The sequence below is a fragment of the Neopelma chrysocephalum genome, unplaced genomic scaffold (assembly GCF_003984885.1).
Source record: "Neopelma chrysocephalum unplaced genomic scaffold, ASM398488v2 Primary Assembly neopelma1_100, whole genome shotgun sequence".
NCBI lineage: Eukaryota > Metazoa > Chordata > Aves > Passeriformes > Pipridae > Neopelma > Neopelma chrysocephalum.
This window is the reverse complement of record NW_020897763.1, coordinates 1,787,753-1,857,632: the sequence shown is the minus strand read 5'-3', so window position 1 is coordinate 1,857,632 and position 69,880 is coordinate 1,787,753. Positions and strand designations below refer to the sequence as shown.

General features: G+C 47.9%; 2 protein-coding genes and 2 long non-coding RNA genes across 7 annotated transcripts in view; 2 read left to right on the top strand and 2 right to left on the bottom strand.

The window, feature by feature from the left end:
- Window positions 1-7,207, top strand: part of CR1 (complement C3b/C4b receptor 1 (Knops blood group)) — a 78,796-nt gene extending 71,589 nt beyond the window's left edge. The window contains exons 59-64 of the mRNA XM_027695033.1: window positions 311-490; window positions 585-848; window positions 1,179-1,205; window positions 1,861-1,927; window positions 3,448-3,553; window positions 5,383-7,207. Of these exons, the coding sequence (XP_027550834.1) occupies window positions 311-490; window positions 585-848; window positions 1,179-1,205; window positions 1,861-1,927; window positions 3,448-3,538 (629 nt within the window). The 3' untranslated portion in view covers window positions 3,539-3,553; window positions 5,383-7,207. The remainder of the gene's footprint in view (window positions 1-310; window positions 491-584; window positions 849-1,178; window positions 1,206-1,860; window positions 1,928-3,447; window positions 3,554-5,382) is intronic.
- An 8,708-nt stretch (window positions 7,208-15,915) lies between these two features.
- Window positions 15,916-20,502, bottom strand: LOC113973338. 2 transcript variants are annotated; one of them, XR_003536192.1, is made up of 3 exons: window positions 20,388-20,502; window positions 17,677-18,575; window positions 15,916-16,882 (listed from the first exon to the last, which is right to left on the bottom strand). It is a non-coding gene; the product is annotated as an uncharacterized LOC113973338 (long non-coding RNA). The 2 variants fall into 2 exon arrangements; XR_003536193.1 differs by having other exon boundaries at window positions 15,916-17,963; window positions 18,470-18,575.
- LOC113973339 lies at window positions 18,245-25,448 on the top strand. Its single transcript, XR_003536194.1, has 3 exons — window positions 18,245-18,356; window positions 18,902-19,166; window positions 22,058-25,448. It is a non-coding gene; the product is annotated as an uncharacterized LOC113973339 (long non-coding RNA).
- Window positions 25,449-43,518: 18,070 nt separating this feature from the next.
- Window positions 43,519-57,819, bottom strand: CD34 (CD34 molecule). Of its 3 annotated transcripts, XM_027695030.1 has the most exons (9): window positions 57,438-57,488; window positions 56,947-57,003; window positions 51,479-51,631; window positions 50,249-50,532; window positions 50,067-50,156; window positions 47,600-47,747; window positions 47,206-47,246; window positions 46,165-46,329; window positions 43,519-44,543 (listed from the first exon to the last, which is right to left on the bottom strand). In XM_027695030.1, exons 3-9 carry the CDS (start codon window positions 51,579-51,581, stop codon window positions 44,352-44,354), a joined length of 1,023 nt encoding a protein of 340 aa, XP_027550831.1. In that variant the 5' UTR covers window positions 51,582-51,631; window positions 56,947-57,003; window positions 57,438-57,488; the 3' UTR covers window positions 43,519-44,351. The 3 variants fall into 3 exon arrangements, with proteins under 3 accessions (XP_027550831.1, XP_027550830.1, XP_027550832.1); XM_027695029.1 differs by lacking the exon at window positions 56,947-57,003 and having other exon boundaries at window positions 57,438-57,818; XM_027695031.1 differs by lacking the exons at window positions 43,519-44,543; window positions 56,947-57,003 and adding an exon at window positions 45,749-45,830 and having other exon boundaries at window positions 57,438-57,819.
- Window positions 57,820-69,880: the final 12,061 nt, after the last annotated feature.

Below are 69,880 nucleotides of genomic sequence, written 5' to 3'. Positions count from 1 at the left end.
TGAATGAGTCTGATAAGGCACCTGGAAATGATTCTAGAGCTTACAAAAATAATCAACCAATATGGATTTCAGAGCTACCACATCATAAGATTGTATTACCTTAATGAATACCTACAGTGATGTTTCTTTAAGTCTTTTAAAGGAAATATTTATACTTAAAATTGCAGTCAAGTTAAACTCCTCAGATATGCTGAGCTGTTTTTCTCACGCAAAGGCAAGGTGTATTTGTGGAGTGAGTTAATGGGTTATGAAATATTTCAAGGTTATTATCACTAAAATTGTTTTTAAATTCATGTATTAATTCCTGCAGATGTATGTGAAGCTCCAAAGGTCACAAATGGAGCCGTGGTTCCACTGAAATCTGTCTATAATGAAGGAGAGTCTGTTCAGATAAAGTGCAATGCTCGCTGCTCTTTTCCTGATGGCAGTAAAGAGGTGACAGTGACTTGTCAGGGACAGAAGACATGGAGTTATTTTCCAAAGTGTACATGTGAGTAAAACTCATACTTGGTAAAATCAGTGACAAGTTTTAAATATCCGCTGCAGTTACGGCTTTTCTTTTTTTTTCCCTGTTTTCTTTCCAGGTGGGCCTGAAAGTCCTGGTTCCACTCCAGGAACAAGTCCTGGTTCCTCTCCAGGCATAAGTCCTGGTTCTATTCCAGGCATAAGTTCTGGTTCCACTCCAGTCATAAATTTTGGTAGAGTAGTTGCGGGACAAAAGCCTTCCTATGTTGTGGGGGATTGTATTACGATTGAATGCTACGCAGGGTACACGTTACATGGTGAAGCTGAAATTCGGTATATGGGAGGAAACCAGTGGTCTCCTAAAGTGCCAACCTGCCAGCTGAGTAAGTATGAACTGTAAGGACTTCCACTAGAATGAAAACACCTGTGAGAGAAGCTTTGCTGCTTGAGAATGTCCTTTTATATTCGGGAGAAATGATTGAACGCGACCTCCTTCTTTATTTTGGCATGAAAAAAATAGAGCTTGCTAAAATCAATTACAAACATAAATATTTTAAGTTAAGTAGATGTTGTGATGTAAACTGGCCTGCTTCAAAGATTGTGTTGACAGCATGCTTGATCTGCTTGGAGTAGCTTTGCGAATGTTTTTATAATAATGTTTGAATAAGAAGCACACGTGTTCCTCTTGTGATACTGATTCCCTCTGTTTTTAGGTGGATATGTCATAGCCTGCATCTGTGGTAAGTATTTTCTGAAACCTGAACGAGACACAATGTTGATTGTATTTTTTTTTATGTGGAAATTTTATTTTTGATCCCAGTCACTGCAGTAGAATGATTTTGGAGTTTTGGTTGAGGCTGCATAATTCAAGAAAAGATTGCTTAGCAATTATAGTTTAATTTAGTGTAAATGTGTATTTTTTCATGTTTGTGAGGTCAGATTTACTTGATCACTTTGATAAACTTCAAAGCTTATATTTACTGGAAGTGTTGAGTAAATTACTCTGCCAGTGAACAAAAGTGTTTAGTCCATCTTCTGTCATTGAGTTTGTTACCCAGTTTTGTATAAACTTGTAAAAAGTTGTGTTAGGGGGTTGTCATCATTCCTGCTTTGTCTTTCTTGTTTTAATGTTACTGAACTGGTGGGGTTTTACCATCTTGGTGGTCATTGTTCTTGAGCTGAATTAAGAGTCTTGAGTAAAGCATCAAATACTTCATTTAATAAATAAGTTGGGTTGTGGATTTATTTGAGGGGGTAGGGGTGCTGTAGACCTATGGATGAAAACAATGCTATTTCTGCAAAACTTTTTGATGCTTTTGTTGTGAGCTAGAGATGATCTTTATCACCCTAAAGCTTTTTTTTAATTATTATTATTTTTTTTAATTCTTCCTGAAGTGCTTGTGGTGATTGTGGTGCTCCTGGCAGCCTTCTGGGCCTATAAGAAATTCTTTTCACAGAATGGGTGAGTAAGCTTCCTTTTTTATTACTGTTATTATTGCAAATTTCCAGATGACTGAGCAAAAGCTGTGCTGACATGTGTGAGTTTCTTGAGCTTTATCTGCCCTTTCTTGTTCAAATGCCTGATTTGTGTGTGAGCTTCTCACAGCAGCTGATGGAAGCTAAAGCCTAACAATATATTTGACTTTGTTTTTGTATCTGTTGTTCAGCTAAGCTGCTAATTAACACTTGCACTGATTTCAGGGATGGAAAAACCTTGTTCTTAAGTTTGTGTTTTGCATATTTACACTTGCCAAGGGAAGTACTTTTGTTATCTGCTAAAAACATGTCAAGTTTACCTTTTAAAACCAGGGCTAGTATTGGTTGTGTGGGCTTGTGCTACTGGAAGGTTTTCAGGTTTTTTTTTCTCCTGCAGCAGCAGTGTTGGTGTCCCTGTGTTAAAGACTTGCAAAATGAACTGTAAATAGTAGATTCATACATAAGTAAGTGTTCTTCTGTTTTTAATGAGACATAAGGGGTGTTTTGAACTTTTATCTTCAAAACAGCTGGGGTTTATGTGTGCTTTTTCATGGAGGGGTGGCAGGAGATTTAAATGCCTCTTTGTGCATTACTTCTTGCTGTAATGCCTGATTTTTGTCTTCTTGAAAGAAGCCTCTGTTGGAGAAATAGTTTGTAACATGCAAAACACTGAAAATTCAGAGCAAGTTAGGTGGTTCACATGGATTATTAGGATAAGCATCTCATAAAAACTGAGTAATCTTTTAACAAAATCTCTTGGAATTTATCTGGAGCACATGAAGACAAGACAGGGATGCTTTAAATAAAGTAAACCAGAGGAAATATTCCTGTGGTTCATATTTGTAGTGAAGTACACACAGAGTACGTGGGAGAACCCTGAGGGCAGTTTATGTGCAGTGAGGTTTTAGCCTCAGTACCTCCTACATGGGCAGCACAGGATCATTCCAGGGGCCAGGGTGACAGAGTGCCCGTGTGCTGCTGAGGAATTTAAGGCTTTTGAGCCATTCCTTCTCATCCATGACTTGGATATCCTGCAGTCTGGGCCAAAGAAGAGTCCGTGGGAGCTCAGAGCATCAGGGCAGCACTGTCTGTGTTCATCCGTGGAGAGACTTCTCAGGGTGTAGAAAGCAGGAGGGACCTAAAGCAACGTCATAAAAAATTAAAGAATGTTATGTTTCTGAATATTTTGCAGCGATTTTAAAGCCTTATTGTGCTTAGTGCTTTCCTTTATCCTTCTCTCTGTGAACATCTGACTGTTAAACCTCTTCCTTGGCTGGAAACCCTGATCTAATCTCCTTTTATTAAGGCCTCTGTCTCCCTATTTAGTTTTCCGAGTTCCTGACGTAGCTGAGCCTTTGTGAACTGTTGTGCTTCCACCCCCTTCTTGCTGCTTTGTGGTCTTCAAATGGCAGCAAATCTTTCCTTGCCCTCTCTCATATGTGTTTAATCTGCCAGTTTTATGGGATATTCAGTTAGAATTGAAATTTTTCCCCTTCTGCTGTTCAGCTCGTACACAACTGATGAGAGTTGCAAGGAAACATGTGTTCTAAAATCTAAGGCCCCAGCTGAGATGGAAGACACTGAATACATGAATTAATTTAATCTTTAAAAGGTATACACTTTCCACTTCATTTGGACTTTTGCAGTGAAGCTTAATTATCTTTTTATTGGGGTTTACTTGGAATTTGAGAAGTGTGGAATCTGTGAACCTTGGCTTCCTATAGGAAAGAATATCATAACCTTTCATTCATTTTGGGAGAATAGGGTATAATATATAAAGAATTATCATTCAGTAGTGTAAACAATAGCTTCCAGTGATTGAATATCACATTTCTTAGTGTTGAGTTGTCTTTGAAGAATGAGTAACACATTACATACTTTGTAGAATGTTTGCACCCATTTCAATAATGTGAAGTGGATTCCAGTGCTGTTACTTTTCTTAGCTGATAGTATAATTCCCTATGATTAAAAAACAGTGGAAGCTGGAAGCCACCTTTTGGACACTAAAATTCTAAAGGTATTTAAAATTTGCCTCCCTTCAGAGCAAACCAGATCCCATGTCTCTCAGAATTATTGATTCACCTGGAATTCCTCTTTCTTAGAAGTAAAGTGTAAATAAATGAAGGTTCTAACACGATCTTCTTTTTAAACCTTCTTACAAAAAGGTGATTTCTTTCTCAGAGTTCTGTAGCCCTAAAAAGGATCAAAATATAGTTGCTTATTTGCAACTAATTTCTTCTGTTTTGTAAATTAATGCTTAGTCCAGTAGTGAGTGATGATAGTTGGGATTGCACTTGGGTGGGATCAAATGCACTCTTTCAAAATCTGGACTCTTCAAACCTTGTTCCAACAGAACAGATTTAAGACAGAACAGCTTAGTTTGACTAATATTTCTCAATATTTTGTCATTACAACTTAAGAGAGTTTGCACTACAAATACTTTTTTAAACCATTATCTTCTTTTGTGTCCCTTTTCTCCATTGCACAAGTTCTTAGAAGGTGATGGGTGCTTATGTCTCTTACTCAAACTTAATGCCAAGGTCTGTTTTTTACTGACTTGTAAAGAGCAAGTTATTTTTCAGTATTTTTGATAAGTTTTGAGATGGCATATATAAAGATTAGGCTTGGAGTTTCTCCCAAAATAATGTATGGATTAAAGAATATAATATTTACCTCTGAAGAAAGATGTTTCTAATTAAGATAGGATTAGTTTTCTCAGTTAGTTGGGCTTATTTTTGGAGAGGATAAAAAGGAATCAAGAGATAGAGTTTTTCATTCCAATCTTATCTCTACATGTAATAATGATAAGAGAAATGACTGATCTGGTATGTGAAAACACTGTTAATCCTGAGTTTTTCTTATGTAGAACTCCTTAGAGACTTGGAATAGTAGTACAGAGGTTTGGTGTGGGGTGGTTTTTCTTTGGTAAAGCAAAACAAGAGTTATTCAAGATCTTGAAACATATATAAGAATGTTATTTTCAATTGTAATTCTTGTATGTTTAAGTATTATAAATTTGCTGTTGGTAGACTGCAAAATCAAAATTCTCACGAACTAATAGTTTCTGCTTAGAAAATATGTACTAAATAACAAACTGAATTGAAAATTAATGACAAGGGGTCTCCAGATCAGTGAGGAATCCTCTGACTGTTCTGTTGTTAGTTTTTGATAATACTCAGGCATGGTCTGTTCATCACTTGAAATGATCTGTTTGGATCAAACGCTTTTCTACTCCTTGGGTCGTTCTTAACACTTTAGCAGAGAATGAAGCAAAAATCTCCTCGGTCCAGCAGCTGCTTAGTAAGGAGAGGACAAATAATGACTTAGTTTCGTGACTTTACCTGTTGATTTAATGACAAAACTAAGGATGTGCTTTCAGTATAAAATGTAAAACCTATTTAAATGTAAAATCTCTGATTTGACTTGTTTTTTTGTTTGTAGGAAACGCGACAGCACTCCATGTACTACCGAATATAAGATGTGTAAAGCATGAATGACCTTTTTGGGGGAGGTGGGAGGGGATTTGCAGTGGAATATCCCTGCCAGAAATGGAGAACAATTGCACTTGCATTGAGTAGACGAGTATCTTGTGCTGTGTCTTGTCCTGCCCGGTTAAATGTAGGAGGAGATGATAAATGGGGTAAAAAGTGTGTCTGCAGTTGTATAGACAGATATCTGTTTTTCCTCATGGCCTGCTGTCTTTCCTCATGGCTGTAGCATCCAAGAGTGTCTGTCTGCAGGAGTCAGTGCTACCTCTTTGCTTACAGAAGACTGTCCAGTATTCTCTGTTCTTTTATGGTTCTGCTCACCAAAACTATGTCCTCCTCCTCCTTTTTCTGTGGCTGAGGCAATATAAATGTTGTCCCTTGTATTGTTATTGTTATTATTATTATTATTTTCCATGAGAGATTGGTGTCATTGAAGGCTGTGTCTTTTTGAAGCTATCACAGGTCAGATCTCATATGCTCTACCTCTTTGTTTGCCAGAGTTGATTTCTGTGTATCTAACTAATTAAAGCGTGCCTTTAAATCAGAGTTTTATAGCTTTTCCTTTGCTTTTAAGAAGGAAAAAAGCCATATATATTTCTGACTCTTTGATATATTCCTGCAAAGGCCACAGTGGATTTATTATAGCAGAAAACTGGAGGTTTCTGTAGCAAAGACATTCCCTGCCTTTGAATTTGTTGGCCTGTTCTAGAAGTTACCTAATTAAAGGTACTGGTGAGAAATCAGTGGTACCATGTCCTGTCGTGAGCATGGTGTAAGTCCCTTAGTGGGCTCAATTTTTATTGAGCCTTGATGTCAGTTCTGGAGATACTTTGCTACTTTTCAGGATAGAAAGGGTGCTGTGTGGATCCACCTTCCTTGCTTTTTTTCCTTGAAATCATATCTTCCACATTTCAAATCTCTGTATACAGACAATGATGTTAATCAAGCTCTCTAATGATGGATTTATCATCATATACCTGTTCAGAAACAAAAACCTTTCCCTGTCAGACTCACTTTTCATGTTAAAGCAAAACCAAAGCAGTTTAGTGCTGGGAGTGCAGGACTGGATGTGCTGGCAGTGCTGGTAGATGAGGTCTCTCTTTAGCTCCTTAACACAATGTTTTAGTCCAGACTGTGACTCCAGGAGTTGGCAAACACTCCAGTGTTTGCCATGAGACTCATTGCTACTTCTAATTCCTTATCAAAACCAAAAGCCTAATTAGGAACAGGTTTTAGCTTCATGAATCTCACTGTCAACCTACAGGCAGCTTCTAAGAACCAATTCTCCCAGAAAAAAACCAAATTGCCTCACTTCACATGCCTGGGGCAGCATTGAAACTGTTCTGGCTTGTCTGTGGTGGCTTGGCACTGCTCCACTGTCATCAACTGATTGTTGGAGCAACACAGAACTGTTTGGGGCTTTATAGGGCTTTTTGGGACAATCCCAGCGGTTGCATTGTTAGAGCTCATAATAGTCTGTGGTTTTTACAAAGGGGTTTTGGCTCCACAGGATGACTTGCTGTTCACGGCCTGGTTGACATCTTAGTTTGAGAATTGTTTGTAAACACTGGATTGTGTGACTGGGGGGTTGAGTGTGGGGGTCACAAGCTCAGCTTGCTTCGTGTGGCATCTGCAATGTGCTAAAAACACCCTGAAATGCACTTAAAGCTGGGCTGGAATCACTGTAAAAATTAGCCTTATTTTGACACTTCTTTCCAGATGTAAAGACTTAGTAATGCCTTGTAATATTGCAAATAAAAATGTTTAATTGTTTAGCAGTAAGTGTTTGTCTTTCATTCATCATGTGCTGAGCAGCTCTTTTCCTGTTATTATTAAGATGATTTTTCCTGTAACAAACTCTATTAGATGGGAACTGTTGAGATTGAAATTTACAGTTTGTGCACAGAATTACTCAATGGTAGTGTAGAGAATGTGATTTAATTTGCTGAGCAGCCTTTTGGTATTTTCTTTTAGAATTGCAGAGAATTCCCCAGAACCTCCCAAACTTTACTGTGTTCACTCCTGAAAAAGTTGGTAAAAGCTTGATGGAGAAGAGGCAGATTATCCTGTGGTGGTTCTGATGGAACACTTGAGTCAGGAGCAAAGCCCAGTGAGTGTTTTGGCACTTTTGTCCAGTGTGTGACAGATGCAATCCTTAGGGAATATAGATTAGGTGGTTTTAAGTGACATTTTAAGTAGAATGTGATTATTAATTGCATGAGTTTCACACTTAAAATGTACTTAATTTTCTTGGCAAAGCAATGTGTGGAGTCAGCTGCATTACAGAATGAAGCCTTTCAGGGGGTGAAATAGAAAAAAACCCTAATATGCCCTATTTTTTTTGCAATTTTTGGTTGTGATACTCAAAATGAGTTGATGTGGACTGCAAATGATGCCAGACTACAGAACTTTACATTATGAATTTTTGGGATTTCAGTGAGCATTGGTTGGATAAGCAGCTGCTTGGCAAGTTTTCCAGTGGAAGGTGTCCCTGCCCATGGCAGGGGGTGGAATGAGATGAGCTTTAAGGCCCTTCAAACCTAAATCATTCTGTGATCCTATGAGTTTGACTTTAACACTACAAATTATTTTGCCCTAATTGTCATGAATTCTGCACTGTTTTTCCTAAAACTCAGTCCCACATGAATTATTTCATTTTTGACTCTGGAGTTGATAATCAGAGTCATGAACATGTGAACTCTGTGCCAAGGGAAGAGGCTGCATGGAATAAAAATGTGGTGTTGCCATCTACTGGTAACACAGTGGGAGTCACAAAACAGGTACAGGGTTACCTGGTTTAGTGTTAAATCATGTGAAGTGTCAGTGCTTGGTGGCTTAAAATCAGTGTAAATTAAACCCTGCCCATGGCAGGAGGTTGGAAAAAGGTGATTTTTAAGGTCCCTTCCAAGTCAAACCATTTTATGAATCTAAATACTCACTTCTCAGGGCGGTGAAAATGCAGCTGGGGACTGAAATGAAGAGACTTGCAGCACTTGGATATTGTCCAGCAGGGAAACAGGTGATCTGTCTACCTCAGACAGAGCCCAGTAACATAAAGCACACAATTTTATTTCAGAGGAAAAAAAAAAATCTGCGTAAAGAACAGGTTAAGGCAAACAAATCTCACGTGGAATAGAAGTGGTCGGAAGGTTGGGTGGCTGTGCTGTCACACCTGGGCCCTGGCTTGCTGGAGGTGGAGAAGCTTAGTTACATGTTTGAAGAGATGCTTTGCTCTCTCTGGAAGCATCCCTCCTGACTTGAACGGGGTGCTGAGTGTCCTCCTGTCGTGCAGGATGCTCGGCCTGTGGGTGTCACTTCAGAGAACAGCAAATCTCACACGTGTTTGTGAGGCCAGGTCGGGCTTTGGATGGTGTTTATTTATGGCTCGGGGGGTGGGGGAATGAAGTTTTCCATTAGTGTTGCTTTTCCCCCTACATCATAACCGATTTCAAATGGTGCTAGACAAAAACTGAGACTCTGAACACCAAGAGAAATCGGTCAGCCTGTGTAAGAGACGTTTTCCTGGCTCAGAGAAGGATCCTCTTGTAGATGGCAGCTATGGATTCTTTACAGATGACTATTCAGAGCTCTGATCAAAGGCTTCATCCGCACAGCGATTGTCTTTTCTGGGTGTAATGACATGTTGGACAACAGGGAGGTCAAGCAAAGATAGTTCAGCTTTGTTCTGGTGGTTGGGATGAAGGGGTGGAGAAGTGAAACATCACTAGAAGTTACCAGCAACGTATTTAAAAATAATTCTGGCAGAAGGAGTGGGTTCTGTGTGTGACATCACCAGGATGCCCATGGCAGGGGTTGGAACAAGGTGATCTTTAAGGTCCCTTCCAACCCAAACCAGTCTGTGATTCTGTGGTCGCTGAAGGCACTTTTGTGTTTATATTATTGAGGGGAATTTCTGTGTGTGCAGAGCAAGTCTCTGGGAGCTGTGGAATGAGAATTCTATGGAGGTAGAGTCCCCAAGCACAGAGTGGAAATGCATTTGCTCTAAGGTAGTGAATTAAATGTTATTGCTGGAGATTGTATAATAAATGTACTCTGCCTGTTGAGATGCAAGAAGTACCACGTTGGTTTTCATGCAATTTCCAGATCACTCTACTCTGGACAACTTGAACTCATATCCATTGTTTATTAAGTAGAAGTACATTAGAAGGAGGCTGTTCTGTTGTGGCCCTGGCTTGGGAGGGTGTACAGGGGTTGTAGAAGTGTCCAGAAATCAGATGATGTTACAGAGTGGATGGCTGGCAAAAAAATAACCTTTAGAGAGAGGGCTGGTTTAAGGAGCAGAGGCTGTTGGTGAAGTGAGCAGCTGCTTGATCTCTTCCCACGCTGTAATTCTTGCTCCTAGAACACTGATTTCAAATGGTGCTAGATACAAAGTGGGAAAATCTAAGCCACCATGTGAAACCAGCTTCCAGAGGAAGACACATCTTGTGCATGGCTGCAGGCTGAGGGAGAAAATCCTTCATCTCCACCGTACCTAGAGAAAAATTCATTTATTTAATTTGATTAGACAGCAAGATGGTTAACTTAGGGTTAATTTCTTTATGGACACACATTTATTTGGTATCTTGTGAATGGCTGAGGCTGGTGTAGGAGAAGTTAAAGGTGATGAAGAAACCCCCCAGCCTGGCAAGTGACTGATGTTTCCTTTCCTAGCCAGGTGGGATGCAGTGAAATTCTTACCAGCGATAGTAATACAGGTTTCATTTCTTTGTAGTGATGGGGTGTGTGGGGGAAGTTTGTGTTGTACAGAAACACTTTTTCCATGCCATTGCAGATGAAACCAGGCTATAAACCTCATTCTGTCCACTTTCTATCACTTACTGATCTTGTTATCATCAGAGAGGACAAGGGCACATCAGATGCTTTTTGTGACAAGGAAAGGAAATGGGACTGTCCTGGTGGAACTTCCTCTGTCAGCTGTCTCATGTGGCCTGTGAATTCTTTAAATAAGCAAGAGCTTGGCAGATTTTTGTGAGACAACTTTTAAATTCTGCGGGGACAGTGAAAATAAATGGGATTGGAACTGCTTTGAGTGTGGGTCAGAACAAAAAAGGAGCGTTCATAAATCTGACTGTAAATGGTTCAGTGAAAGTTGTTGAGGAAGGAGGAGAGTCTGCAAATGAGTGGCTGATGGTTCCTGGAGCTGGAATAGGTCTGAGGAGTGGTGTCCATGTCTCAGGGCAGAGGGAATAGATGGAGGGTGCTGAAGCCTGTGAACCACACACGTGCATTATTCAGGAGCTGCCAAACCCCAGCCACCACGTGTGACCTGTGCTGGTGCAGAAGCTGATGGAAAATGGAATCAAGCATGGCAGAACTGGAGTTGGGTCTTTCACTCATGGATACCCTAGGCTTTTGGCAACACCTTGGATTAATTTTATAACCACATCCAAAAAAATCTGCTCCAGTGCCTCCATCCTAATGCACACTCACAGGCAGCAGAGGAAAGGCTCAGAGAAAGGAGATGTCCTTCCAAGAAAGAGGGGTGGAGGAAGGGGAAAGAGCTGTACTAGATTACTGTGTCTGGATATTTGCTGTAGTTTCTAAATCCATTATCTGGGGCAGCAGGGTGAAAGACAAGTGGAAAGCAGGTTCCCTCCCCAGTGTCTGTCGTGCTGGCACAGTTATTTGTGAGGCACCCTCTATTATCAGGTGAGATTTACTCCTGAAAAGCTGGACCAAGAGTTGCTGCTGCTGAAAGGTTGCAGCACAGATCACAGAATCACTGCAGCAGCTTTGAGAAACGGGTTCAAAGTGAGGTTGGCTTTGGTTTTCATCCTGTCTCAGTAGTAAGCATTAAAAAGAAATCTTTACCAGGGTTTTCAAAAATAGTTGGAGGAAATGTCACTTAATTCTGTGCTGCTGGAAACAGGAGCTTCTGTCAAAGTATGAGACTTACAGGGACTGAACACCTATGCCCACCTTCCCCTCTCCAAAGGAGACTAACCTTTCCAGAAATACCATGCAGCAGTTGAAGACCAATAGCTCATTTATTATTTACAGTTTTGATAAAACCAGGTTTCAGTTCAGCATAATTAAGATGCTGCTGGCCTTCCTCCAGGCTACCTGAAGTTTCTCCTGTTGCCTTAACGAGCTCCCCAGAAGGTGTCAGCCCATTTTGCCAAGGTGCAGGTACACATTTTGGAAAGGATACATCTGTGTATGTTCTCCTTCCAAAGCTAACAGCATGTTTGGGCAGGCAGCAGGCAGAGAGGAGGAGAAAAAGAGCAGTTTGGGATGCTGTGATACACAGCACCTGACTGGGAATATGTGCATGTGCAGGGAAATGGAATCACAGGATGCTTTGGCTGGAAGGGACTTTAAAGCTCATCTCGTCCCACCCCCTGCCATGGGCAGGGACACCTTCCACTAGCCCAGGTGGCTCCAAGCCCTGTCCAACCTGGCCTTGGACACTTCCAGGGCTGGGGCAGCCACAGCTTCTCTGGGCAACCTGTGCCAGGGCCTCATCACCCTCACAGAGAAGAAAATAAACCAGGACTTGTCTCAGACATTTGCTGGGTGTGTTGTACATATGGACACACGTGTGGAGACAAGCCAATACTGTCAGTTGACTTTGTCAAAGTGGTCTGGAGTTTTCAATAAATAATAGTAGGGAAAGTACAATACTATGATTCTGGGTTTTCCCTCCTTTTCGGATGTTTTGGTAGCAGAGCTGTTCTTTCAGAGAAACATTTCAAAGCTTTTCATGGATTTCACACTGTTTTACACATCTATAGGACACAAAGGCAGAAAGGGAATCCCTGCCTTCCCCGTGAAAGGGAACTTCTTTTCTAGCCTAAGACCTTTAGTCTGCAGGAACAGGGCAAGCCTGGATGTCACTGACTTCATTTTTCACAACCTACACCTTTTAGATAAAGGCATTTGTGGGGCTTTTACAGTGAGCAAAACCAATGTCTGCATGACCCTGTGTGCACCATAGATTTTTTCCTCCCTTTTTCAAATCACGGGGTGAAACTTGTGGTTCATCAGACTCTGGTCTCCCCTGGAGAGAAATATTCCTGTTTCACATGGAGAAAGTCTGAGCTTGATGCATCATCCTCCCAGTGAAGGAATGAGTCAGCCCAAGGCCAGGTGCAGGACAGAGGGGTGTGACAGTACAAGTGGTGACCTGTAAGGGGAATTGAAATGAGTGAACTTCTAAGGTTTCAAAAAAGCTTCCTGAGCCCGGGGGAGCGTGTAACTGCATCTGTTTGTTGTGCAGGTCTGGTACTGTGTTGCTGCTGCGTGGGTCAGGTATGGACAGATGTGCCTTAACTTGCAGTCTGAGCCAGGCCTAAGTGTGTAACTCCCTGTGGGTCCCCAGCACTGAGCTGGGCTGAGGAAGGGCAGTGATGCTGGTGACTAGAAATGGCTCTGGAGATGCTGCTGCTGTTATGGGCAACAAAAACATGTACTTTTCTCGTGAGTTTAAAGCATAATGGAGATTGTTTTTCCTTGATTAGGACCACGATAAAAGCTCTGCATTACAGTCATGAGTTGAACATAGCCTATTCCTTCAGTCCTACTGTTGCAGCCTTACAACTGTAGTATAAATAGATTTAAAAGACAGACACTTTGGGTCTGCAGCCCACCCCAAAACCCCAAGGCAGGCTGAACACTGGACTGGGACATGCTGAGGGTAAAAGCCTGTGGAGCCTTGTGTCCCGTTTAACTCTGAGCAATGGGACAGTCGGGCCTGCTTGGTGTTTGAGTCACTAATTTCAATTCCTATTGAGGGGAATCTGTCAGAGCACTCACCAGCATTTGTCTGTGCTGAACTGTCAGAAAGCTGCCCACCCTCCTGATCTGTCTTTTTAAAACGGTTCATGGGTTTGGGGTGAGGATTTTTCTTTGCTTGTTGGCTTTTCCAGATAATTTCGGGCAGGTCAGGTGGTGGGGAGTGTCTGTGATGGCTGAAATTTGGCTTGGGATGAGGTCTGAGAGGTGCATCTTAGCGCTGAAGGGGCTTAACCTCTTCTTAACCCCTGGTGTGGGGTTAACTCCTGCTGCTCTGACTGAGGTGATAGAGCTCATTCCCAGCAGGGGTTTGGTGCCAACCAAGATTTTCCAATGCTGAGCAACGTCTGGCAGTTGGCACTGACAGACAGGAATTGGGGGGTTGGATGCAACAAACCTCATTTTGAGGGTGAGATAATTGAACTCAGGCACTCTGGGTGATGTGATGGACCACACCAGCCTTCATTTTATGGTTCTGCCCTGCTGATCCTCACTTTCTGTGGTGCTTGGGTCTAAAAAGGAGGCTAAAAACAGTGCAAGAGACCTTCAATTTTTAGATTACAGATCTTTTGGAGAAAGTTGGAGATGGCTTATAGCAGAGCAATATCACTAAAATAATGAGGATTTATTCACAAGACCTGTTGTGTTTTTAAATCCCAGACTTTTGGTTCAGACTCTTAGCTATACGTAATATTTATTTGCTATTGCTTCTCCCAAAGCTGCTCTGAACTGGAGGGAACAATTTTATCATGGTGATCATTCTGGGTGTGCTTAGATATTAGTGCTACAGTTCCTAATCTTGTGATTCCCCTCTGCTCATCTGAAATGGCTTTGACTTGTCTGGAGTCATAGTTTTGCTCCACCTTTCCTAGGGAAACCCCCAGCCTGTTTGGAGGGCACAGGAACTGCTGAACCTCTGGATCCTGGGTAGGATTTCAGATTTCACAAGGAACAACGAGGTAAAACCGGGCAAACTCACACAGGGCGAGAAAAGCATTGCCCTTACATGGCTGAGGTCAGGGAAGAGCAGCAGGAAAGTACAGCCATGAAAACTCATCAAATTTAGCCCTACACAGCTTGACTGAGCAGCACATTGCAAAACTAACTACACTCAAAGAAATGATCCTCCTAAGGAGCTGAAACCAGAAAAGCCATTTTCTATTCCGAACTTCTGTACCTAAGCATCACCTTAGAATATAAAGTATTGATTGCAGGGCTTGAGAGCAGTCACAGGGAGATGATTGCTGTGATTTGTATAGTCAGTTCAGGAACATGGTGTTCCCCCAAGGCCACCATTCCAGCTCCTTTAGGTAATGTCAAGGGAAGTCATATTTTTCTTTTGTGTCGTTTAAGAGACAGAAGAATGTCCTGTGCCCAGTGAGGAGCATAAGGAAACAAATACTGCCAGATGTTCACTGAAGTATAACCTGCCTTTAAACCAGATATTTGAAAACAAGCCTTTAGTTTAGCACTGTTTGCAGCAGAAGGACCTGGCAAAACATCCAGAGAAAAGCATTGACCAAACCCCTGACTGACTCCCCCGAGCTGCTGGTTTGTACCTGTTCCCAGGATTTCCAGCACTCTTATCACTGAAATTTCACTGTATGTTTGAGAATATTTAAGAAACATTTGAGCTCTACAGCCAAATCCAAACCCTGTGGCTGCTGCTGGACTTCTGTGCACCACCGTGAGTGTTTGTGTGGGGAGCTGAAGAGATGTGCTCAACTCAGAAATAGCTCTATTCCTTGGAAAGCTGGAGGGCTGAATCACACTGTGTTGGCTCAGTTTTTAGCAGACAAGCCATCACATATGCCTCCCTGTAGGCACAGAGTCGTCACTGGCATCAGGATTAGCAGCCAGGTTTTTACCTTTGGAAACCAGGGAATAATGATGCAGAAGGCTAAGGGTGATTATAAGGAGGTTGCCCAGGGCTGGGGGCTTGGAGAGGTGGCTTGGCAACACTGGGAGCAGGAAGGGTCTGCTCATGTCCCTGCTTGGCCTGCTCTGCTCCCTCTGTTCAAAAGGAGCCAGCTAATGTGCCCCCAAATTGAACTTTGGGGACTAAATAAGTTATTTTGCTCAGAGGCATTAACCACTCCACTGCTGCCTGTGAAGCTGAGACAAGTAGAGCCAGCCCTAAGCATATCCACGGCTGATGTTGTCCTGAGTCCACTGAAAATACGAGTGACAAACAGTGGAGAAATAGGAACACTGGAGAAAAATGTGGAAACCTGGGAGGGGACAAGACAGCTCCTGAGCTAAGGCACCTGAACCTGAAAGCACCAGAGAGACACCACTGGCTTGGCAGACACTGGGGAACTTAGAGAGCCTGCAGAGTCCACCTGCTAACGAGCACAGAAATGCAAATATACACAGACGCTTTTTTTCTTTTTTTTCTGGAACAGAGTGTATCTCCTTAAACACACGCCACTGCTGATTCCCAGCAGTCCAGAGGAAGTCTTGGGGGAAAAGGGGATGAGGGAACTAGTGCAAAGTTTTTGAAGTTTTGGAGGAAAAGCGGATGAGGAAACTAATGCAAAGTTTTTGCAGTTAGCACAAGAAGCAAATTACAGATATGGATTTTAAAATGCTTCAGAGACACGGGATTTTTTGGAGCTACAGTTTTGGACTCAGTAGTCCACTACTGCAGTAATGCTAATTATCAAGCCTCCCCTTCCAGTTCAGGATTCAAGCACTGCCACAGATGCAAGAAAAGTGGATTGGGAGTTCCTGAACTAACTGGTTGCTGACCATGAGTCAGGGGAATGACCTTGCAGCAGGCAGCTCGCCGTGCCGCTCTCGGAGCCGTGCCAGTATAAACGGCGTTGGCATCTCTGAGTGCTGGTGGAACCATTTTGTGAGATTGAGATTCCAACTTGGCCTTTTCTGCTGCTGCCTTTGCACTGAAACGTTTGGGTGGGTGAGAACGGGCCAGAGTGGTCCCTTCTCATTTTGTGACGAGGGCATCTTCCCAACCTGGGCTTGGGACTGTCTGTATCTATATGCAGATATATAGAGGATATGGACAACTATCTCTTGCCTACGTACTTGTCCATTAACATCAGCATTACAGATATTTACCAAATTAAATCTTACCCTTCCCCCCCAGCCACACCCATATTAAACTGTAAGAAAACACCGTGATTAAGTTTTAAAAAACATACACGGCACCGCTGAATTTTCTGGATGTGATTTGTAAGAGGAGCGAGGGTAGAATACTTGGCATTTGGTCATTTTAATTAATCTTCCCAAATAAGAATAACATTTGCTTGTAGACTTTAAGCTTCTCACAGCATCAGGAAAGCTCCTGACACTGAGCCCAACACTGTATTTGTATAACATGGAAATGAACAGCAGCAGCAGCAGCAGAGCTGCAGGCTCCGAGTCTACTCTGCGAGCAGCAAAATGGCCAGGGGTGCTGTTGTGTTCATCCGAATTCCTTCGCCATTTGGGGCTGTGAAATAGGTGCATCCAATACCCCTGACCCTTCAGGTATGGTTTGAACCTGTACCAGCAATACTAAATTAATGTTTCTAACCATATTCAAGCTTGTGCCCTCATCAGCCCGACTCCCTAAAGCACAGGCAGGAACCAACAGCAAAATTCGTCTGCGTCACAGATGTAACATGACCATCGGCAAAACAAGTGCAGGGGGGAGATCGTGGCTGTCTCGTCACTCACAGAGCCTTCCTCCACTAGCAAAGAATAGGATGGTGATGCTTTTAAGTTTATATCGTGAGCATTTGCAATCCTGAACTTCCTCGCCCGAATTTTGCGGCCCTTGGAAGGGTCAGAACGCCCAAGAAAATCGCGTGTGTTTTGTCAGCGAGGGCCGGCGCGTTAACGAACTGCGTCAGTGCTGCACCAGGGCCGAGACACGGAGCAAACCCCACTGCCCAGAGCAAGGAAACCCAGACTCGGAAAAATGAATCAGCTCACACAATGGCACACGCACAAGTGTCAGGGGGAGGAAGGAATCACAGCTTTCCCAAGTCCTTTTGAGTCAACATGCAGAAAATGATTATGGAACAGTTAAGCCACGTACAGCTTGCAGTGACAGTGCCACCCCTGTGCACACAATCACTGCTGTCCTACAGAAATATGCCATGTCCCCTTCTTAGCCTTGTTTCTTGCCAGTCCCACAGATTTACCTGCTGACAGTAACCTCAATTCCTGAGTAATGAGATTTACAGCTGAAGTTTAACATTGAAATAACTCCTCGTTTATCTGTGTCTCCTTACCCTCCCTGTGTTCAATCTCAGTTAAACTAACTGTGGCAAAAAGATGGTGGCAAAGGGAATTAAATCAGATACATCCCTGCACTGAACACTGAACCAGCTGCCAGTGGCACCTCCTTTAAAACACTGAGAAATGTCATGAAGCAGCACTAGCTTTACAAATTACGGGGTCCTCCACCCCACAACTGTGACAGGAAAACCACAAAGAGTCGTCCATGCAGCCAACACTCAGGAAAAGAGACTCAACCCACCCGTCTTCCACGCAACCGAGCAATCATGGCTTAGTCCAGCTCCTGGCTGTACAGAATTCCCTCCACGGCTGCCTCGGACTGTTCCTGTGTGTATGTGTATTTATGCCTGTCTGTCTCGCTGCAGGGACCACCGTCGTCGCTGCTATTCCTGTTGTTCCCCTGCTCTGCGGATCTGGCGCTGCAGGAGGCAAGGATGCTCCAAGGGAGCCAGCTACAGCCAGCGAAGGCTCAGTGAGTCAGGAGGGGTTGTGACGACTGCAGCAAGAGTCTGAAATTCCCTATGGAATCTGGCAGAAGAGGAGGGGAAGGAAGAAAGGTGGAGATGGGAAAGAGGGGAAGAAAAGTGGGGAGTGGCACGTACTGCCTGTTCTGTTCTTCCCTCCCCGTCCCTACCGCTGCAGTGGCGTTGGAAATGGCGTCCTCCCCTCCGCGGAACTGCGCAAATGGACAGAGCCGGCGAGAAAACCGCAGCGCCTGCGGCCTGTGCCACCAAACCCCCAAAACTCGGTCGGGGCGGGGGTATGGTGCAAGTAGAGCCCTTCTCTCTTTCCCTCAGAGCACCGTGCAGGGGACAGACTACAGCTGAAGTGATGGAGACGACGGACGCGCTGTGTCTGAGCCGGTTCCGAGCCCAGCGGTTGTTGCTAAACAACCAGCCCTGACGCTTGAGATGTCAACGAGTGAGTAATATAGATTAAACGCTTATGCTATCACATCCTTAAACTTGTTTAAGCCTCGGGATGATGAAAAGCTATGGAATAATGTTCCCTGCCATATGAGAAAGCAAAGTTACCACTCCACTGCATAATCGGGAGACTTCCTCGGCCAGAAGGACCAAGCTCAAGGCTGGTTGTGTCCTCAGCACTTCCAGGCAGAGCTGCCATCTTCATTGCTGGTCGCTTTAAGAAGAGAGGTGAAAAAATAGTGTTGTAAATGGTTAAGAGAGAAAAATGTTCTCCCCTTCATTTCCTCGTCCTCTCTCTGGAGCTGCTCTCTGCCCTCAGTCTCCCGTTCATCCTTACCCAGTTCTTCCCAGTTCTTCGGTCCTTGATTTCTAACGCTGTCATTTCCTTTGCAAACCTTTACAGACCCATCACTGAGGGCAGTCCTCGGCTCTCCCTGATGTTACCGAGCCTGTGGCAAACTCACCCTTGTGCAAACGAAAGCCGAGTTTGGGCAAGAGTCGTTTTCACTTCTTTAACTGTTCCCACGACATAATTTCCAGGTGCAATTCCTGCCCCAAGCCATTACAGTCCTGCTAACACTCAACCACCGTATAAGGGAGAAGAAGGCAAGGAGAAAAGCCCTGGAGCCCAGCGCTTTCCCCTCCGCCGTGGGTTGCAGCTCTGACACGTCATCGTCGCGACCGGACGGCGGAACGACACCTCAGGGAGCACCCCTGGATGTGAGGGCTGGCACCCACCACCCCGAGGAGTTACCGGCTCCTGTCTGCCCGTGCCCGAGGGACACCTGGAATCCCGGGATATGAGGTGGGCAGGGAGCGGGCAGTGAACAGCGGGCAGGGAGTGGTGGGCAGGGAGAAGGGAGTGAGCGGCAGGCAGGGAGCAGGTAGGGAGCAGAGAGCAGGCAGTGGTGGGCAGTGGGGAGGGAGTACGTAGTGGGCAGAGAGCAGCAGGCAGGAAGCAGGCAACGGTGGGCAGAGGGCAGCGAGTAGGGGGTAAGCAGGGAGCAGCAGGCAGGGAGCAGGCAGTGGTGAGCAGGGAGCAGGCAGAGTGGACAGCGAGCAGGGAACGGGCAGTGGGCAGGGAGCAGGCAGGGAGCAGGCAGAGTGGGCAGTGGTGGGCAGGGAGCAGGCAGAGTGGGCAGCGGGCAGGGGACAGGCAGTGGGCAGGGAGCAGGCAGGGCACGGGCAGCTGCCGGTACTTTGAAGCAAGTGAAATCAACGTCGGGGTTTGACACCCAGCCCTCGGCCAATCCGGGAGGGCTTTTCACCTGCCATCACCTCCTCCGCCAATGGCGCGGCGGCTCCAGGCCCAGAGCCCTCCCCGGCCAATGGGGAGCCGGCTCCGGCACTTAGTTAATGATGCAGCAGTACAGGGAAGACTATCACATGTGAGCTGGCCGCCTGCCAGCATGGAGACACCGAGAGAGCAAGGTAAACAACTTTCCAACGCCAAAATGATGACATTTAATCCCTAAATGCTCGCTTCCCGTCTCGACTCATCTTTAACCCCTTTCAGCTGGTGTGGAAGCGTCTGGAAGGCACCGTCTACCTGTCCCCCCAGTGCTTTTAAAAACTGGACGACATGCCCTGCAATGATCACTGCGTCACCGTTTGCCACTTTCCGAACTACGCAGTGACAAACCTCCGAGCTCGGAATCGCAGGGCGCCTGTTAACCCCTCCACCAAACCCTCGCCAGCATGCCAGCCCTCAGGGAGACGGGGGAGAATAAAAAGCCCAAACAAACCAGGCAAACAGCAGTCTTTGCAAAGTTGTCATCTCTCCCCCACGACTACTACCCTCCTCTGCAGTACAGCAATGCCGGCAGGAGTGACATTAGTGCAACCTGTGCCATCGTTCCATTGAGAAAACAGCTCTGACGCAGAACAGAGCAACCATACCCAGCCAAAATAATAACACAGGCACTTCGGGACCCGAACTTAGGGACGCCGGGGGAGAGGGACGCCCTGCAAACAAATAAAATCCGTGGCTGCAGCTCCAGCCCCATCCTGATCAGAGGGTACGTACGTGAGAGAGGCGAACCGGACCGAAGAGCTGTGCCCGTGCACCATCTGCGCAGTCCTCAGCCCTCCGCTCGCTGTGGAGCGCCGCAGAATAGAAGGTTCCAGAAATTTCCTTTCCGTTAACCCTTTCGGTGTCTGCCCACTCTCCCTCCCCGCGGGATTAAGCGCGCCAGGTCTCCAGCATCGTCAATGGGCGAAGCCTCCTACGCCAACCGAGCCCGAGTACGATGTCTGAATGGCAGTGGATGGTGGCAGGAGCCCAGCCCGAGGTGTTGGTGATACTTCTCTTTCTGGAGCCCTCTCTGCCTCTCTTGCTGCCTCTCTCCCCTCTTGCTGCAGCAGGGCTGTTGCTGGTAGACCTATCGACGGAGCTTGCTCTCTCACTCTCTCGCTGAGCTCTGTGACGCAGCTCTAAATTCTCCAGCCTGCTCCCTGTGTTATAAGAGCGGAACTGCAGCTTTCCAGGGAGCCCGTGCCAGCGGTGCCAGGGCCAGGCAGACCGGAGGGAGCGTCGCTCCTGGACTCTGCACCTTTTTTTGGCAATTATTCTGTTGCTCACCTCTGTTTCTGTGCTGCCTCCACGGCTCTCAGCCTCGCATCTCCTTCTCTGCTTCTGAGTCATACTTACCAGGTTAACTCTTTTAGGATTGGTAGTCAGCAATACAAATCTCGAGCGAGAGCAGCTGAAACCACAGCCAACTTTGTGGTGGTTTCTGCTTTAAAAAACCAAAGCAAATCTTCTTGGCTCTAAAAAACAAAAACACACACACACACACGCACGCACACACACGTTCCAGTAGAGAGTTAGTGCTTTTTGATTAACTGTTTCGGTGACAGGAACCATTACTTGACTTCCTAAAATAAAATATTTTAGGCCTACGTCCTGCAAATCCTCAGCAGGCAGATACCCCAAAGCACAAGGCAGCTTAAAAGGAGCTGCTGCTGTGAGTAAACACAGGTCTTCTGGGCAGGAGGCTACTGCTGGCTCCACAAGACCCTGCTCTGCTGGCCACAAGACATTGATCTGAATGTGGTTCAGCTGCTGGGCAGATGCGTGGTGTGAGATAAGGTACTGAAAGTGCCATAGCGCTATAGGATCTTCTTAATCTGAGCGGTATTAATAAGTGTTATCACACACACAGATTCAAAACGCTCAGCGTAGGCAGGGGAACTAATAACTGCGTTCCTGGAGTCACCAGAATCCAATAATCCCCGACAAAGACAGTCCACAGGCAGCTCTGTATTTCAGCACAGCAGGCGTCACCAGGCAAGAAACATCTTGCAGCTGAGCACTCTCTCCTTGCCTCTGCCCCCCAAATCCCTCACATTAACTCCGGTGCCTCCGGTCGGGCTCAGCACCAGGCAGGGGGGGCAGAGCTCTCCCGGTTTGTAGCCTCAGAACTGGAAAAGTGTGGAGGAGGATCCATGGTAGGTGCAGCTCCTGGGAATCAAAGGAGCTAATGGAGAGGCAGCACCGTGTGAGGGAGTTCATGTGTCGGGCTGTGTACACAAAAGAGCCAGGCAGCGAGTCCATTGGAAAACACAGAATCCAGGGAGAGATCCCTGCTCCACACCTACATCTGCCATTTTAATTCCGGCTTCAGAGCCGGCTGCGAGCGTTGGGTTTTTCACTACAACCAAAGCTGAAATAACCACTATTTTTTCCCTTCGCAGCGTCTGAAGAGCCTGAGCTATTTTGGGATTTGTCTGTACTACACTGAAAATGACACCTGTTACGCACAGACACAAATGAGAAGAATTACAAGCTCCTGGTTTCTCAGATATGATTCTGCAGAAAATGGAACGGGATCCTGCGAGCCAGGGACCTGGGAGAGCAGCACAGGCTCCGCTGTGGGGTGAAGGGGATGACCCTGGTGAACCGAACAGCCAGACACCAGTACAAAAAATATAAAAAGTCTGTTGGAGCTGATGCAAGGGGAAATCAAGCCTCCATGTGACCAGAAGAAGTAGTGCATGATCAACTAAATGCCACAATACATGGTTTCTTATGCAATCAAGCCCATGGGAGTTCAAGCCTTGCACATACACTTTGTGGCCAAAGCTGCGAGGATTAACTCCTTCGGTTAACGACGGCGAGAGCACCCGGCTCCTGAAATGAGTCATCCTCGCTGAAGTAGGCCAGTGTTTGCTGCCATGGGAAGCTGCCTGTGCTGGTTTCAGTTACCCCTGAGTTATCTCAGAAGCTCCAACGTGCAGGGTCAGGGCGGATTTTCCACATTCCCCGTTTTCCTCTCTGCTTTGCACCGCTCCAGCTCTGCAGGCAGACAGGGACCACCTCGCTGGACCCCCGAGCCCCACGGAGCTCTGAATGAGCAAGATAAAGCACTTGGAGCCTCAGGAATGGGACAGTTGACTGGTGCTTTTAGCTCACAGCAGTTTTGTCAGTCGTGTGGTATATTTAAGAAGGTAAAATGAAGCTTTGGTTTATTTCAAATTCTCTCTTTTTGGTTGCTTTCAGGGGAAGGGTGGCATGCGTGTTATGGTTTGCTTTCATTTAAAAATCACCAACCCTGGAATGTTTCTACCTTTGCCTGACTGTTAAGTACTTTCTGGTGGCACTCAGGCTCCCAAGAAGACTCAAAGCCACACTGCCCCGTGCACAACTAAATGTGTAACTAAGAAGAGTTGGCACAATGGAAAACTTCAGCACTTGGAACTGAGTAATGAGGCCCAAAAAAATTAAAGTCATGTTCTGACACTGTTGGTGAGAATTTGGCATTTTCTGTAAAGAAATGGGGGCCATGATTCCATAGTAGAAATTTAGTCTGCTTTTCTGAGTGGAGCCCATGTACATATTTTATACTGGTTTTGGGGTTCTTTTTGCCTCCCCCTTTTTTTTTTCCCTCCAAAGTCTAAAAGCAGGAAACAGAGCTTTGGTTTTGTAAGAACTGCCTATGAGGGTACAAAGTCCTGGGCTAGAAAGCAAACTTGGTAAATGGGAATATTCCACAGCCATGGTTGGAAGCAGAGGAGATCAGTATCTCCATGTGAATGGCAGTGTAAGAATCCATTCCAAAACGAGGGCTCACAGCTGATCACAGCTGGGCCATGGGTTAAAAAAATTAAAAACTTTTTATAGTGTAGACACTGGAACAAGATTTCACAACTTATAAGTGGAGCAGTTCAGGCTGGATGTTGGGGTGGGGAGATCTTATCTTGAGGAGAGTGGGAAGGATGGAACCTCCCAGACATCAAAAATCTGCTGTCATTGACAGTTTTCCTCAGCACCACGAAAGGATCAGGGAGCAATTCCTCAGTGAGCACAGGAAATGTGGGCTTGCACTGCCTCTGGGCCAAACTGTACCTAAAGGTTCACCCTCAGTTCTCCGGCGTGTCCCGTGCGATTCTCCGCCGTCACGCTGCAATGACCTTAATAGCAATAACATATGGAGGCTGACATTCCAGACATCTCCCCCTCGTGCACATCACTGCTGCTCTTGTGGGTGATAAAATAACCTCAGCCATCCACTGAGGAAGGCCCTTGGTCTTTTTTAACGATGAAGGAAACCCTCATGGTCCTGCCCGCACTTCCAGCTTCCTGCTGGCGAAGCCTTGGCTCGGCTTTCGGTTTAAATGCCATCGGCCACACCTTCCTCCACTGCAGGAAACACATTGTTAAAATCAGGGCATGTTCCTGTTTAACTAAAAGGCTGAGATAAATAATCCAAAGGCCCCGATTATGCCAAACAAATTCCTGCCCGAGACGTAGCAAGTCCGGGCAGCTGTAAATCTGTAACCCCCCGACCTCGGCATCCACGGAAGGGATGTCTTGGCACATCCCGGGGGGAGTGGCTGGGGATAAAGGGAAGGAGCAAAGAATCGGGCAAAGGTGGGCAGGGGAATGGAAAAGTTCCTTCCCTTTACCAACCCCGAGTCCTAAAAGTTGCTTTAAAATGCAAAGTAGTCCGTTTCTCAAGTGTTGATGTGGGGGAGCTCTTTTTCAAGACCTTTGATTTGTCAGCCTTACAAACAACTCACCACCTCAGTGAAACGACCACCGTTTCCAACAAAAATCTTTCTCGGCACAGAATTCCCAGCCAGCTCCATTCAGGGAATACCATCAGAAACAGGAACATGTAGCCCAGCTGCCAGGACTGTTTCCCCTAAACCTCACCAATTGGAGGGTGGTTAATTTTTAAATTTTTCTTTTGACTGTTGTCATAAAAAATCATCCTTTAAAAAAACCCTTAACTCTTTACTGTAGCAAAACAATTGTCTGCATTGACCTCGAATAAAGGAATTTTAGTTGTTGCTTAGGGAAACTGGCAAGTTTTTCATGTTTTCTCATTAAAATTAATGAAATTTTGCATATGGGAAAGCTGAGTAAAATAAAGGTTAAATAATTTGACCCACGTTGTATGTGGAATCAGGGTCAAAGCTGATAGGGAGGTTTAGGCGTTCCTTGCTCCCAGATTTTATTCAAGTTGTGCCTCTTAATTATAGTCCTTATTGTCCAGAAGGCCCTGAGTCAATTAGTGAGACATAACCATCATGTGAGACAGAAGCTGCTGGAACAGCCTGGCTTTGGGAGGAGATGGATAAGGAATTATTTCGAGGAGACACTTTCTTTCAGTTTTCAAAGCAAAGCAGAAATAAAACTTTGAAGCCTTCCTTCAGTTTTCACGTGTGCATAGAGAACAACAGACAATTCATGGTCTTTTAGTACCACCCTGACAGCCACTGGGACGTGCAGATTTTCAGGAAACTGGAGACTCAGAATTCCAAAATAGGAATATTTGCTAACACAGCAACCAGAGTCCATGAAGGGATATTTTACAGTGTTTTTCCCCACTGTGATTACAGGAGAAAAGTTACAGAGTCACAACAAACATTTAGTTTTTTTCCAAAAGGTTTATTGTTTTCCAGACAAATTCAATTAGTGAATTCCAGAAGTGTGGCCAGTGAGTCCTTTCTCTGCCAGCCCAGTGCATACACATAAAATCACTGAATCCCAGAATGGTTTGAGGTGGAAGGGACCTTAAAGATCATCTCATTCCACCCCCTGCCATGGGCAGGGACACCTTCCACTAGCCCAGGTTGCTCCAAGCCCCGTCCAACCCGGCCTTGGACACTCCCAGGGATGGGGCAGCCACAGCTTCTCTGGGCAACCTGTTCCGCTTGGAACACGCTGTTGCTCTCAGTGAGGTCCCAACCAGCAGGAGGAAGAGCTGCAGGCAGATAAATAGCAATAAACCCCTTCTCAAACAGTTTTAAAGCTGATTCTGTGCATCTGCTTGGGTGTGCACGGCTGACATGGCACAGGGAGCGGGGTGGGGGGTTCAGAGTCCTGTCTGGGAGGTGGTTCAAGGGAATTGGATGGAACAGCTGGTGCTGAGATCAAAAGCCTGCGAAGCCAGAGGTGTGGGTTTGTTTCCCAAGAGCTGTCGTGGATGTGTTGGCATTGGGGAGTCATATTTGCATAAAGCGTTTTCATTCTCACTGCAAAGCCAGCCCACGCAATAAAGCAGGCTCTGAAATGGGAGCCTGCAGGTGAAAACCTGGCCCTCCCTTTGAAAACCTGGAATCCTGGAATTTACCCTGTGAAGTCTAAGAAACTTCCAGCTGGAAAAGCCGGGATCCTAATCAAAGAGATGGCACTACATTAACACAGGAGCTTGCTTCAAAGCAGAGCTGTGTCGGAGCCAGGTTCAACTTATTTGGGATCTTCAGCCCGCTGCTCTGCTCTGGTCGCTGTCTTCAGCATTCCTGGTTGGAACAGGAACGCTTCCCGGACCCCCGGACGCTCTTCCCGGCGCTGGGAGAGGCCCCGGGAGCAGCTCAGGCTCCCCCGAGCCGCAGGTTTTACTCAGTTCCAAACCTAAGGAGCCAAGAGCGCTGAGACAAAAGGAATTATTTCAGCTATTAGCTGCTAAGAATAGAGCCGGCGGGGGTGCTGAGGTGCCTGACAGCGCAGCCGGAGGAGCAGGGATTGCAGTGGGAGCACGGAAATAGCCCTTCTCCACGCTCAGCACTCCGGAGCTTCATGAGTCACTCGAACGCCCGGGCGGGGGGACAGGTGGGGTGCGGAGGAACCAACACCCTGCCCGTGTCTGGAGCAGGACGTGCCCCCGGGCTGTGGTTTTGGGGGGAAGCTCTTTTTCCCTAAGGGGAGCATCTTCCCAACCCTCAGGCCACGGAGCACCCATGGGAGAGCACGGCTGGTGCCAGGAAAACTCCCACCACTGCCCTGTTCTCTTCTTCAAGGTCCCACTCCCCTTCCCGGGGGACCCCAGGGCCACTCCTGCCACTCTCGCACGGGGCAGGAATATTTGCAAAAGCCAAACATTCCCGGGGGGGGCGGCGGGGCCGGAGGAGTCTATTGATGTCGATCCAACTGTGTTCCAGGGTGTTTCCCTAAGTGCTAATCGTGAAGTTCCCTTCGCAAATACATCGTAAAAGGTTAAAAGACCCGCGCAGCAGATATTTAAATGCGGGGTCAGTGACTGAGGAGGTGCTCAGAGATGTCTTTAACATCTTGTCCTGATGCCATTTAGCACAAATCCTATTGGTATCACTGTATTTTTATCCAATATAGCTTGGAAGAGGCAATTTTCCTTCTGTGCTGTTTGTGCAGCCCAGGGTACAACACATTCCTGATCTATGACGAGGTTTCCAAACTCCATAGTAAAATGAATAATAATGATAGTAAACGTTGTATAACTTTTTTTTTTTTTAATACAGCAATCTTTGTATTACTTCAGTGCTGGATTTTCCAGTTATTACACGTGGGCAAAAAAAGGACTTTTTTTTAAACCACCGTACCCACACAAAGCAAAACAGGAAAAAAAACCCCAAATCTAAGGATTAAAAGAAAATTTTTGTGTCAGTCCTGGGTGCCACTGCAGAAAAGAGTCGAGCTGGACAGAATTAAACATCTCAGCTGGAGCGTGGACAGGGCAGCAGACAGCCTGCTAAAAATAGATTAATCCTAATTACGGCCACACTTCTGCTTTTTCCAGGTTTCCCGTTTCACGTGGGGGGCACGGGTGGCTGTGAATGGAGAGGGGGGATCGGTGCCCACTGTGGCAGCGGCGGGGTCGGGGGGCACACGCTGCCCGTTATTGCATAACCCGGGAACACGGAGTCCTGGGAGGGAGCGACGGGAATGACGGCAGTGCCCCGGCCCTCGGCTCCAGCTGATCAGCACAGGCTTAACTCAGCGCCCGGCCTGCAAATCTGCTCCCCCCCAGTTAACTAAACCTCTGGAAAACTGGGTTTTCGGGTGCCGTGTGCTTTGCTGTTTTAGAGTTTTAAACCTCGCCACCCTCCTGGCTCCCTGAGCCGCCGGGGAGCGTGTCCCGTGCCAGGGCTGCTGGCGTGGTTAAACCCCCCGGAGCGGGGCTGTGCCATAAATCCCTGCTGCTTTTATTTCCTCCTGGACAACATTCCCACTCGCTGCTCCTCGCAGGCAGAGTTGCAAAATGTTTAGTATGAAATAAACACGTTTAAGCCTCTGTTTTGCAAACCCCGGCGGTTTATTTCTCCCATAGAGTCCACGAAACTACGGCAAACAACTATTTTCCCACCCTAAAGGAAGTATGTTAATTACCAATTTAAATATTTAGCCAGAAAATGTATCGCTTCAGCTATAACAACTTAGTTTTGTTTAATCAGAAGCCAGGAGTGAATGCTATGGGTTTTCTTTTCGTTCCTGTGGCAGGAACCAAACACTCCTTCCATATCTTGGGTTTACCTGAGGAACAACTCCCTCAAGCGCAGGGGGAGAAGCATGAATTTCATTTGAAGTGTCCAACTGAGCCTGTTGGGATGTTTTATTTAAAGATAAAAATCCTGATGAATGACAGGACACAGCCATGACAGAGGCAGGATCTCTTTGGCGACAGTGTCGTCCCCAGGGCTGGCACCTGTCAGGTTGCTCTGAGTGGGGATGAGGCTTTGGATGTGCTGGGGGCAACAGTATTTTTGCTTGCAGCTCATCAGAAAGAATTTTAATTTACATTTTTAAGGTTTGTTTGCCTTTACGCTGAAACACGGATCCAGGATTTGGCTTTTTTATTTTTGATTAAATGAGAAAGAGGCACTGCAGAGCTGTTGGTACCTGTGGGCTGCCGGGCGCTCACCTGAGCTGACAGAAGTCCACCTGCACATCCCTGTTTGATCTCTCCAGAACACAGTCCCACAAAGCCATTCCCCTGTATCCCAGCTGATGCTGTAGCATAGGCTGTCCCACAGTCCTGGCTGTCACTCCTGCTGTCACCTCCCAGCTCCCTGGAGTGCCACCCTGGGTACACGAAAACCTCCCTTATAAAAATTTCACCAACCTCAATGTAACAAAGCAATATTTTCCAACTGGGAAATGAATAAACAGGGTAAAAAAATTTGTTTAGACATTCCTAAGCAGCTTGTTTAGAGCACTGCTGTGCCCTGTCCAAGGCCATCCCTCCTCCTGTGCCCACTCTTGTACCTACATGAGGTGATGCCGCATGTGTGTGCAGAGCCTTGGACCCGACTTGGAAACCCTGCGGATACAAGGGCACATCCCACAGAATGTGTGTGTCTGCCAGCCCCTGCCTGGAGTGAGCGCTTTTATAAGCACAGCAGAGATTGGGAAATGTGCTGTGATTCATCTGAATCCCTGCAGTCCCCACTCCCACCCCAGCTCAGCACCCACGAGCGCCCGGGAGCTGCCAGACGCAGCACCACGCCTGCCTCCGGCTCCTCACCCGGCACCCGCTGCCAAAGGAACGCCCAGAACTCTTTCAAGCTCCATGCCACAAATTATTTGTTCTTATCTGGAGGAGAAAAAAAAAAAAGAAAAAAAGAAAAAAAAAATTCCTGAAGTGCTTTTTATTACCGAAAATTATCATATTGGGGATTATCATATTCATCAGCTGGGCTGAATCCGCCGGCGCTGACCGGGGCGTTTTGCTGTTCCTGCTGGGATTGGTGCTGGCAGCTCTGGCTGAGGTTTCTCTCTCTCTCCCTCTTGTCTCAGCCTGGAAACTGGGATTGTAAATTATTTTGGCCGGGGATAAACTGGCCTAAATAATTTGCTTGTACAGCGCTGAGCCACAGTGGCCTCTGGGTCTCAGCTGAGCCTTCTAGAGCCTTCTAAAAATAAGTAATTCTAAGCTGTTATCTTTTAAAAATACTTGTAAAAAAAAAGGGAGCAGGAAGAGGATCCTTTCCCAGCTGTTTTGTCCTCAAACTGCCAAGATTTATTATTTTTAAACCGTATTTTCTTGATCAATTCTCCCCGTAGCTTTTCGTAAAACAAGGGTCCACAAATTTAAAAATTGGGACATAGCAATAATCATTTGAAAATCACAGGTAAGTTCTAAGATCCAAGCTACCAGTAACAAAATAAAAATTAATCTCAAAACAATGTTTTTATGCACGAGTTGATTACTCTTCCCAGCCCGGAATTATTTTGCAAACAAATCTCAATTAGAGAGTGAACTTTTCTATTTTTTTTCCAAAGAAAAAATAGATATGTCATTTTTCAAGATATTTTGGATTTTTTCTTACTTGGCCAATTCTCATTAGTCACATTAGTCCCACTGTAGACATTTTTTCCCTTTTCAGAATGGGAGACCTTTGTTTTGAGTGATTCCTTTGTATAATTGGTAAAGTAGAAAACAAAACATTAAACATTACAAAACAAAACAGATGAAAATACTTTCAGCTTTGCTCATGTTCCTGCCAACTATTTTCCTCTTAAAAAAACCCCCCACATAAACCAGCTCCTTCTCAGCCTGTTTTACTCCTTTAAAGGGGAAAGGAGACCTGAGGATTCACGTTCATCCTGTGGGAAGGACAAACAGGATCCCTAAGGAATGGCAAGGACTGGGTTTAAGCCTCTAAGCCAGACTCTGTTATTATTCCTCCCCCCAAAAAAACCAAGAAAATAAAAATATATTATCACAGAATGGTTTTGGCTGGAAAGAACCTTAAAGTTGATTTCATTCCACTCCCCTGCCATGGGCAGGGACACCTTCCACTGGCCCAGGTTACTCCAAGCCCCATCCAACCTGGCCTTGGACACTTCCAGGGATGGGGGTATATTGTGATTAAGGAAAAGAATATTACAATATCACATGCTGTGATGTAGGTACAGACTTTTCAGACTGCTTTAAATATCTGTTTTGCACAGCACACCAAAGCTCATCCACGTTATTAAGAGATTAATAGTGAGAACACAATTTATTTGTGGCTGCCCTGGACTCCAGGCTCTGCTCTGTAGATCCATTCCCACGCTGTCACACTTCATTCCTGAGGGCTGGGCCATCAGCATGTGGGGTGCAATACTTCCAAGAGGGATCATTCCAGCAGGCCCTGTGTCTCCTGTTCATGGAATCTGTGTGGTGTGTCTCTCTGGGAGCCAGGAACAGCATCACTGGCTGGTCCATCAGAGCCTGTGCTGGTGCCCTCTGCTCCTCTGCCTCCAAGATGGAACAACAGTCTCCAGGTGAAGTGCTTCCCCGACTGAGAATTCCTCTTAAATATTCAGAGTGTGAAAGCTCAGGAAAATCAGAGCTTACATGAGGTGCTAAAACTTGGGGTGCACCAGAAGAGAGAACAGATCCCAAGGCTGGGACGGGCTCCTTCTACCCACAGGAGGCTGCTCTACCCCAACCTCATGCCATCCCTGAGGCTGCTGCACACAGTAACTGCTGTTTGGGAAGTTTTGGGAAGTTTTACCTGGCTGGGTGGGGACTCAGGGGTTTCTGAGGGGTGCCACCCCAGCTCACAGTGCCTCAGGTGTGCCAGGATGACACGGGATGTCGTGCTTCGTGCGCCGCTGGCCCGAGTTAACCCACAGCCCTATTTTCCACCTGTAACCATGGCAACCTGACTTATCTCGCAGAGGTGCCTGTCACCCTGTGGTAGTAACACCCTGCTCCTCACAGTCCCACCACTGGGATTATCCATGTGCACATCCCGACATGTGAGGTGGTGGCTGCAGCATTCCCGTTTCCAGCGCGACTGTGGGAGAGGCCGAGTGGGAGGTGAGGAGGAGGCAGAGGAAGAGCAGGAATGCTGGAGCAGTCCAGGGCTCCCAGCAGCACAGTCAGCTCCTTGGCAACGGGAGGATGGAGTGCCAGGGTGGATGGACACAGCAGCAGCTCCAGGGGAGAGGAGCATCACCGGGAACGTGGCTTGTCTGATTTTGTGGAAAGAGCAGGTCTGTGGGATGTTTGGCTTCCAAAGAGGTACATCTATGGCAGGGTAAAAGGTCCAAGAGATTCATTAGAATTCCGGAGTCTGTGAAAGGGGAAATGTGCAGGTAAGTGCCTTCTGGCCTTTAGGGTACCCTATTTCACCCACTGATAGGGTGAGGAGAGGGGCTCAAGGGGAATTCAGGGAAGCTGATGGGATATGAGAGGTGAAAATAGGGCCATCAGATGTGCACATCAGTGAGTCAGGAATGACTGAGACCTACATCCCAGGCTTCCCTCTGACACATGCTCTTTCATCAGGGCTACCCTCTGGGAGCTCTGGCCTCCCAGGGCTTTGCTTCCCAGCCTTTCTTGTTAGAATTCCCTTGGTGACGTGTAGCAGGTGATTTCTGTGAGGTTGTTCTGGAGACCTGCAGCTCCTTTGCTGGAGATGGATCATTCCTTCACCTCTCTGCTGCAGCTGAAGGGTGTGTGAGGCCACTGCAGGAGGGAGCACTGGGTTCTGCACAGCCTTGATGCCAAACCCACCACCCACAGGGATGAAACCTGGGTTACCTAAAGCCATTCCTGCCTTGGAAAGGTGAAGTTAAAATGAAGTTGTCCAAAATGAGCTGCCTTAGGATGACCATTCACCAAACTTTGAGTGCAGGTGAAAACTGAAATGCTGGTGCCTAAATGTGCCTAAAGACACAGGCCAGGATATTGGGAGTTTCTGGAAAATGGAGTAGTAGTGAGCTGGTAACATTTGGAGATGATACAAAAATCACTGAGGCAAAACAGTGAGGAGTCAAGGAAGGATCTCATGGTGTGCGGTGGCTGGGGAAAAAATTATCTGATTAAATTCAGTATTCAAAATGATAGGTTAAAGAAAAAAAAACCAACCAACCCAAACCACAAACCCTGAGTGAACACAGGGAGTGATGGACACGGTGTAACTCAGCAGTGCATGGAGAGCTGGCTGCAGGATGTGGGAAGGGCTGCAGCTTCCTGGGTGCTCCTCCCTGGGTGCTCCCTATGGGTGAAAGGCAGGCTCCTGGCACGATGGATTTGTGCAGTCCCAGCACAGGGCAGGGCTAATTCTTATATTTGCATCATTCCTTTGGGGTGACAAACTGTGCTGAGCAGGCAGCGTGACGGCCCCACGGTCACAGGGAGCTGGGAACCTGTGGGAGGCCAGGTAAACACAGCACAGAGGAGTTCACACCGTGCCCAAACACAGTCCCTGCTCATGTCACAGCCCAGCATAGCCAGTGCTCAGAACTGCACCATTAAAATGTATTTAAAGGGTGCCAAGTCTGCATTATTCCCTCTCCCAGTGGTTTATGGAAATGGCCACCTGGCTGGGAATGCTGTGGGAGGGCCACAGCCCTGGGCACCCAGGTGAGAAAGTATTAGGACCATAAAGGAAATGCTGCATCATAGTTTAAAGGCAAGTGTTTCTTTCCCAGAACACTAATGTCGTTCCTACAGCACAAAGAACAAAAGCTTCCTTCTTTAAATCCCTGGAAGTGTTCAAGGCCAGGTTGGATGGGGCCCTGAGCAACCTGATCACGTGGAAGGTGCCCCTGCCCATGGCATGGAGTTGGAATGAGATGAGCTTTAAGGTCCCTTCCAACCCAAGCCTTTCTATGGTTCTAAATCCACTTCACAGACCACAGGGTGGGGAAATTATCCCCCTCAGGTAACTGGCATTGCAAAGGGCTGCCTGGAGTGGCTTAGGGTTACTGTATCTGCAGAATTCCAAGCTGGAGATGTGGTTGTTTCATGACTGGAGAGAATGGAAGCGAGGGAGACCCCTAAAGCCAACACACAGATGCCCTACAGCTTCAGAAGGAAAGAAAGACAGAAGTTGTGGTATTGAGACCACTTTGGGAAGGACCTACTGCCTCCTAATAACCTTAAATAAAACCACCCGACTTCCCATCTCCATGGTAACTCCTTCCTCCAAAGCACTTTCAGTGCAATTTGTTTCCTGTTCCTCTTGACTTCTCCGATGGTTTTAGAACAGAACAGTCAAGGCTGAAGGGCTGGACCATAGATGAGAAACCACCTTTGCCTCTGAAAGCAAGGGTCAAGCAGAGCTTCTGTCCCCTCCCAGGAGATGCCTGAGTTACCTTCACCAACCTGTGTGGGATGGTTGCTGACTGCAGAGAAAAGCCACAGACAGCAAGAGAGGATCAACAGCACTCCAGCCTCTCTCCTTGCAGGAGCTGGTGAATATAACTTACAATTTGTGAGTTCTACAAGTCACTTTTGGTAGAGGTCCCAGCTCAGGATGGATCCCTGTGCCTGCCTTCCAAAGGTGGCTTGTAGTGGTGCTGTTGTTGTAGGTAACTGCCCCAGGCTGGGCTGTGCTGCTCTGGGCATCACCACACCCTCTGGTGTTCTGTTCATGGTAGAGGAGAGCTCAGAATGGCCACTCTTATAAAACCCTGCTCCAGTCTGGCAGAGTCACACTAAGAACAGGAATTATCCCGGGAACAAATATTCCCTCCGATGGATCACAAACCCAGTGCAGGACAATGGTGTAGGTAAGAAGTATTTTGTCGAAGGGGTAGTGCATGAGAACTTGTCTGAGCACAAGAAACGTGAGCCTGTTAAATATTAAAGTTCCAAAATTAAACCCTTGTTTATGTAACGACCGGGTCACTGCTGCTGCATTGTACCAAAAAAGGCCCTTTCCAGTGGGTACTGATCTCCCACAGCCTCCCCAGTGCTGTGGGGGCTTCCTGGTCTCTCCCAGGCCTCCTCTGAGTTGTGTCCCACCAGATCCAGCTGCTCTGTGCAGGTCGGGGGCACCGGGATCCCCCTGGAGTGGAGATGCTCGTGGTGCCATTCGCCTCTGCAGGGAGCAGGACGTGGTACCTGAAATCACAGAGCTGCTTTGGGGCTTAACCCCGACACTCAGCTCCTCATCCTGCTGCTCAGTAACTCCTCACAGGGCTGGAAAAGCAGGAGGGTTGTTGCTGGCTCAGTGTATTAAGTGAAGTCCCTCCTCGGTCCTTTCCCAAACCTGCCCTTCTCACTGTCCTCCTACACCAAACACGGTCCATCTGCAGGCCACCAGTTGGACTTGGTGGCTTTAAACCACGATGAAAACTGTATTTGGGGCTGTCCTGTGCAGGGTCAGGAGCTGGGCTCGATCCAACTCAGGATATTCTATGATTTTTTTTCTTCTCAGATTAAAGAATGACACTGGTAGCGAAGACAAGTCTGCAGTCACTCCAGAGAACAGTCCAATGTCCCTGCTGCTTCAGCTTGGCTAATTACAAATATAACAGCACAACAAACTACAACTAAGAAAATTTAAATGCAAAATACTGAAAAGAACTTTATGGAGCTTCCCTCCTGCAGAGTGTTGTTGAAAAGCCTTCTAAAAAGCCTTTTACCGCATTGCTAAACACACCTTTATTTATTATTTTTTTAAAAAAGGGACATAAAAGAACTTAATCCAAACTAAATATTTAACCAAACAGCAATTAACTAACAATGATGAATGGTAAACAGTCCCAGTCCCACGCTAAACGGGGACTTCACAGCCAGTTTATCTAAGCTAAAGCTGCTCAAGGGGAAAGGCAAGTTTATTGAGTAAACTTTGTCTCAGCCGCCTCGCTATTAAAACAGTCCACAAACAGAAACTGCATCATATATTCTGAGCAAAAATAAGGAGCAAGAACGTAACAACCCATCGCATGGAAGTTACAATGCTACATGGAGCAATTATCCCTAAATAGGGAAGCAGAGAAAACATGAAGCCGTGAAGCAGCAACTTCCAACCCCCCCTGGCCTTGTGATAAAGTGAGAGACCCCTTAAATTCCACCTGATGTTCCCATTTGGCCTAGGGCTGTCATTCCTGCTTATCCACTAGGAAGGAATGAGCCTGGGCAGAGTTGGCTAAAATTTTACCCAAGTGGGTCCTTTTCTTTAAATGTAACAGAATCAGATTATTATTATTATTATTATTATTATTACTATCGCTATCATTATAATACCATTGTAATTATTTTGCCATTATTATGTTATTATTATTTTGCTAATTTATATTTCACTATTTATAGCTATTATTATATTGTTGTTATTATTATTGCTATTTATTATTATAGCTATTTATTATTATAGCTATTTATTATTATTATTATTATTATTATTACTGCTATCGATATTATTATAGGAATCACTATTATTATCCACATCATGATGATTTTAAATCATCCCCCGTAAGTCTGACGACTCAGAGCAGGCCGGGGCGGGGGGGCCGTGCCCAATCCCTCATCCCTCCCCCCTCCGGTCCCTCCCCCAGCCGCGGCCGCTCCCTCCCCGTGGCCTCGGGCCCGAACCGCGGCTGCCGAGGGGGGGTCCCGGCGGGCGGCAGAGCCCCGAGACGAGGAAGAGGGGGCGAAACCAGGGGGGGACCTGCGTGGGGGTGGTGCGGGGGGATGCATGCGGGGAGAGGCGGAGGGTGCCTCGGATAAACCAGGAGTGTGAGTGGGGGGAGCACCGGACGGGGAAGATGCGCGGGGGGACTGCAGGGAATGTGCACGGGGGGTGCGCGGGATGCGCAGGGGATGTTCTTTGGGAGGTCTGTGGGGCGGCGCAGGGGATGTGCATGGGAGGGTACGGGGGATGTGCACGGGGGGGTGCAGGGGATGTCCCATGGTGGTGGAGGGGAAGGGAACAAGCAGGGGATGTGCACTGGGGGGTCCGTGGGGTGTGCATGACGGGGTGCAGGGGATATCCATGGTGGCAGGGGGGCAGGGAACGAGCAGGGGATGCACATAGGGGGGTGCAGGGGATGTCCATAGGGGGGTGCAGGGGATGTCCATGGTGGTGGTGGGGCGCCGGGAATGAGCACGGGATGTGCACAGGGGGTGCAGGGGATGTCCATGGTGGTGGTGGAGGGGCGCCGGGAATGAGCACGGGATGTGCAGGGGAAGCGCGTGGGAGGCTGGCGCGGGATGGACGCAGCCGGGATGTGCGCGGGGTGCGCTCGGGATGTGCCCGGCCCCGCTTTTCCCCGCTCCCCCCGCTCCCCGCCCGCGGTACTCGCCTGGCGCATCATCATCCCCGCGGCTCCCGGCCCGTTCCCGGGGGGCCGCAGCGGCTGCCGGGGCCGCATCGAGCTGGGGCGGAGCGGGGGAGGCGGAGGGGCCTCCCCGGGCTCCCTGCGGAGGAGGCGGCAGCGGGGCCAAGGTCACCCCGCACCGACTACAACTCCCAGGAGGCAGCGAGTCCCCGAGGGGGGGTCGGGGGCAGTGGATGAAGGGCGAGGGGTTCGCCCCAGAGCCCCCCTCCCGCCCCCACCGAGCTGCCTTCCCCCGGAATTTTCCTCTTCATCCCCATCGGACCTGGGATGTCCCGTCCCAGGGGATGGCAGTGAAATCTCTGAAAATCCGGCACAAATAGACACAAATCTATTTCGGGATTTTCCTCGGTTAAAAAAAAAACCAAAAAAAACAGCAGGAGGAGAAATTAATGTTTAAAGGTTGGGTTTAAAACGCTGCCTGTTCCTTCCAGGTCTGCAGCCACTGCGTGTGTCACTGCACATCTCCAGGACCACCTTCCAGGACCTCCACAGTCATTAATGGGTATTATTCTCACTCCCTTTTAGGAAGTGGTGGGATAATCATTCCCTATTTAACGGCTGGGAAACTTGGCACAGCACAGATTAAGTGATTTGCTGACAGGCACATAAGAAAATTGCGCTAGTCAAGCGTTCTCCCAATTATGCCATCCTTGGAACTGCATAATTTCCCTGCGTGATTCCAGACACGGCTCATACTCCCTGGGCAGGGCTTCGTGGCTAAAATCAGCCAGCACCCACGGCAGGATGAGGCTCACGAGTCTATGTCCTCCGCGTGGGGGTCCACGGGGCACAAAACCGGGGTCACCCAGTCACCCAGGATGTGCTGGGGGGACACGAGAGGTCTGGGGAGGTGGAGGGATGCTCAGCTGCCCGGGGCTGCTGCACAGACCCTCCCCAGTGCTCCCAAAATCCCGCTTCGCCTTCGCGACCTGCGCCGGCAGGATTTCACAGCCCAGTGGAAATTCCCCAGCGGTGCCAGCACCGGGGGCCTCCAGGGACCAGCAAAACCTCCCTGGACCCGGCCAGGAGTTGGGGCTCTGCCATCTTGGTGCAGCATTCCGGCCGCAGGGAGCCTGCGGGGAAGGATCCTCTGGAGCGGGGAGGTTGGGAGCAGGGATGGGGCTGCACCTGCCCCTCGCTTATTCCCTGCCCTCTCCTCGCCACCCGCGAGCGGCTCCGCGCGCTTTTCCAGGCTCCCCTGCCCTCATTCCGATGGGCCCTGCCTGCCCAGCCTCCTAATCTGCGCTAAGTGGGACTGCCGATGAACGCTGTGATAAATTTAGAAAGAAATCTTTGTGTGGGTCAGAGGAAAAACACGGCGGCCCGGGGAATCCGAGCTGCAGCGACGCGCTCTGATTTCCCTCTGCTCCCAGCAGGCTGGAACGCTGGAGTTTCTCACTGCTGGAAGCAGGAGGGATCCAGAGGGTTTAGAGCTGGGCCGTGCTCTGCTGGAGTTTATAAGCCAGGGATGCCTTGAGTTAAAATAGTGATTTTTAAACTGACACAAGTGAAAAAGGAGCGGGAGGGTGGCTGAGCTGCCCCAGCTCCGACCGCGACCTGACATTTCAGCCCGAGCCTCTTAAAGAGCAAGTTTACCTTCCTCAGGACTTGTTTATACGCAAAAGGAGGGATTTAATTCCTCGTTCGGGCTCCTGCCTGCACGCCACAGCCACGCTGCTCCTTCCCAATCGCTTTCGTTAATCTCTTAAATTGTTTTAAAACAACAACAACAAAATAATAGTATTAGCGGTGCAAAATCCCCCGTGAAATCACCAATCCAGCCCCACTTTCCTCGCTGCAAGTCTGAGCAGTTTCAAACTGTTTTATCATTTGCTGGTAAATTATATTGTACCAACGCAAGGAAAGGAAAAGAATTCTCTGAATGTATTTCCTTTAATAAGCTATTAAGACCTTGTACTGCTAATTAAACTATTAATTAGACGTCTTATCGTTCCTAAACACGTTAGCATGTTGCCAAAGCAGCAATAAGCCTCTGGGGCAGGAAGAAGATAAGGAAAGAAGGAAGATGCAAACAAGAAGATTAAAAAAAAATATGAAGAAAAAACCCCCCCACAATAACCAGAAATAGCAAATAAATAACTAAGGGTCAGTAGAGTTATGTATTGCTTAATTTATAGGAATAAAAAAGTATGTAACTTGAAAATAAATTTCCTTTATAAAAGGGCCCTTGGGACTTCTGTGTCTAATGCAGGAAAAAAGTGATAGGAGTTTTCAGACCTTTTTTTCTGCAGTCAGAGCAGTGGAACCAGGAGTGAAACTCCTTTTCTCCCAACACCATAAGGTGAGCCTTGGGACAGCTCTGCATCATCCCAAGATCCTGCTCACACCGTGTGGTCTTTGGGACCTTAGTCCTGGCTCACACTGATCTCTGCTCATCTCTGGCTCCATTGCAGGGTTTGCAACACGAGCACATTAAAATGTTTTTAGAGCCCAATTCCTCAGCATTTGCCTTTGACAGTTTATCTCAAGGGATGGATAATCTCATTTCTGTCTGTTACTGCAAATCAAAACACCAGCAAATTAAATAGATCTGAAGGCTAAGATTAAAGACTCAGAATTAAAACACACGTGAAGTGCCTGTAATGCAAATAATTGTAAATATAATTTTTTTCTGGGTGATAGAAAAGCCCTACCCAGATGCTGCTCCATTTACCTTGAAAGCAAAGACAGAATCAGAGAATCACAGAAGCATTAAGGTTGGATAAGCCCTCTGAGATCATCAAGTCCAACCACTGCCAGGTCCAACCACTGAAATTATCCAACTGGTGCAGACATGGATTTCACATGGTGCTGGTTTCTTTCCTATGGTTAGAAAAGGAAAGAAAAGGAAATGAGCTCGAGCATCACCTTTTACCAAAGCCAAGAGATGCTTTTATGTCCATCTCATGGTGACTGAGCTTGTGGCTGGCCCAAAACTGGGGTTCAGTGGGTCTGACTGGAGGAAGCCCGAGGGCACTGCTGGTCCCCTCCAGCCACAGGGATGTGCCCTGGCTCCACGGCTGCTGCTTCACCAGCTGCTTCTCCATCAGCCACCTGAGCTGGAACACAGGATGTCACCAAAGCCCACCTGGTCTTGGACCAAAACTCCTCCATGTCCGGGCAGCAGATGGTGCAGCGACTACTGGAGAACTCCCACGCGAGTTTTTTTTGCAGGATCCAGCGTGGAAAAAGCAGATGGAAAATGAATTGATGTGAAACCCATGTTAGAAATTCCATTGTAGATGTTCCCCATTCCTAGAATACGCACTTCAAACCCCGCTGTCTGCATTAGCCTTTTGTAATTCCATTATGATGGTGTCGCTGTGCCTCGGGGCTGGATCGCTGGGGCACTGTGGTGGGGCAGCACCCTTTTTTTGGGAGGTGCTTCTGCCTGGGCACCGTTCCCCAAGTACCAGCTGCCCTCTAGAGCCAAGTACTGACTGTTCTGGCAGAGCGCAGCCAGCAGATAGCAGCATTGGTACACAAAATGTACCCTCAGCTATTCCTGCTGCCGTATCAAAGCCGCGCAGGAACCTTGGGGTGTTTAAGTCTGGGGCTGTGACCTCCCTCCACTTCAACGAAAAGGAAATTAATAACCAACAAACAGAGGGTGGAGCTGCTTTTCCCTGTCCCAGGACATGGGGTTTTGCTGTGAAGGGCTTGTGATACAGCAGGGCAGGTGTTTTCTCACCTGGGAGGGTTGTGCGGTTTTTATTACGGGAGGGAAGGAACATCCACTGAGGGACATTGGTAATAAGACTTAATTAACGCTTATTTGCTCTGATAAATTTGATTGATTTCAGCAGTGCACAGAGGAAGCCACCTTCAGCTCACAGCAGCACTTTGGCAGTTCAGATAGGACAGTATCCCTTCATTTCTGGAAAAATCTTTGCTTTCAACCTGCAGAGGGATTTGGACATTGCTTGGGTTGGTGTCAGGGCTCCTGCTTCTGTTCCAGGCTGGGACATGAGCATGGACATGTCATTTAAAGGATGTGTTGCATTTATCTCTATAATCTATCTATTTATATCTATATTTATATCTCTATTTAATAAATACTTATATTTACATTTATTTATATTTACCACCATTCTTCCCCAGAGCATGTTTCCATGCTGCTTATCTTCATATAAAGGGTCCCCCTGAATTATTTAATGTCTTTAATTAATATATTATTTTCAGTATAAGGTCCCCACCAGCTAAACACAGTGTGGAACAGGATGTGAGATCATGAACCAGGTAAGAGCACTTACATCAACCTTGAACCACGTTTGTGGAAAAAGCAGGTTGCTGTTGGAAGCTGAGATGGATTTAGCCCCCTCAAAAGCCCCCCAAAGTGGCCCCAAAACATCTGTGACCCCACGGGGGATGGAGGAGGCTGCCTGGCAAGGAAGGAATGCAAGGGGTTTGATAAGGAAGGAATAATAATAATAATAATAATTGTCCTTTTCTGCCGGGGCAGAGCTGAGCCTGCCTGTATTTACACACAGGCGAAAAGCTTCCTGAGCTGGAAGTGCAGCTTTTTCCGCTGGCTCAGCACCGTCGCTGCTCTGCCACCCGCTCCCGGCGTTTCCCTCAATCCCGAGGCTTTAGCGAAACCTTTTGTTTCGCCAAAGCACTTGACTGTAACTGTATTGTCCCTGCTCGGCCGTAGGACGTACCCGGAGCTGTGAAAAACGCACCTGACGTTTGATTAGATCTCCAGCTTTTGATTCAGCGCTGATTAGACAAACAATTGCCCAAACTAAAAAAAAAAGCAGGGCCCCGGCTCCCTGTCCCACCTCCCAGAGCTAATCAAGCCTCCGGGAGAGCTTTCCCTGGGAAAGTAATTTCGTTTTCCCGCATCTGTTCCTCAGCCTGCCAGAGGTCAGATCGTGCCAAACTACAACAAAACAGGTGCTGGTGGTGTTTTCTAGCTGTGTTTAGTGTCCCCTGAGGAGGTCCTGGTGTGCCTCTGCCGGGGAATAAGCACTAGGAAGGGTCAAGCATCCCAAAAAGAGGGGCCCAGGTCAGCAAACCTCCTGCCTTCAGTGGAGCTCGAGCACCTCCACAAGAGGAGACACTCAAGGCTGCCACACATCTCCCTGCAAATTCTTTGATGCAGGAACCACTGCTGGTTACTGCAGAGTGCCCAGAGTGAGGGAGAGTCACAATTAAGGTTGGAAAAGACCTCCAAGACCATCGAGTCCACCCTGTGCTCCATCCCCTCCTTGTCCCCCAGCCCAGAGCACTGAGGGCCACGTCCATTCCTTCCTTGGACACCTCCAGGGATGGAGACTCCACCACGTCCCTGGGCAGCCCCTTCCAAGGCCTGACCACCTTTTCCAGGAAGAAATTCTTCCTCATGTCCAACCTGAGCCTCCCCTGGCACAGCTTGAGGCCGTTCCCTCTCCTCCTGTCCCTTGTTCCCTGGGAGCAGAGCCCGACCCCCCCAGGTCCCCCCTCCTGTCAGGGAGTCACAGAGAGCCAGAAGGTCCCCCCTGAGCCTCCTTTTCTCTAGGCTGAGCCCCCCCAGCTCCCTCAGCTGCTCCTGCTGCTCCAGCCCCTTCCCCAGCTCCCTTCCCTTCTCTGGACATGCTCCAGCCCCTCCATGTCCTTCCTGAATTGAAGGGCCCAGGACTGGACACAGCATTCGAGGTGTGACCTCACCAGTGCCCCATTCAGGGGGACAATCCCTGCCCTGGTCCTGCTGCCACACTATTCCTGGTACAATCCAGGTGCCACTGGTCATCTTGGCCACCTGAGCACAGCTGGGCTCATGTTCAGGTGCTGTCAACCAGCACCCCTTGGTCCTTTTGCACTGGGCAACTTTCCAGCCACTCTTCTGTCACTGCAGGGGGTTGTTGTGACCAACAACAACCATCTTCCTCTTCCCCTCACCCCGTGGCAGGTCAGTCCCCAGCCCTGCACATCACTCTGGAGCCTCATTTGTTTTCCCAGGGATTAACTGGGTGTCTTAAAAACCCCAAGGAGCGAGGTGTGACAGTTTTGCTGCACGTCACTCGTCCCACAAAATGTGTTTGTTGTGAAAGAGGGAAAATGTGCTCAGAACGAGCCACAGCCTTTAGTCACGGGAACTCTGCTGGGAAACAACCTCTCCGTGAGGCGTTGTCCTCTCGTCCTGCTGGCACAGCCACAGCCACGCACATCCCGGTGGGATAAACACGCTGCTCTTCCAAGGACACAACGGAGAAGCTGATTTTTAATACTTAATTTTTTTTCTCTTTTTTTTTTTTTCCAACCGGGACTGTTTACAGTGAGATCTGGGAGAAGCGATTCACACCAAAACAAACACCCTGAAGTATTTTAATTGTGTTTAAACGACTCTTGCACCCATGAAAAAGAGCCCCAGGTGATGATGATGCTGTCGTTGCTTTAAGCCGCTGTACCAAGAAAAAAAGCCTTCCCCTCAGGTCTTCAGCACTGGGAAAAGGTTGGGATGAATTCACTAGTGAGAGGGTAGATCAGCTTCAAGGGCTGCTTTTGGCCTTATTTGGGATGTGGAGGTTGCTGCTGGAGCCAGCAGAGATTGTGGGCTGAGCAACATCTGACCCACCACCCCCTCGTGGTGCACCAGCAGCACTGGGCTGGCACAACCAGGGCTTTGGCTCCCTAAAAATGAGCTGCACGTGCTTGGGATGAGGAACAAACCTGCTCTTGGTCCCTGGCACCCACTGAGCTTCGGGGAGCTCGACCTCAGCAATGTGGCTCCAGCATCTCTTGCCTTGGGAGCAGGAGGGAGCTGCTCCTGCTGCTGGGATTTGGGGACTTACCCAAGTGAAAATACTGCTCATTGTTTATGTACCTGCTGCTGGTGCAGAGGGAGAAACATAGAGCCAGGTTTCTGTCTCACAACTCATCCCACTGGGAGTCCTTTGGCTTCTCTTACTCCCAAATTCCTGCACTGGGCACTAATCCCCACATGTCAGCAGGGAGAGTGGTGGACTCCAGGCACCCACAGAGCCCTGCAGCCCTATCCAGTGATCTCCATCTCACTCAAGGGATAAAATGCTGGCTCTGCCTCGTCACACGTCCCCAGTCCCTGACATGAAGAGACTGGGGGAGATTTTCGCTCTAAAACAACTACCTGTGTACTGGTAGGAGTCAAAAAGAAACAAGTCTGAGGTCTATTGACATGTCAGCCTTCAATTCCACATGGAAAATTTTACACAGAGCTCCAGCAAACTCTGCTGGAGCAGGAAATAGTAGAGGAGACCTAGAACACAAGAAGGGGGTTAAATGCCTGATGGTCTTAAAAAAGGAAGAAATCCTGCACTTAAACATAAAGATGAGATTATAAACAACTCTGTTAACCCAAACTATCTGAAACCTGAGAGGTTTTTGTCACTGAAATCCCAATTTAACTACTTTCATCAGCCTAACACATTGCTACCAGAAATCTGGGCTGTTTGGACACAGCCTACCTCTGCCTAAAAGCTGTGGAGGGCTAAGGGCACTTGCACTTCTCATGATGTCCTTCTAACAACAAAAGCAGAGAACAGCTGCAAAAAAATAAAATGTCTCTTGTGTGGTCAAGGGGAGGAGGAGGAGGCAGAGAAGCAGGTCTTTGGCAGCTCTGGCTCTCAGTGTGCTCTAGGCTGATTTTTGAAGTTCTTCACAGAAACAATAACAACAATAACAAAAGGTCTGCAATTCCCCCACTGTCCACGGCAAACTCCTGCCCTCCCTCGCCTCTCTGCTGCCCTCGCAGTTCGCTCGGGGTCACATCTCGGTGTCAGCGGGGCTGTGCTGCCGGGCCGAGTGCCCGTTTTTGGAGGACGCCTGGCCAGTCCCGTTCTCCTGGGTGCCACCGTTGAGGTTCGGCTTCTCCTGCGGCTCCGGCTGCTCCTGGGAGGGCGTCATCAGCATCGTGTTGCCCTGGCTACCGTTCTCCGCGTAATACGGGTCTTCAGCCTGAACAGGTACAGAAAGAACAGAGGCAGGGTCAGGGGAGGGGCAGGGTTGGTGGCAGCCGGCTGGCATTGCAGGCAAGGGCTTGGCCGGCTGCCCGCGATCCCTGGGCAGCAGGAACAAACAACCGCAGGCAAGGGCACTGCTCTGGCTGAAGAGAAGGGGGACAGAGGGCCTGAACCATGCCACGGCAAGATGAAGCAAGAAAACCAGCCAGGAAGTGCTTTTTTTTTTTTTTTTCCCCTCCTGGACCTGAAAAGAGAAGGTTTTGTTGTTTTCTCATAACAGGTTTTAGAGCTGCCACTGCCTTGGTTTGTGAAGCCACCCCGTGACAGACCATCTCTGCTGTCCACCTGGGCAAAGAAAGAAGCACCTGGGAATGAAAATGATGGAAACTGTCCCAATTTCTCCCCCCATCCTTCCTCTCAGCCTGTAAATAGGGGCACAGCTCGCAGCAAGTTGCCAGCAGAGGTGCAGGGCTGCACTTCACTGCAGGGCTGGTCGCTGGCACTGCTGTGAGGAGGACCCAGGGCAATCCAGAGGTGCCTCTGTCTCCTCACAATAACTCCCTGTGTGTCAGACTGTGACATTTCTGGTAGCCACGGAATGGACACAGGTGATCCAAGTGGCAGTTCCCAGCTGGGAGCTGCTCCTTGTTTCCCTAGCAGCATCCAATGCACGGGTGGCTGCCGGGCTTCCCGCCCACCTCAGCGTTTCACTCAGCCCCTTTTAAATGTCCATGGACATGGGATGGACACATCTCACCTAAAACCTGGATTGACACTGCCATGGGCAGCTCACAGCCACACAATTCCATTGCTGGAAGCATCCAGGGATCCAGAGACATGGGGCTGGAGAGCCTGAGCTGTGATGTCCCTGCCTCTGACACACGCACTTGACTTCCCATCTGTGTGTTTTGGGAGCATCCTTTCTGGCAAGGAAATAACCTCATGGCTTCCCAGGACACAACTGCTCATGTTATTCAGAGGTGGGGGAAAAGCACGGCCAGGCCTAAATTTACAGTCCCAAAACTCACTGGTAGGGAGGAGTCCTCAGTGGTCAGCCTGCGTGGAGAGGGGAAAATGGAAATAGGAGATTTCTGTCTCTTTCTTGATATGTTTTATTACCATTGCTTGTTAAGTGAGGGGAAGAAATAGCCTTTATTACAGCAGGGGTACAGGGCAGACAAGGAACTCAAACACAGCGAATGGAAATTAAAGTGTGTCACTTTTAATGACAAATTCATAAGCTTTCAGTGTCTCTGGAGGGGTCTTGCTGGCTGGGTTCTTACTGCTGAGCAAAATAAGTGTTAGACCTGGAAGTACGTGCGAGAAAGGGGCGGTTCTCCCACGGGAGCAATCAGCTATGAGTTAATTTTGGAAGGCAAGAGAGGTTTCCCTTCACCCTGTACAGTCTGGCCTCCCTGCTCCTGCCCTTCGCCTTGCCCAGGCTGTCCCAGACTCAGCCACAACCCAAGGCTGAGCTGTCCCACGACCTGGGGACGCACATGGGTGGAGGGTCCTGAGGCACAGGGTGCTGGGCACCCCCCTTTTCTCCCCTGCAGGTGCCCCCCTCGCTGCCAGGCTCCTCTCTACCTGCGGCTCTGCCAGTGGTAAGCACTAACCAGCCTCTCTCCCGCGGGGCTCCAGCTCCTCCTCCTCATCAGGAAATATCCAGCCAAGCCCAGGAACGCCAGCAGGAGTCCAGATGTGACCAAGGCGATCAGGGTCTTCTGAGAAAAGTCCTGGTGGTTCCTCACGCTGTCCCACTTCAGGGATTTTATTCCGAACTGGGGAAAAAAACACCAAAGAGAGCCGGGAGTCCGACAAACAGGAAACATGTGCATCTGCTGAACAGGCACTGACTTCAAACAATGCTGCTCTTCACCTCCTTGTGGAACTGCACGTAAACAAAGCTGGGCTTTGCTACCCCAGCTCTGCCCTGGCCCTATGAGCTCTCACGTCCTCACTGTCTCATTTCCAACCTGGAGTCTCCTGTGGCACAGGGAATTTTTCTCCCTTGGACCAGAGCACTCAGACCCCGAGGTTTGGAGCACACATCTGCAGGGCTGAGACCTCTCCGTGTGCTGCTCTTGCAGCTCTGCCATTTATGTATCTACAGACACCTGGAGCTCAGCTCCACGAGCCAATGGCAGCCTCAGGGGAGCGCTGGGAGGAGGAATTGAGGAATGTCAGGCGGGACTTCGAAGAAGCCAATTGCATCCTGAGAGTTATTGTTGGGATCTAAACCTTTTCTAAGAAAACACTACAGGATTTTACAGAACCCCTTCAAGCATTTCTGCCTCCATGGCTTGTATTAATGCTCTTATGGTGCGTGGCTGCCTCGCTGTTTGCCTGGCAGTTGGCTCCAACTATGGAATCACAGACTGGTTTGAGCTGGAAGGGACCTTAAAGCTCATCCCATTCCAACCCCCTGCCATGGGCAGGGACATGTTCCACCAGACCAGGTTGCTCCAAGCCCTGTCCAACCTGGCCCTGAACACTTCCAGGGGTCTCCTGTGCCAACACTCATCGGGCATCTCCAAACTGGAGGCAGGTTCAACTCTCAGCCTCTCCCCCAGTCTCAACTGACCACCTAAAAATCTCATCTCTCCAGCCACTCAGACCACCCACTTTTTCCAGCTGAATTTGCTTAAGGAATTTACCTTTTCCCAGTGAGACTCCTTGAGCATATGTGGAGCGGGATCTGCAAGGTGTCAAAGAGGAGAGGCACGTTACACAGAGGGTCCTGCTGCAGGAAATGTCAGCACAGAAGGGTCTGGCTGAGCACAGAGGGGCTGAGAGCCCCTCTGCTGCTCTGGGGGCAATGCCTTGGCCCCAGGGATGTACAAGAGCCCAGAAGAAAGAGCAGTAGTTGCAGAGAGAGGTCTGCTCCCAGGATCTGTGTCCCACAGCCCTTCCCCACAAACATTCCCTCTCCCATTGCCCACACCAGGGTCATTATCCCGCGGTATCGATGGCAGCCAAAGGAATCAACACGAGCTTTAACGTCCCTTCCAAGCCAAACCATTCCATGATTCTGTGATCTTCTCCACTGACCTTTCTCTCCACTGAGGATGAGGAGCAGACAGTGATGGTCCACCTCAGATTTGGCGAGTTTGAGCTGGCAGGGGGAGGGAACGGGGTGGGCGTTCTCTTGACACACTGCTCTCCACAGATCCGATCCCTTCCTCTCTAAAAAGTGTTTCTGCAAAAATTTTCAGAAAGAACAGCCATTAAACCAACCAGACTGAATAATTCTCCACCTCAGCCACGCTGGTGGTGGTGTTGTGCGTTCACATTTGGGTTTTGGTGGTTTATCTGTGCCCTGCAAAGCTGATCCAGGTGTCAGACCCCACTTCACCACTGCCCAGACCCCCAACACCAACACCTTGGAAATGGAGATGCTTATTTCTTGTTTATTGATGAGAATAAATTAAATGAAGATATTATTAGCAACTCTTGAAAATGGCATTTAAACAAATCTATATTTAGGACCTGAACTGCACGGCAAGTCTCTCCAGTTTTTGGACTGGAACAGCCATCTGAAGAGCCCTATTGTTTCAGAGTCCCAGGCAGGGGCTGAGAAAGGAGGGAAATAACAAAGAAGCATTGAGCCTTCCTGTTTAGGAAATGTCTTCAGTGTTTTTGCTAGGTTGCTGATCAAAGGCTAGGTAAAAAAACACAAATTTCTCACATTTTAGAGCCGAACTGACTCTTGGGTGGAAGAGGAAGAGGAGTGAGGAGCTGCAGCCTTTCCCTTCTGTGGGCCAATTTCTGTATCAGACAGGATAGGCTTTCTCCTTGGGTCTATTTTCAGCCACAGCCAGGCTTGGAGACAGAGCCCACAGTTGCTAAAAGACCTTATCAGCTTCCCTAACATCCTCCCAGCTGGGGACATCCTCCGAGCCGTGGCCGTGCCCACCCCCTTGAGACAGAGACAGGCTCCAGCTGAACCCCCTGTCCTGCCCCTGCCCTCTTCTCACTCCCCACAGGGACCCACCAAAGAGGATTAAACCTCTCATCTTGCAGCGTGGTGCAGAGCCAGGAGGCTCAGTGCCTTCCTCCCTCTGCCTCAGAGTTACCTCAGCATTGTGCTCCGATCGCTACATCCTCCTGGCCTGCAAAAATGCACAAACTTATCCATGGGAGAATAACAAACAAATCACTTTCAGCTGTTTCTATAGAGCTTTGGCACGGGGTGAGAAAGGCCAAGATGGAAACAAGAGACCCAAGTGTGTATTTTCCTTTCTCTGCCGTGGAAAGAACTCATCGGAGTGTCAGAATTTCCCTTTGCAATTAGCGGTGCCGGGTGCCAGCTGATTGCTCATTTGCTTTGGGAAAGGCCGGCAGGAAAGTGAGACACACGCTCCCTCCTATCTGCTCCCCTCGCAGACACTCTTATCTGGTTCCCAGGTCCAGCCTGGGCTGGTTGTTCCCTCTCCAGGATTGCTGAGGTGGAGGCAGGGGAGGGATCTGCTGTGGGGTGGGAGCCGCCTGAAAACACGGCGGGAAGTTGGGCTGTTTGGATCATTTCACGTGGAGGGAGGGTTAAGAGTAGGTGAGATACGACTCTGTAGGATATTCTGTCTGTTCTATATGAATCCCTTTATATATGTGATGCATTAACTCTGTGCCCAGGAGGGATCAGAGCCCACTAGATGGCATCTGTGGTTGGAATCACTCGCTCCTGGAGGAGTTTCCCTCTGTAGGTTCTTGCTAAAGTGCAGTCCCTGTAAACAGGAGCAAGTCTAAATGCCATTCAACCACTAATTTGCAGAGAAAAGCCAGGTAAGAATTCACTCATCCTGAGTGGCAGCAATATGGCTGAATGACAGAAGTAAAATATGTATTTTATACATATTTTATACCCATTCTGCCATCCAGCACCACTCGCCCTCTGTGGCAGGTTGTACCTCTAGTGTGAAAGGATTCTTCCTCCCACCCACAACAGACCCTCCTCTGATTTTATAAGTCTTCATTTTTGGTGCACAAGGCCAAGGGCAGTTACAGAGAGCCTGGCATTCCCTCAGGAGCCCATGGGGACACTGATCAGCTCCTTCTAATGCCCTGTTTTCTTTCCTAGGGCAGTTGGCAAGACAAAAAAAGCCACTTGTGTTCTCAGCAGGGAAGAGGAAGAAGAAGAACAAAGGCAACTTCCTGCTAAACATGGTGGGAGATACTTTAGAAGCTGAACTGACCTCAGAGCCTAATCATGAAAAAAAAAGAGGTTTTATGCAGCCAGGAGGTTGCATTTCCCCTGGGTTGATCATTCCTTTGGGATCTTCCTGGGACTGCTGTGATCACCCCTTTGGGATCTTCCTGGGACTGCTGTGACCATCCTCTCCTCCATCAGTCTGGCACAGCTCAGATGCTCTGGCCATGAGCTCCCCACCCCAAACTGACCCTCCAGGTATGGTGGGTGACCCCATTGCTGCAAGGCTCTCAGCAGGAACCTGCCCTGAGCTGCTTCCTTGCAGCCCCCCCTCCTCCTGCATGTCCCCCTCCTCCCCCTGGGGACACTCACACAAGTGGTGGACTCGTTGAGCTGCAGGCAGATGGCTCCAGTGTCACTCACTTCCTTGACATTGTGGCATGTGATGGGAAGAGGGGAGGGCTGGAAGGGAAAACACACAGGGGTGGTGTCAGTCACCTGTTGGGGGGGGGTTGTGAGGCAAATCCAGCCTCCTGGTGGCCCCTCATCCTCACCTTTGGGCTGTCCCTGGCTGTGTGGGGTGGCAGGGTGGCAGCTGAGACAGGAGGATGCTCCGTGGTGGCAGGAGAGCTCTTCATATCCACTGTGGACCCCGAGGCCTCTGCTGCCTCACTGGGCTGTGTCTCTGGGCTCTTGGTCGTGGGGACCCTTTGGCTCGTGTTCTGTGTCTCCAAGGAGGTGCCCAGTTCTGCTGTGGGGGCTTGGCTGCTCTGGGGGCTCATCTGCTCCCCACTGGATCCCGTGGAGCTGGGAATGCCTGTCAGGGACCCGGCTGCAGCTTCAGGTTTGAAGAAATGCAATGGAAAGGAGACAAGAGAAAGCTGAAATCTTCTAAAGTCAGTGTGTGGCATTGCAGTGACTGAGGTACAACACTGATTTGTCACAGCCAGCACCAGAACGAGGCCTTGGCTCTCCAAGAAACGCTCATTAGCCTTGGCTCAGCTGCCTAATTGCTACATGTGCTTCATGATCTGGTTACATGGGCCCCCTCCCCGGGCACACGTGGCACCATGGCAAGGGTGCCACCATCCCCCTCCCTGGCATCGCCCTCCAAGAGTCTTCCAAGAGATGCAGTGATTCCAAACAGCACGAGAGAAAGGTACCTGCACGTGTGCAAGGGTCCCTCCTTCAGAGCCCTTCAGAGCCTGAGCTTGGCCCCTTATGGAATCAGGGAATGGTTTGGGTTGGAAGGGAGGTTAAAGGTCATCCCATCCCACCCCCTGCCATGGGCAGGGACACCTTCCACTAGCCCAGGTTGCTTCAAGCCCCATCCAACCTGGCCTTGGAGACTTCCAGGGATGGGGCAGCCACAGCTTCTCTGGGCAACCTGTGCCAGGGCCTCCCCACCCTCACAGGGAAGGATTTCTTCCATATATCCAATCTAAACCTTCCCTCCTTCAGCTTTAAGCCATATCCCCTGGTCCTCTTCTTGCCAAAGGCTGCCAGACCTCTTACAGGTCCCATTTCTAACACGTATGTTGGCATAAAGATTAATGAGCTTTGTGTCCCACCATGTCCTGGCTGTTTTGAGCAGGATGGCTCTAAGCCACCCACCCTCAAGACAGCAGGGCTGGGTGTCCCCAGGTGGGATTTTTTGGACAGAATTAAAGCTTCTGACCCTACTATCCGCCTCTTGTTTTTTGAGAGCACAAATCATGCCTTAAAATCTAATTATTAACACAAATACTGCCAGAAAACACAGGGGGAACAAGGGGAGCAGTTACCAGCTGTGTCTGGTGTGGGCTTGGCACTGCTGGAGGTTCCTGTGGCCCCGGTGGCTCCGATGGTCCCAGTGGTTGCCCCACTGGTGTTGCCTTCCTCTCCCATGTCTGTGGCTGTGGGTGGAGGTGTCCCTGTTGGGCTCCCAGCAGCGTTGCCTGGGGGCAGAGGAAGGTGTTAGGGGGCTGCTGAACCCCCAACCCATCCCTGAGCCCCTGGGGGCAGGCAGGGAAGGGTCTGTGCTCTCCCAAATTCACTTTTTAATGCCCCAGAATGGCAGGGCGCCTCGGAGCACGGCTGGGAGAAGCTCAGGGATGAAATGTTTCAGCTGGGTGAGCACCAGGCTTTGGTGCAGCCCTTGCAGGGGCTCCAGGGCTCTCAGGAGGAGGAGGAGGACAGGCTCGTTTCTACCCTGATCCCACCTCATCCTCAGCTCACTGATGGATGCACAAAGCCCTGCACAAAGCTGGATTTCATAGTAGTTTGGGTTTATAATCCTTGGAGGGAAGACTCAGGCCTTGGAAGAGATCACTTGTGTGCCTCAGGATAGATAAGTTGGATTTACAGTTGCAGGCACAATCTCAAAGTAAATAGAAACATTCCCACTGGCTTGGGATCAGCCCTGACTCATGAGCAAAAACATCTTTGGAGGTAAAGCAGAATGTTTGGAGAGTGGTTTGCTGTTCTAACTTAAAGTTTATATATTGCTTCCTGCTGTGTTACAGAGATGACACTTCCAGCTTTTCCTTCTGAAATGAACTATATGAGTCAGTGAAAATGCATTTCTCCCCATTCCTCAACTTTCTCTGTTCTTAAGATCTCTTCCCACTTTTAACAAACAGCTTCACTCTCTACCCGAGGGCTCTTGGTGTTTAAGATTCTTATCCAGGCATCAAAAAGAAAATCACACAAAATGTGTTATTTCATTTGTATTTCTGCCCAGGGGAGCCCGAGCTCCAAGAAAAGTTACTTCATCCTCCCCAGCCACTCTCCAGGAGGGATGGGGCAGCACTGGCAGGTCCTGGTCAGCTGCCAGAGCCAGTGCCAGGTAAACAGCCCTGTGTTTGTGTGCTGCAGGATCCTGCATTGTCCTGGCAGGAATTTTTCTCCATCAGGGTGTCAGGATTTTGCTGGATTAGGCCCAGAGAACCTGGATGGTTTGTGAGAAGAAAAGGCTGAGATCACTGAGGTTTGTTTTGGCAGTGGGGGGCAGTGGGCAGAGCTGCTCCTGCACTGTGAGGTTGGACTAGAAGGTGCTAAGGGGGAAATGGGTGCCCCAGTCTGGCCCCATGGGGCTGCCTGCACTGGTGCCTCCCATCCCATCCCATCCCATCCCATCCCATCCCATCCCATCCCATCCCATCCCATCCCATCCCATCCTGTCCCATCCCATCCTGTCCCATTCATCCATCTCATCTTATCTTAACCATCTCATCTATCCCATCCCATCCATCCCATCCTACTTATCCATCCCATCCTATGTTATCATTCCCATCTATCCCATCCCATCCCATCCATCCCATCCTATCTTATCCATCCCATCTTATGTTATCATTCCCATCTATCCCATCCCATCCATCCCATGCTATCTTATCCATCCCATCCCATCCATCCCATCCCATCTCATCCAACCTATCCCATCCCCCCCCCACCCCCCCCCATCCCATCCTTCCCATGCTATCTTATCCATCCCATCCCAACACATCTCATCCAATCTATCCCATCCCATCCAATCTATCCCATCCCATCCCATCCCATCCCATCCCCTCCCATCCCATCCCATCCCAGGCTACAGCTGCTCTGGGGGAGGCAGGGGCCCTGTCGAGGGCTCTGTGCAGGTGTCAGGAGCTGGAATTCAGGTTCTGGCGCAGCTTTTGTTTCAGGGAGAAGCCTCTCCTCTCCAAGACAATTCAGTTCCAGCTGGTTAAATCACCAAGTTTTCCTGATGACTTTTAACAAATCAAAAGCAGGAGCCACGACTGCGTGCCCAGAATAATGAGGAGCACAAAGTTAAGTCCAGGCTTTACGCACAACTCCGTGTTTTCATGGACATGAGCAGGAAATTTTACATCACCAGAACACTGCAGCGCCTGGGCTTGACCTCCCCGAGTGCCACAGCCACCCAAGCACCTCTGAGCTGTTCCAGATGTTTGTAAAGCACCAGAGGTATTTCTAATCAAAGCCTTTTCACCACTGAATATTGGAATTGCAGCCTGGATATTGCTCGGTGGAAGCTGGGAGAGGAGCTGTCACATAGTATTTCTTTTTCTTGCCTTTGTTGTAGCATGTGCAGGTCCTTTTTCCAGAAAACATGGCTGGGTTTTTTTGAAACCTGAGGGCTCATGAGATAAATAATGATCCAGATGTGGGCTGGATAAGCCACATGGTGCTCAGTTTAAGTGGGTCATTTATTGCACCATACATTTTTAATGGCTTTACTAAACTTTGTCAATTTGTGAGTATTAAGGGTTTGGGAGTTTAAGCCAAGTTATTTATTAACCTGGAAGAAATCTTCACCTAGCAGTGCAAGCAAGTGCAGGAGCAAAAACATGCAGATATTGGAAAGAAAATTGCTCTTCATGGTACCTATTTTATTTACCCACTTAGATTTCAAAAGTAAATGCCCCAGATTTTTAAAGATATTTTAATAATGGGGCTGACAAAAGATCTCAGCTCAAACTGAATAAGCAAAAGCCACAATATAAATGTTAAAGGAGTTGACTTGGTCCAACACTCATCCCTGAGCACTAAACCAGGGCCACAAAAAAAACACCTCTGCAGTGGCAAAGGAAACAGGAGAAAAGTTTCCATCCTTTGAGCCCAATCCTGCACCTACAGCAAAGCAAACCCAGGGGATCCCCAGGCAGAACGTGCACCTGCTGTGCTGCCACTGCTGATTTCTCTTGGAAAACCTTTTGGTAGCTGGGCACCTCTTTCAGTGCTCTGACACACAAACCCAGAGCTTCTCCAGCTCTGGGTTGAGTAAAGTTCTTTTTCCAAGCTCCAGGAGCTCCAAGTGCTATGGCAAAGGGCTGCCCCTGACACAGCACCGTGGTACTGCTGGTCCCAGAGGCTGCAGAGGAGGGTAAGGAACCACGGGATATAGGAAAGGAGGATATGGAAATGTGGGATAGAGAAGAAGAGGGTATGAGACCCTGGAATATGGAACAGGAGGGTATGGAAATATGGGATAGAGAAGAGGAGGTTATGGAAACATGGGGCATAGTAGAGGAGGGTATGGAACTATGGGATAGAGAAGAGGAGGGTATGGAAATATGGGATAGAGAAGAGGAGGGTATGGAAACATAGGATAGAGAAGAGGAGGGTATGCGATAGTGGAATATAGAGGAGGAGGGTATGGAAACATGGGAAACATGGGATTATGAAAACATGGGATATTGAAGAGGACGGTATGGAAACATGGGATAGAGAAGAGGAGGGTATGAGACCCTGGAATATGGAAGAGGAGGGTATGGAACTGTGGGATATAGAAGAGGAGGGTATGGGATAGTGGAATATAGGAGAGGAGGGTATGGAAACACGGGATAGAGAAGATGAGGGTATGAGACCCTGGAATATGGAAGAGGAGGGTATGGAAATGTGGGATAGAGAGGAGGAGGGTATGGAACTGTGGGACACGGAGCTCTGGAGCTGGAGCCAGCCCAGGCTTCCCGCGGCAGCTCCTCCAAGGGCTCCAGCCGGCATTACTCATGCCTTTCCAGTTTTACAGCTCTCAGCCATGTGGCAGGAATTCAAGCGGGTGGAGCCCTCTTCCCTCTGGAAATATCTGATAAAAAAATCCCTTCCCTCCCCCTTTTTCCTTCTCCCAGACAGGATATGGGTGTGGGGCCGCCGTGGTGGCTCAGGGGGGCTGTGGGAGCCCCCCGAGCTGCCACACCAAAGCCCAGCTGCTGGACCAAGGCTTTCCTTGGGCTTGGGGCCTCTCCAGCAGTTTGGGAGCCCGGCACCTTCCCAGGGACTAAGATTTCTCCTGGCTGGGGCAGTTACGATGTGCAGCCTCTGAAGGATGTTAAGCTCAAGCAGCTGGAAGTTTTAAAGCTCCTTTTCCCCCTCTCCTGATTTTTAGAACTTCGTTGCAAGAGGAATGAAGGAAAGAAGGAATGCTCGAAAATCGCAAGAAAAGAGGGTTTTCTGAAGATCAAGTTTGACAGAGGTGAATAAAAAAGATATTAAAAAAAAGAAAGATAAAAGGTTAAATAAAGACATAAAGTGTTTTAATTTGGTACAAATATAATATATACTCTCTTTTCCATGTTCATTCTGACACATGCACAGGGCAGCTCTCCAGGTGCTTTATCAAAACCCAATTTTCCAACACAAACTGCTCACACCACCCTGCCCAGAGCTCGGGAGGGTTCCCAAGCATTCCTGGAGTAACAGCCCACTCTGTGGACCAGGGATCTGTTGTAAGCCTCTCCCACACTCATTGGAACTCCGTGGATCCCCAAAGAACCAGGCAGAGGCCAGAGCTGAGCCTTTCCCAGGTGATTTGCTCTCTGTGGAGTCCCTGGCTCTGGGGTCCTGGTACCTGAACTCCACCCTCCCCACCCTGCATCCACACGCGGCATTTGTTGGATTCCTGCCCCTGGCCCAGTGTGGCACAAGGGATTTTCCCCACGTGGCTTTAGCTGGAGGTGTCCTGGGAGCAGGAGAGGGCCGGTTGTCCCACCCTCGGCAGCGCTGCCAGGAGCAACCTGAGCCCAAATTTGGGATTTCCATCGGGAGTTGCACAACTGGAAGCTTTGCTGGATTCTCTCAGACTCTGCAGGGAGGTGAGGAGCATGCAGTACCCCCAGGGTGAGCTCCTTGATTTCTCTCAGCACCTACACCGAGCAGAAATAAACCTCCTACACCTCCCAGCAAGAAACATCCTTCAGAAATGATGACCACGGGCTGTGCAACGACATTTTGCAGCATTAAAGACCATGTCACCCTTTGTGTTTCCCAAATCCCAGCTATTTATCACTTTTTTATCACTTTGGCTTTGTGCTACAAGGAACTTGGGGTTTTGCATCCCAGGTAAACCCTTTTGTCCTCCACCCGCTCGCTGCTCAGTTCAGCCCAACCAGACAGTCCTAAATGTCATTTCTCCTAAATAAAATTGTTTTTTTTTCCTTCCTGTAAAATTTACACAGGCTGGAGGGTCAGGCACAGCAGCTCAGGTGAGCAATATACCTGGGCAGCAAGGGGAACATTAAAGGAGCACCGTGAAACAGAGGAACAAAACACAGCGAATTCTTGCAGCAGATCTTGTTGCTCACGTTCGTGTGAATAAGGAAAAATTACATTTGAGGAGACACCCGCAGGCTCCTGGCTCCTGTCCCAGCACACCAGGCAGCACACAGAGTGTTGCTTCACTTTTTTTAGTCCTTTTTTTATTACTTCATGGTTGTTGGGTTTGGGACAAAAATGATAATATTTCCCTAAAATATAACCCTTTAAAAAGTAGTACCTAGAGAAAGTCTCTGTGCTGTTACTCATATGCTTCATATGATGAATATTTGAAGAGCTGGAATAGGAGATTTTAATATTTATGGAGATTCATTTGATTTTCAGCAAATGTTTAGTTCCAACCACAAAACAAAAGTGAGGCTCGTTTGCACCAAGGCAGGCAGAGAGACAACTGGCTGTGGCTGCACTCCCTTTTCCTGCTGCATTCCCATCCCTTTGTGCTATCCACGATATTGGAGGGAGTTTAGATCCTGGTTCCTCTCCTTTTCAAACCACTTTGCTCCAGCACATGGCCGGGGGTGTGTTGGCCAGGGGTGCCTGATGCAGGGCTGCTCTGCAAAATGTCACCGCGGGGTTTGGATGTGAAATTGTGATTTCAGGCTCATTAAAACACATCCTCCCCCAAAAGCTGCCGCTCCCCAGTCGCCCAGGAGTCGCCCCATGCTCTGGTCTCTTGTGCAACCCTGGTATTTTCTGAGTTTCAATACTCACCAGCCAACTCCAGCACGCAGAGGGCGATCCAGAAGAGCTGCCTCCGCTTCATCACCCTGAAACTTCCCAAGAACAGCATTCCCAGCTCCCACCACAACTGGAGCTGGCCGTGACAGCTCCGGGGTTCTCAGTCCTGCAGCAGCTCTGAGCTCATGCAGCTTGGTTGGAGTTCAAGCCTTTGAGATCACTCAGTTCTGTGGGGTGGGTTTCTCTTCAGGGGTTGTGCTTGTGGTTCAAGACTGCGAGGTGGAGTTTTCTCCGCTTTGATTTCCCAGTTTTATATAGTTCATGGCAACCTCACTATCACTTAGGTAATTTTCTCCTCCCCACTTTCCTGCCAGCAGCTTCAAAACAAACAAAAGATCAGCCCTCTCCCCAGCAAAGGATCCCAAAGCCTCGCCGGGATTAACTCTTTCCTGAGAGCTGCTGCTTTCCTGTTAAAGCACAGGCAGGGGCAGAGCCTGGATGGAAGTTTTACAGCAGAACCTGCAGCTAAACTTCCCTCAGAGCAAAGTAAACATGATCTGGTGAGAGCAGAGACGTGGAGAAGCCCCAGGTCCAGCCCAGCGAGCCCCGTGCTCCGTCCCAGAGCTGTGGAAAAGGGGGGAATGCTGAAAATGGACTTCAGAATCAGAAAATTTCTCAGCAAATTAAGCAGGGAACTCAAGGATGAGAAATCATCACTGACCTGAAGAGAAGTAACTCCATTTGCTTCACTAAATTGACTTTGGCCAAACAGGGAGCACAAATGAGATGGGTTAGAGAAGGGCTGGGGGAGAGAAAAACCCACAGGCAAAAACTTTGGCATCAAACCTGGAGCAGAAGAGGGATGTGAGACTAATAACTTCCCGGAGCTCATTTCCATTAGGAATGCATTAGAGAAACACTAAAAACAGCAGAGAAACACCGACTTCACTTTTATTACCAGGTTGAGCTTTACCAAGTGGGAAACTTGGCTGAGGGTCTCTGGTTCTCCAGTGGCTGCACTGCAGACACACGTGGGACCAGCTCTGGAAGTGGTGGGATGAGGGATGTTCTGCAGCAACTCAGGGGCTCAGTCAATGTGGGGATGTCCCATCCCTGGAAGTGTTTAAAGCCAGGTTGGATGGAGCTCTGAGCAACTTGGTCTAGTGGGAGGTGTCCCTGCCCTTGGCAGGGGGTGGAATGGGATGAGCTTTAAGGTCCCTTCCAACCCAAACCATTCCGTGACTCTGACTTTGCCCTTTGGGTTTATATATATATAAAAAATAAATTAAAAAATATGATGGCTTGGGAAATTAAACTCTAGTCAAATCTTAATTCTTCCTTTTCTTTAATTGCTGGGTGATGAAGTCACTAAATGTGTCATTGCAAACGGGAAATCAAAAATGAGGTGGCCAGGAAAAGAGTTATGGAAGGAAGGACAAGGAAGAACTTACTCCATGTGTCATCTTTTTATGGATGTCCCTGTAACTCTTCTAAAGTCACAGAATCCCAGAATGGTTTGGGTTGGGAGGGACCTTAAAAATAATTTCATTCCACCCTCTGCTATGGGCAGGGAGATTTTCCCCTAGACCAGGTTGCTCAGAGCTCCATCCAACCTGGCTTTAAACAGGGATGGGACATCCCCATGTTAGGGGGATACAGTCAGAAAAGGATTAAAAGACATTAAAAAAAAAAGATATGATAGTATTATGTACAAAGAGCTCCCCAAATAGCATTTCCAATTTACACATTTATTGGTAGGACAAAATTCCAGTAGCTTTTGCTTTTAGCATAGGACGGGGGTTGGATGACATGATGTTTAAAGGTCCCTTCCAGCTCAAACCATTCTGTCATTCTATGGCAGGAAACTATCTCTTGGAAGGAAACATCTGCAGCTAAGAAAAGTGCTCCAACATCTATATAAAGATTTCTATTATGTTCAGTAATCTATTACTGAATGGCAGAGTGACACAGCTCTATTAGAGACCAAAATATCCTGGTAAAATATGGTCTAAAACCTGAGCGTGGGCACAGCCTGGCTGACTCCAGCAGCTCCCACCAAAAATCTTCCCTTTTTTCCTCTCTCAAACACACACACACTGGGAAATGCATGACTCAGTGTGTAACCAACTTTTACATTGCATATCAGCTCAGAAAATAAATTCAGAGATGAAAAGTGAAAGGTGGAGTGAGACAAGAGTCTCATTTAAATAACAGATATGTTTTTTGTCTTCAGAGTGAGAATTTGGGCTGAAAAACACAACTAAAAATCAGAATGACAGAATCATAGAATGGTTTGGGTTGGGAGGCATCTTAAAGATCACCCAGTCCCAAACCTCTTCCTATGGGCAGGGACACCTTCCACTGTCCCAGGCTGTTCCAAGCCCTGTCCAACCTGGCCTTGGACACTTCCAGGGATGGGGCAGCCACAGCTTCTCTGAAATAAAAAGCTGAAATTTCAAAGTATCAGTCACCAGGAAGACATTAAGATCATGTGGTGAGGACCAGCAGCCCATGACCCTGGAGAGCATCAAGAGAAGCTGTCGAGGTCCCTCTGGCAAGGACAGAGATCAGGACCACCCTGTCCAGTGAAGGCAAAAATTTTAGAAATGCTTAGAATTTGACTTTGGTACTACAAATAAGTGAAGAATATATATAGATATAAAATATGTATATATATATATATATATGTATAGGGAATAAAGAGAATGAAATAAAATACAGAGCATGAAGGACAATAAAACAAACAAGCTCATGCCCAGCTCCATGTTTCCCTGGCACCCCCTGGCCCCTCTGCCCTGCCAACCTCCCTGCCACCCTCCTCCAGTGCTGCTCTGGGCCCCTGAAGGAGAGAAACCAACAGAATCATCCGGCTTGGGCCGCTGAGTTTATCTCACCTTTCAAAAACAAGCTGAAAATAGAGAGCTGGACTAAAAATAGGCTCTGCCCGGGTCTGGCAGACACCGCGCACAGGAAGCTCGCGGGTTTGGTTTCCAGGGGAAGTTGGGCTGGGTTTAAATGACATTCCCTGTGTCAAAGACCCAGGGTTTCGTCGCCACTTATGCCCACTGTGGGCACTGTCCATGCCAGACCGTGCCTCAGGGCTCAGTTAAGGGCAGTGGCTCAGCTAAGCAGGGCGCCACAGGGAAATGGGACATATCCTCAAAGGAAGGACCAAAAATCCACAAAATAAGCTTTTTATTAAGGTTATTCTTCGGTTTAAAGCACTGTCTTCAGAGGATTTTTGGAGATGGACCTAGAGATGCTTCCATCTATCCAACCACTCCGTTTTTTTAGCCTCATTTGTTCCTCTGGCCCATTGGGGGACACACTGCAGAGGGTGGGGGCAGTGGGACCCTCCTTCCCCCCACAGCCCTGAGCAGCCAGGCTTTCACAAGGCTGTCCCAGCCTAACCAGGAGCTTTGTTGTTGGATGTTCATGTGTACACAACTCCAAGCACATTCTAAATATTCCAAATACCCAGCTGTAACCAGGCTCTTTGGGGATTTCCCTCTGTTTACTCCACAGCACCTTTTCTCAGTGACACAACTCTCCCTTTAAACCCGTTTGAAGTGACTTGAGCGTGTTGCAAACGAGCACTGCAGAATTATTTCCTCCTTTCAGACCCCTAACACATTTTTATAGTCAAATATTGAAAGACCAAAACAAGGACCATGCACTTGAATTATCTCCCAGCAGTCGGTGTCAGCTGTATCAGGTTAGCAAAGCCTGAGCCAACTTCAACCAAACATTTACAGGATCAAGTGTCCAAATTTCATCCAGCACAGTGATGAAGGCTTGTTCACATGGACTGGGAATTTGTCCAAGTATTTAAGGGTGATTTAATTTAATTGTGAATGATGCAATAGACATATGGCTAGGAAGCTATATGCCAGGAAACGTTTTCTATAAGTATTTTAGCAGGCAGATGGCATACAATAGTTTTGGTGTAGTCATTTCCTCACCTCTTAAAAGTTACTATTTCGGACAGATGAAATAATTAGATTCCCACCATCCTCCCAGGACACCAGCACTGCTGACCCAAAGGATGTGCAATTCTACAGGACTATTTCTGTGCAAAATCCCATCGAATAAATCAACCTTACACTCACCTGTCCATTGCCATTCACAAGTTTCAGAGCATTTTAATAACTTTCCCACTTAAATTGAAAGTGAGGGAGCAATAACACTTTACAGCACTTCCAGAACGGAGGCACGTGGAAGCACTTGGAGCAAAGCCACACCACCAGGAAACCCCAAAAGACACAAGATTTGCATCTCAACCCTCAGCCTTAGCAACCAAACAGCACCACTTCCCAGACAGACCAACTCTTTCTGGAAATTACAACCCATCTCCTACATCCACCACGCTCAGCCCTCCAAAAAAATTGCTGCAGGAGGAGATGCTGCGGGAGGAGATCCAGCTTTTGGGAGTGGTACGAGCATCTGCCCAGGGTGGGACAGCCAGAGCAGAGTATGAAGCTGCAAATAAAATCTTATTTATTGAAGTTTGGGTTATTTTCTCCCACTAAAGCTTCCAAGATGCTGTGGGGATCACAATTCCTTTGTTTTAGCAGGAGGCACAGCACTAAATCCTGACCAGGGCTGAGCAAGGGGAACTCCAGTCCCCTGCTAACACAGGGCACAAACTCTGTGCTAGGAGCAGACAATTCCTGAGGGATGAACTGGTAGGGATTCATCTAAGAAAGGGCAAAGAGCTCAAAAGCTTCGCTGATATTATCATCCTTATCATGATTTCCTTAAGAACTTGTCACCTATTTGTCTCATTGTGCCGGGATTTGCACGTTATTATAATTATCCTGAAACTCTCAGGAGCAGGAAATGCTTCCTTTATTAGTGCTTTAGAAACTACATCCTGAGCCTTCTGTCATTCTGGAGAGATTCTTGCCCCATTTTCCACACCAGAGTGTCTTCAGAGCCTTCTGCTTCTCCCAGCCCTGAAGAGCCACTCCCTGTGTGTGCCCTCCAGCACAGGAGGGTGCTGGGCGACACTGGAAGTGCTGCAAGGTCTCCCTGAATCCTTCTCTTCTCCAGGCTCCGGGTACTACCAGGACCTCAGTGAGAGCCAGTCCCCCCCACACTGACACAAGCACAGTTTGAGGGAGTTTTTGGTTGAGTTTCGTGGCTCTTGTTGGGGTTTCTCTGCTGCCACTGTCCCTTGTCCCACGCGATGCTGGTGCTGCAGGGCTCTGACATGGGGTGAGATACCATCTCCACGGATCTCCTCCTTCCCGTCACAAATCCAGGAGGGATTCCTTTCAAAGACAACAAAGGGTTTTATTTAGCCCTCAGTGTTGGGGGCAGCCAGAGTGGTTTCCTGCCTGTGATGTTCCATGTGCCACAAACTGTTTCCAGGTCACGGCAGCAGCTCCGGCCGAGCATCCCCCGGCTCTGTGCTCGTCCTGTGCCAGAGTTCCTTTCTTCTCCTTTAACCCCCCCATCCCTGCAACCTGGAAAAGCGTCTGCTTTTTGTAGGCTTCTGGTTTTGCCCATTCTCGCCTTGTTTTTTGAGGCAATTCCTCCTGACTCGTTCAACCTCCGGCATTGCTGCGGGAAATTCGCCTCTGGGGAACAGTTCCATGGAAAAATACTTAAGTGACTTGATTTACATCGTAGTTTGCCCCTTAAAACGGGATTAAAGACCTGGTAATATCCTCCAAAAACGCTGAACAGACAGAAGGCAGTAAATGAGCATAGCCTTGATTAGATTTGAACCAACAGTCTTGAAGTAAAAGTTTCAGGCATAAAACTCTTCAGCAATCTCCCCACCAGATGGGTTGCTGGAATGGAGTCATGTGTGCACTTCATATTTGCTTTATTATTTGAAGATATTGATTTTAGCAGAATGATCATACTAAGCAATTTGTTTTAATACACCACTTCTATTAACAGTGTGTTAGAGTTGCAGCAGTCATGCATCTTTTTTTTTTTTTTTTTTTTAAGATTTCCAAAAGCTTTTTGAAATAAAATATATGATCTACAGAGCACAAGTCTGATATTCTGGGGTTTTTTCATCTGTTTCTCTCTGAGGAATGACTCTGCTGTGCGTAAATGACTAAGCAGTAGCTGTGCAAGAGGGTAATAAATAGCAAAGCACAGTTAAGTGCAGTTGCAAGAATTATGAAGAGGCAAGACTTTGCTCAAGTTAAAAAAAAAAATATATATATATTTGGTCTTTATTTCAGAGAACAGCATTTTAATTGCTACCCATCCCTGGAAGTTCAAGGCCAGGTTGGACAGGGCTTGGAGCAACCTGGGATAGTGGAAGGTGTCCCTGCCCATGGAACTGGATGAGCTTTAAGGTCCCTTCCAACCCAAACCATTCTGGGATTCTGGGATAATCCCTTGGGAAGAGCAAGTAAGTGAGTTACCCACCTCTGCAAGATGCAGCTGTAGCCCTGGGTACCACAGGACACACTAAGGGGGATTTTGGGCAGCTCCTGTGGTGTGTTGGGGTGCCGAGATATCCTCAAGATTTGCTTTTTTTTTTGATTTCTGGAAATATGCACGTCTGTTTGAACACACCAAGAATGACCAGGAGCTGCAGCAATATTAGAAAGCGAGGAGGAGAGGACAGAGATGGACTGGTCATAATTCTGTTGCCATCCATCACTGCTTTGGGACGGTGTCGGAGTCTCATTAACCCGGGTGATTTCATTGACTGCTTTTCATTGCTGCACCCTCCAAAGTGCTTAACTGTAATAAACAGCAGCACTGCAAAACACCAATAAAAATCATTAAAGCATAAGTCTCGTAATTTAGTACAAAGATTAGCTTCTCCATCCAGATCTGCAGCCTGCTAATTGCAATTCATTTCTCCCATTTATGGATGTCATATGGACATATAAGCTGGATTCATTGCTTGGGCTTCCCATCCATCGCCAGGACTGCTGCAAGTCCATCTTGTTGATGCACCAGGAGAACAGAATCTGAGATCCACGAGATGTTTAATTTAAAATTTAATTCCAAAAATAAATGTTATTTGCAATACTATTCATTTTAGATGCGACGTAATCATAGAATCGTGGAGTGGTTTAGGTTGGAAAAGAGCTTTAAGGTATCGATTCCAACCATTCCCCCAGCACTGCCAATCTCATCACTAAACCCTGTCCCCAAGTGTTTTCTAAATCCCTCCAGGGATGGCGACTCCACCACTGCCTGGGCAGCCTGATCTGATGCTTGACAAACCTTTCGGTGAAGAGATGTCCCTTATTGGCTGCTTTTATATGTTTAATTTATTGTATTTACAAATACACTTTAAATATAGCCACCTAATAGGTTGCCTGGTTGATTCCAAGTTTGCACACAGCGTGCTGTGCAGGGTGATTGCCAGAAGCCTGGCATCTCCTCTGCCCAGGGAATTAGGGAAAAAAAAACCTCCCCAGTCTACATTGCCTTTGTTTCCAGGGAGATCCCACCCCCCGTCCAGCTGTAATTTATGCAAAGTAAGTAGAGCCTAAAAAAAAAACAACTTCGGTGGCGTCTCTCAGAGAGAAACCAAAACTGTAATTAGGAAATAAAGGCATGGCTTTTAGTCTGAGTAAATATCAGGTTAGTGCCAGGTGTTACTGAAGCATCAGATGAGATGTAAAACTCATCAGTGGCAGCGATGAAAGGCAGCTTTAGCAGCACCAGGGGAACAGGGCTGCAAAGGGCTCTCGTCTCCACCCTGGCAATTGCTGATAATAAAGTGCTGCTGTTTTCTACCTGGGAAATGAGGTCCCAGAGGTACAAGGCTTTCCATTTTTCAAAGGAGGATTTGTTCAAACACAGAGACGGGAACGTCCTCGGTCATTACCAGCTCCTGCTGCTCCTGACCCACTGCACTGGAAACCGCCGGGGCCTGCCTTCAAAACCTCCTCTTGTTTTGATTTTAGAGTCGTGTCCTTGGTCTTAAAGTGATAAATTAAAAAAAAAAGCCCAGAAATCTAAGAGACACTTCTTTGGTTGTCTCCTGAAGAGAAGGATGCAACAGCAAAAACTATTTTAACCGCAGTGCAAGATGACCTGAAAAAAAATGACAGGGCTCTGCTAACAGTTATAAGCACGGAGCTAAATTCAGACACCACTTATTTATTGATGTGTTTGTACAATAGGAGTGGCTGGGAAGGCTGCAGACTCCCAGGTACCTTCTGATGGCACATAATAAGCTCAGACAACACAGACCGACAGTGAATAATAGAACAAAAAGCTTCCAGTATCACTGAAAATCAAAGCGCATATGCAAGCAGATGCTATCCAGTTAAACCTCCTGGGAAAGGGAGTGAGGGGCATCTGAGGAGCCTGGCTCCTGCCACGGAGGAAGTGGAAGCTACAGGACAGTCACATTAAATAGAAACATCCAACAGCATCAGCATTTAAAATTATAGTGCTGTTTTACCACACAAATTACAGTGTATCTCGGATAATGCTATTGATAGGGTCCAGCTACAGAAGCACTGAGAGAGGGCAGGGTTAGATGGGATATTGGGAAGAAATTTCTGGCTGTGAGGGTGGGGAGGCCCTGGCACAGGTTGCCCAGAGAAACTGTGGCTGCCCCATCCCTGGAAGTGTCCAAGGCCAGGTTGGACAGGGTTTGGAGCAACCTGGGCTAGTGGAAGGTGTCCCTACCCATGGCAGGGGATGAAACTGGATGAGCTTTACTGTCCCTTCCCACCCAGGCCATTCTGTGACTCTGTGATTCTATGAAAAGGCATCCAAATTGTGGGCACCATCCCAAACCTGTCTTCTCAACACTATGACGATCTAGAAGAGAAAAAAAAAAAATCTTAACTCCTTTAAATGCATTTTCCCTCACACTGGAATTACTGCTGCTGGAGGTCCTGACACGATGCAGAGCAGCCTCTGTCAGCTGCTTTGTGAAGAGCAGAACTCTCCAAGATGGGAATATTCCTGTTTTGTGCTTCTAGAGAATCCTTTCTGGAAGGATCTCCAGCAATTATGAAGATCAAGGAGTACCGCAGAGCCTTGGGATCCATTCAGGGGATGCTGTGGAGCCGGGGGAGATGCTGTGGTGGGGGGGAGCAGGACAGTACAGGTAAATCTTTGGGTGCACAAGACCAAACAGCAACTTCATGAGGTGACCAGCAGTGCACAGCCCCTGCTCTAACAGGAATTGTGTTTTCCCATGAGATCCCACATGGAAAACCTACAACGGGCCTGGCTTTTAGTGCTGCTCAACACTCTGGCCGGGGCCAAAGGATTCAGGGAATTTGCTCTGTGAGTTTGGGATGAGGAATACTATAAACTGACTGGTTTTTCCACCTAAAAGAGAACCTTTCCTCTGATCCTGTGGGACACAGCCCCCCCCAGCACCATTTGTGCCGCAGGGAGAGCGTCGGTGATGGGCAGTGACGCCGCATTATTTAGTTAAAGCACTGGGGTGACACAGGGCACACGATCAATGAGAGGAGGCTGAGGCTCCATTACTTATCAGAAGTGCCTCAGAGAGCCCTTTGGAAATGCAAACCCTGTTCTGGGACCTCTCCTGGACGGTTTCAGATTAATGGTTACAGGTTTGTTGGTTTGTTTTTACGGAAGAAAGAAGATTTGTTTGCTTTTTCTCCCCCTGGAGTTTCACCATCATCTTTTCTCATTAGGGTGGTGGCAGGAGGTCAATAGAGTCTCCTGCCTGAGCAAGATTCCTCCATAATTTGGAAGGGAAATTTCCAGAGCTGCAGTGCCCAGGGTACCTTCCCCAGTGTGTTTCGGAGCAAAGTGTGGACCAAACAACCACCTCCCCACAACCAGCTTCTTCATTAAGCATTATAATTATTACCAAGCTAGAAGAGATAATTGTGGCTCTGCTGTTCTCCAGGATCAGCCCTGCTGGCCCCGTGGTCTCCCAGCCACTGCTGGTGGCATTTCATTACCAAGCACAGGAACAAAGAACAAAAAAACCTCCACAGTCAGGGCTCTTCCACCGGGGTTTGCCAGCCTGTCCTACCCAGAGGACAGGTCGAGAGCTGCCTCCCCTCCCTCTGCCTCCTCTTTGTCATGGTTCTTTCTGGGGTTTTGATTTTCTTAATTATTTTGGAATCCAGAGAATAATCCGCCGTCAAATCCCGCAGAACAAATTGAACGTCAGGTCTCCCAAACCCTCCTAATCAAGCAGATGGTATCACGGGCCCGTAAATCTCCTCCCAACTCCGGTGCATCTGAACGCTGACAGATTATCCATTAATGGGCAGATTAATCCTGAGCAGCAAAAACAGTGGGAAGGAAAATACACGCTTTTGTCTCCATAACAGGGAAAATGAACACGCTAATATGTACAACTCACAGGAGAGGCTGCAGTCACAGCCATTCCAGGCACATGGAGCCTCTGGCAGAGCCCAGAGGCATGGGATGGTGGCACAGCTGATGGGCCCAAACCAGCCACCCAGAGCCTTGCTGGGACCAGCAAAAGGAAAACAGCTTTATACTGGGAGGGGCAGGGATGATTTTTAGTGATCCTCAGTATTTCCCTCCCCTTTCCAGCCGGGCTGTGGTGGGACCCAGCCTTCCACAGACTCTCTCCTAATTCTCTGATGGCCGTTTTGGCCAAGTCTCTTTGTCAGCCTCAACAGTGGCAAGTGCTACTTCACCGGCCACTGTACAGCCAAGTGAAGGATTTCTGGCCTCCTCTGTTTCAGGCAGGGCCCCCCACAAGTGCAGCATCCCCTTCTCAATGCCATCCCCTCCTCTCCCTGCCGCTGATTTGCTTGGCAGGTGTGAAATATTAATTGCCTCACATGGGAGCTTGGCTCCCTGTCTGTCGCGTTTGACTGAAATATCATTCTCTGCTGCAAATATAATTACTGGGGGGGTCTGGATTTTAAAAATAGCCTCTCGCCTGTCTGTTAATTAGGAGCCACGCTTTGCTACACAACGAGATATTTTGGTTAATTATGAAAGAGAAAAGGACAAATTTGTCACGTCTTTTGTTTTCGTTCCGCGGTGTCTCCCGGTGACAGCAGTGCCGGGCTGTGATGGACTGCTCAGCCGACAGCACCAGATGCTCCCTCCCAAAACGGGGAGGGGGTCAGGGCTGGTGGAGTCTTGCTGCTGAGGGGGTGCTGCTGCCTCCCCTCGTCGCAGAGGAGTTTGAACAAAGGAAAGAAAAACTCAGGCAAAAGCGAGAGCTTCAGTCAAATCCTCCCCGGTCCCATGTTTGAGGATCCTCGTTCAAATCACTGATGGATTCTTATTAAATCAGAATCTGAGGCATCCGGGGTTGCAGTTCCAGCATCCAGCAGACCCTCTCCTCTCCATCCTCTGCTTAGGCTGCCAGTGGCCACGAGCCCATCCTTCCCCCACCATTCCCAAATTAAGAAGTCCTGTCTTCTCCATCTTGCTGAGTGCTCACACCAAAATCCACAGCCATTCCTGGGTTCTTGCTTAAAGAGAAGGAAAAAGCCCTTTCCGGTGCAAACAGAGGTGACGAGTTTGGAAATGGCAGGTGAAAGTGCTAACAAACCTCCCCTTGGCCTCATGTGCTAATTAATAATGTGTTAATAAACCTCCAGAAGAATAAAGATCAATAGAGCTGTTGCATTCCTGCCAGGCAGCAGCAGTGGATGCAGCCCAGGAGAGGGAAGGGCCAGGAGTGGCTTTGTTGGTCATGGAATCCCATGGAATCTCTGACTCTTGGCACGGGCCAGGTCCAAGACACCATTGTGGTTAAGCAAGCTCATTTTAACACAAAATCTGGAAATAACCAGATGATCCCCTGACTTTAAGGATGTGCTGTGCCATCAGGGCATGAGGAGGATGAGGAGGAGCTGATGTGCAGCAGGAATATGTGGAAACCCACCTATTCAGCACAGTGCCATGGATTCCCTCTTCTTCTCACAAGTGCAGTTTTAGTTCTGGGTATCAAAGATCAGCAGCACTACTTTGCACTAAAATGCACTGATAGACTGTTTCATAATTATTTATGTAATTATCCAGCATTTCAAAGAATCCATGATAATAGCTTAAATTGATGTATTAAATGAGCATAATAATTATTCCAACAATATTGAATGCTGTTCTGTCAAATAATCATTTCATATAGATGAAGAAAGCTTTCAGAAATAGCACCATAATTCATGATGCTACCAGATTAATGTCACAAAAGTTCCATATCCTTTTCCTGAAGACAGACAGAACTTTGTATATGGAAAATTAAATATGTATGTACAGAGCATATATGAAAGTATCATACATCAAACCCAGTAAGAAAAAACAGAAGGAGAGGGAATAAAATGGCACTTCTTTAGCCTGGAATGATTGTGCAAGGATGTCACTGCTTCAGAAACTTCTCCAGGTATCAAAGTAATCAGGAATAGAAAGTGTTGTGTCTAAAACAACAGCCTGGATGGCATCTTTGTGGCCCAAATTTCACTCCAAGCCTGGTCCATACTGTCCTCCCTATCTTAGTCTTCCTGTGATAGGAGCCACTGGGAATAACAAAAACCACAATAATAATAATAATA

Coding starts and splice junctions, on each gene's coding strand:
- CD34 (XM_027695029.1), bottom strand. CDS start 57,516: ATGCTGTTCTTGGGAAGTTTCAGGGTGATGAAGCGGAGGCAGCTCTTC. Junction 51,632..57,437: donor CTGCGTGCTGGAGTTGGCTG/GTGAGTATTGAA, acceptor CTCTGCCCCCAG/GCAACGCTGCTGGGAGCCCA. Junction 46,330..47,205: donor AGGAGTCTCACTGGGAAAAG/GTAAATTCCTTA, acceptor TTTTTTCCCCAG/TTCGGAATAAAATCCCTGAA.